Source organism: Nanorana parkeri, unplaced genomic scaffold (assembly GCF_000935625.1).
Source record: "Nanorana parkeri isolate BGI_ZX_2015 unplaced genomic scaffold, ASM93562v1 scaffold450, whole genome shotgun sequence".
Taxonomy (NCBI): domain Eukaryota; kingdom Metazoa; phylum Chordata; class Amphibia; order Anura; family Dicroglossidae; genus Nanorana; species Nanorana parkeri.
The window spans coordinates 564,136-630,172 of NW_017306718.1; the positions used below are offsets into that span (position 1 = coordinate 564,136).

Below are 66,037 nucleotides of genomic sequence, written 5' to 3' on the forward strand. Positions count from 1 at the left end.
AACTGCCACATAAATTAATTTATTTTTGGTGGCAACATAATTCTGTTTGTTGATGGGATTTCCCAGAATAGTATTATTCTATTATTATATATATTATTGCTGTATATCACAGGTCAAATTGCAGTACAATTGTAGCATTAAATATTGCATTGTCTGCAATGTCTACTGATATACTACTCTGAAAAAGTGGAGGGGATTTCAACACCTTTACTAGGCAAAGAACAAGAAGAACTTTAAGGATTGTCTGGGCTATGATAGGGCTTTACTAAATGCAATAGTCAAGGAAGCAAGTCTGGTAGACGTGCACATTTAGCACTGCCCAGACAGCATGGGTTTCACCTATCAGAGAGGTAGTTATCAGTATAGAATAGATAGGGTTTTTTTAAAGGGGGACTCTGACTGTTTGGTACCTGAATGTCAGGCGGTAGAATTATCTAATCATTGTATTCTCTCGGTCACTTTGAATACCTTTGATGCGCCCAGTAGAGGGAGAGATGTTTGCAGATTGAATTAAGCTCTCCTGGAGGGTGAGAGGGTAAGACAATCCTTTAAAGATTTCTTTTAGTCACAGGTATCAATTCTAGACTTGTGCCACAGAAAGTCTAAGTGGTGGGAGCTCACGAAAAAGTGGGCTGCCTGGCATTTCAGGGCAGACTAGACTTTGAACAGACATGTTTCAGATGATGGAGATCCAGGGGCAATCTCTGAGGTGAAAGCTCTCCTCAGGAGACACCAATATGACAGGCACACCTCTTTGGTTCTGGAGAGGGACTATGGGAAATATCACTCACCCAACCCTTACCAGCACTGTAAACAGAGCACAGCAGTTAAGTCAGTGGTGAGTCTGATTGATACTATGTGGTCTTTGACAAAGTCTAGGTCAGGGATCTTGAAGGTTTTCAGATCCTATTATGCAGGTCTCCTAGGAGAGAGGCACCTTGACCGGGCAAGAATGGTCAGGTTTTTAGAGTCAACTCCAGGTCGGGGATGTTAATGTTTTTTTAGAGAAATTGACAGAGGATATTACAGCAGAAGGTGAAGATGAAAGTTTTAAGCTTCTGGACATCTTTTCAGAGCCCCAGCAGAAAATCGAAGTTTTGGGCATTGAGTTTGGTCCAGGCGATTATGGCCTAGGGAATTGGGGAAAAAGGCTGTTTGATGCCAAAGTGGCTAGCTGGAAGGGGTAGCGGTTCTCTTGAGGGAAAGGGTTGATTTAATTAAGACCTACCTGATTCAAGTGGTTTTGTATGTTAGCATTGTCTGCCTCTTGCCAGCATCTCTCAAAGCAAGGGCCTACAGCTGTTTTTTCTAGTTGTCATGGCAAAATATCCCATCAAGAGGGATGTTACACACCAGTCCAAGAGGGAGGGTAACCTAGGGATGGTCAAACCAATAATATTTTGCTCTTTGATGTTCCTAAAACATAACTTTGGTAATATGTTAGAAGACCGCCTCAATTTGGTAGGCATTTTCAGGTCCTGGTTTAGACCCTTTTTGCGAGACTGGGAGAGTATTGAGACTGTAAAAAGCCTGAGAGTGAAACATGGTGTGCTCCCAAATTGCGTCCCTCTGTGCCTGAAGCTTCTTAAGCAGTGGTGTGTGATGGTGGAGGATATCAGGTCTCTTTCAAGGAAACTCCTTGAGAGGAGGGGGACAGACTCTTTTTCTCACATGTCACTTGCCTTGAGGAATTGCCCAGGCCCAGTGTTGAGGGAAGGGTGGCGTTTTTTGAATCTTGAGAGAATCCTTTTAAAATTAGGGCTTGGCCTGGCTTGCATTCAACTGCAGTCTTTATGTGCGGTGGGAACGTGATGTGCTGCTCTGAGGCTGACAGAGGTTGTCCCAGAATGGAATGTGGGGGTGAAGTTGAGTGCATGAACCACTTCTTGTTACTTCAACATACAGGTCTATCAAAAGGTAAGGACTCTGGGTATTCATTTTCTTGCCTGCATGAATTATGTGGATTGGATGTATGGGACATAATAGAGTTGCCATGGTTTTAATTTGGACATTCTTTTCTTAGTGTATTGGTCCGTTACGTCACTTGGAATGCACGGTTTCAGGTTCCCATCCAGCATATAGTCCACCCTGTAGGGGTGGTGGTGCACGATATTCGTGGTGAGGTTGGGAAGATTCCGGGTCTTGAGAGAGGTAGGTGTCAGCAGGGGTTCTGGATGCAGGCATGGAGAAACATCAGACCTTTGTAGCTGCCATTCTGTCTCTCTGGGTGTGTGGCTTTTTCTTCTGTAGTCTTTTTCCTTCTCTTAGATTTTGATGCAATAGAACTTTTTGAAGAGGCTACATACATAGGGGCGGGGAAGATTTGTTAGAAGGACTACTGCTTAATACTGTTCAGTTTTGTGCTGATATGAGACTTCTGTGTAATAACAATTCTTTTAGATTTTTGTGTTTATTTGAGTTTGGTCTGAAGTTCTTTTTAAGACTTCTGAATTATGTTTTTTTATTTGTATCATGTATTTATTTATTGTTCTTTGTAATTTTGTATAAATTGTAAATTTGTATGCGTGAGCTGTGTGTTTGAAAGATTTTAATAAACAAAATAAGCAGCACTAGCCATTCTTTACTACAGATGGTTTCTGCACAGAGGCAAAGTTTCACACTGGATTACTGCACACATTTGAAAGAAATACAAAAAAAATATGATTATAGTAAGAATACATGCTCCTCTTGTATTTAAAGTGACATTAAACCCTCAGATTTTTTTAACATAAACCAATACTGTAATGTGTGCCTTACTGTAATCCATGGTTGTTTCCCTTCTCTTTGCTGCTCTTCCTTTTAAATCTGTATCTCTTCTCATGCTTGGGGAGAACTTCCCTTTGCAGCTGAGTGCCTCTTCCTGTAGTGCTGGCTCAGGTTGTGAACCTGCACACAGACACCATGTATCCATTCCAGAAACAAGGCAGTCTGCTGCAAAACAGAAGTTCTGCCCAGCATGAGAAGAGATACGGATTTAAAAGGAAGAGCAGCAAAGAGAAGAGAAACAACCATGGATTACAGTAAGGCGCACATTACAGTATTGGTTTATGTTAAAAAATCTGAGGGTTTAATGTCACTTTAAACAATAGTTGTTTATCCCGGAATTCAGATTTAAAAAAGCATTGATGCAAAAGCAGCTCTTTTGCGTTGCGGTAATGCACAAGCATTAAACGCATTGCGCTAAGGCAGCTTATTCATTTGAAATGGGACTGAAAACAGAAGAGAGCAAGACCAAAATGGATGTTAAACTCCAAAATTTGTAGGTTGCAGGCAGTGATTGGTGATCACTGCCTGCAATCTACAAATTTTGGGAGAACTACCCATAGCTCCAAATTCTGAGTTTTGTTTTGCTCCATTCCTTCATTCTCATCTTTTCCAAGCCTTGAGGGAGAGGGTTGTGTCTGCCCTTGTAACGCGTTGTTTGTTTGATCAACACAACATTTTTTAATGGACAATAACATCCATTTTGGACTGGTGCTCTTCTGTTTTCTGTCCCTGAGTTTCTCCCAGTATCTCTTATTGGAGCCTGTGCATCTTTGAGCTGCCTAACCATAAGCTAATGAGCTACCAACAAATAAAGTTGGGTCTATTATAAAGGATAGCACGAGACTTCTCCTCCAAACTCTGAAATATTCTCGCCGATCATTTTGAATGGGCTGCCAATGCACAAGGATGGACAAAAAAGAAACAGACATGCAGAATGTTTTCCAATGCAGTGCACCACACTGCATTGTAGTGCATTATTGTGTGTTGTGGTGCACTGCTACACATGTGCATTGGAGCTGTGTTGTCTTAGTGCAGTGGTAGGCAGCCTCAGCAATCCAGCAGTTGTTGAATTACAAGTCCCATGAGGCATTGGAAGACTCTGACAGCCACAAGCATAATCCCCTGAGGCAGAGGCATTTGTCGTTTCACAATAGCTGGAGTGCCAGAGTTGCTTACCCATGCCTTTGTGCTCTGGGGGTAATCTAACAAGAATGTCACAGCAAAAGGCTAACACATATAACTCATTTAGGTACAAACTGAAATGTTACAAGCACTGACAAACATCTCTGAATCTACCTTTAGATGCATCTTTAGATGATCTTCACTGTGCCAGAGGAAGGCGCAGACAGAGACCAAAGTTTCTTGATTCCGGCACACACAATTTATTTATAGATGCATGTTACATTTTACAAAATTCCTCCTACATTTGACTCATTCACAAAATACTTCTTTTCCATCACTTCTTGTAAGAAAGAAACTACACTCTAACTTACTCTTTAATTGCTTCAGAAGAGTGATAAACAAAATCTATCTGGAAAAACATCTGCACTCCAAGGTTTTAAACCCTGAATGCTATAAATACAATTTATTTCTAAGTGGCACTGCAGATGGATGCTTGCAAAAGAATACTCTTATAAAAATTCAATAATGATAAATGTACAGTATATTAATAGGTCCTTTGATAAATGTCTGCTCATAGTCTTCAGCATGCTAATTAGGATTTGTATACAGATTTAGATTATTTTAAATGCTCTGAGCAGTTTAGTTGTGGACATTTTAAGTATATAGTTTGTATAAGCATGGTGTAGAAGTATTTGTTTAACTTATTTCTTGTTATGATACTATAAAGCCAGTGTCTGTTTTGCTGAAATGTAATGAGGAACTTTGCGTGGAATATGATTTTTTTTAAATTAAATGTTTATTCAAATTTTCCATAACATATTGTACAAATAAATAACATACAATTACACCAAATTCTCTCTATACATGCATATACAATTATATATACCTAACTTTCATACTTTCCCCTATAAACCATATGACCTCCTTCTTTTAATCATTAATCGAGTGACTTACTATTCCCTATATACTGTATCTAACTATCGACCTTCCAAGCTTTGGGATACAGAGGCAGGGATTCCGCTGGTGGAGAGAAAAGATAGAGAAAGAAGAGAAAAAAAAAAGGGGGGGTTGTTAGTGCATCTCTTCTCCTTACCCCTCCTGTCCATAGTGTGCTTTTATTTATTCATATTATTATTATCCCTCCTCTTCTATCCCTCTATCTTAAACCTTACCCTCTCCTTTCCCTTCCCCCTCCATTTGTGTGTTCTCTCTTATATTCTAATAATTATTCTATGTGTTTATTTAAGTTTATTCAATTTGTGTATATTATATTAAATTTTACGTTAAAGTGTTTTTGTGCATTCTTCTCTGTTATATCCAAAAATTTGGTGTATCAGTGCCTTCTATTAAAATACATTAAAGTGACATTAAACCCTCAGATTTTTTAACATAAACCAATACTGTAATGTGTGCCTTACTGTAATCCATGGTGGTTTCCCTTCTCTTTGCTGCTCTTCCTTTTAAATCCTCATGTCTTCTCATGCTTGGGGAGAACTTCCCTTTTCAGCTCAGGGCCTCTTTCTGTAGTGCTGGCTCAGGTTACAAGCCTATACAAACTTATACACAGACACCGTGTATCCATTCCTGAGACAAGGCAGTCTGCTGCAAAACAGAAGTTCTGCCCAGCATGAGAACAGATACAGATTTAAAAGGAAGAGCAGCAAAGAGAAGGGAAACAACCATGGATCACAGTAAGGCACACATTACAGTATTGTTTTATGTTAAAAAATCTGAGGGTTTAATGTCACTTTAAGTGATTTTCTGCATTCTTCTCTGTTATTCCCCAAAAATTGGTGTATCAGTGCCCTCAATTAAAATACATTTGTAATATGTTTTACTACTATAGCAATGGTAGGTAATCAACCACTATAAAGTATTATATTATTATTTATTGAGCCATGGGAAAACACTATTAACAGAATTAACTGAAATCTGTTCAGGAGGTTGCTATAGGAAACAGCTTGGCTTTACATTTTTCAGTTCCTCCTAGTTATGTACTTTAAAGCTGAATTGTAAATCTATGGTGGCCTCTAGTGGCAAATGTATATCCTGGACACAGCAGTGCAGAAGTTATTATCATAATATTAATATTATACTAACCAAATAAAAAAGCCTCACACTTTGATTTATTCACCTATCAAATCAAATAAATAAATCTACATATAAAGACCTTTTAAAGGGGAAAAGGACAGTTTGATGTGTTTTTGTTTAAAACAGAAGCTGTGAGAAATAATATATTTGGGGTTTTGCTCGCTGAAGTGGTTTACTGTAACCCTTACTAACAATATTGTCTGTTTTCAGAAAATTTAAAATATGTAATGTATAATTTGATGGCCTATTTTAATAAAAGTAAACATTCACGTAATCATTTGATATATTTGCAACTTTATTTTAATAATTAATTCAGTCAGTGAATTGTTTTTAATGGAATGTTGAAGAAGGTTTTTTTTGAGTGTTCATATATATTACCTCTGCGTCACTCTGTCACCCCTGTGTTTACCCCTGCATCACTGTTCACAAGATCAGACTGAATATGAATCCCAATCTGGTCAAATTTACTATGGACTATAAAGGTATAAGGTATTAGGAAATGTTTCCTTCTGCAAAATAAATGTAATTATTAATGGAATGGCCTATTTAAAATGTAAAATGTTGCCTATACTAGAGAATGAACAAGTCCTACAAGAAAACAAACACTAAGCTGCCGAAGGATCTAGCCGTAGCTTCGTCCGATCCTTCGGCTAGCTTCGGCTAGCTTCGGCCCCAGGACCCCCTACTGAACCGAAGGGGTGCTGTACGAGCTATTCACTATAGCCCGTACAGCTCCATGCCGCCAAGGAGAGAGACACTGCTGTTTCTTTACTTTTTTTATTCTGACACGGAGCTGTGTCAGAATAGAAAAAAAAAGCGGCCCTGGTTATCTGGCAACTAGGGACGCTGATCGCTCTGCAAGTGGCCGGAGCCAGCCGTACGATCACTGCTGGCTCCGCCCAACTGTCAGAAGCAGGCTGTCGGCCGGCTTCGGCTTTCAGCGCGGCTCAGTCGAGCCGAGGCATATGCCTTCGGCTCGGCTGAGCCGCCCGGCTGACTTCGGGAGCTGTACGGGCTATTCACTATACCCCTACTGAACCGAAGGGGACCTGGGGTCGAAACTAGCTGAAGGATCGGCCGAAGCTACGGCTAGATCCTTCGGCTGCTTCGTGCATAGACCCCATAGTATCCAAAGCTTTGCTGCTTCCTGCAGCCTGGGAGTCTTTGTAAGAAAACTATAGCACAAACAGAAAGAGCACAAACAACGCGTGAGACTTTCAAAAAAACTTTATTAAAAAATGGTAAAAAATGGTATTCACAAATGTCTTTAACAATCTCGCTTTATCATATGCATGGAAAAAATCTCTGTAGTAGATCCCATTATACATCATGCGGCCACTGACTAATGTGTATCATCACTGACCAGTTTCAAGGGAAAACCCTCTTCATCAGAGCTCTTGCATTATCACCTATTTAAAAAAATACCCTGTTTGTAAAATCAAGAACTTTATACACAGAAATGAATTACTCATTTCAGTGATTCATTCCTTATCAGACAGCTCAGTCTAATGTGTCAAGCAGAGAAAAGCTGAAATTAGATAATTACTGCTAATGTGTCTCTTTAGCCAACACATAATGCTTTGGAAATCCTTTGTTAAGCTTTAAATGTTCATTTGTAAAACTAAGATTGTATATCCCATGTGGTATTAACATTGGATTGTCTCTTTTGTTTTCTCACTGAGGCATTCTTTTTTCATTACTGAATTTAGCACAGGGAAATCTTGAATTAAGAAAATGATAGCTATCAGCTTCCTACTACAAGTGTTGCCTGGCTGTCATGCTCCCGGCTGCCAAGGAGAGAAACACTGCTTTTCCTTTTTCTTTTTTATTCTGACACGGAGCCGTGTCAGAATAGAAAAAATAAATACATTTTGGCCATAGGAATGCATTGCTAGATTCCTATTGGCTATTTCAATTTGCAATAGCCAATAGCATTGCACCCGTCCTCTGCTGCAGTTCTCCATCAGGTCCCCACTACTGATTGACAGCAGCAGAGGGCAGGTACAATAGCTAGTTTGCTATTGGCTATTGCAAATTGAAATAGCCAATAGGAATCTAGCAATGCATTCCTATGGCCATGTCAGAATAAAGAAAAAGCCGTGTTTCTCTCCTTGGCAGCCGGGAGCGGGAGACTCTCGGAGCGCCCGGGAGAGTTTTTTTTCTTTACGGCATCAGAACCGCCGGCCAATAGAAAACTGTTGGGCGGAGCTAGCTGTCATTGCTAGGTCCGCACAATCGTTTTCTATTAATTTTTTTCTACTTTTTAAACTATTTTTCTGTTCTGCTCGGTACCACAGAGGGACCGAGCAGAACAGCCGAGCCGAATGCCGCTCAGCGGCATTCGGCTATTCACTCACTGCTGTTCGGCATCTATAAGAATAGACCGAACAGCAGTGAGTAGCCTGCCGGAGGTTCAGCTTAGCCGATCCAGGTGTTGGATCGGCTGAGTCGAACTCCTTCTGCACTTCGGGTCGGCCAAACATGCTGTGCATGTTCGGCCGACCCGAAGCCACCCGATGTACGGCTGATTTCAGCCGATATACGGCTGAAATCAGCCGTACCGGCCTGAAGTGAATAGCCGAACAGCATTCGGCTCACTTCGCTTTAGGTCGGTCATTCACTCGGCTGGCTATGGCAGCTTAGTGAATAGACCCCTATGTATTACAATCACGACAATATAAGACAACATTTACCCTGGAAAATACATATATTGTTTACCTACAGCAAGACTGTATCCTTTTTTTTTCCACTGGAGCGATTTGTTTATACGAACGTGATAATGCAAACTTGAAAAGTCTGAAGAGGAGCTTTAAGATTCACGTCGTGTTTGGTTAAAAGACCATATAATATGTATTTGCAATATTTCATATTTATCTAACAAATATTTTTACAAAGTTTATATTTAACCCTAATCATAATAAATAAGGAAAGATAATATGAACAAAACCACTCTACATTCCCTTTACAGTGATCCGCTGCTACATTTTTAAGGTAGGAAAGCCTGACCGCTGATTTAAATTTTCCATTTAAAGTGAACCTGTAAAACATTTATGGACTCTACAAGGTACCTACTGCTACATTATTAACCACTTCCAGCGGGGCCACCTAAATACACGTCATCTGCTGGAAGTGGTTACACCAAAAACACGGCTGCTGTTGCAGCCATGTTCTTGGTACCATTTTAAACAGCAGACAATTGCTGTTTAAATACAAGTGATCTGGTGTCTGTACAGGCACCAGATCGCTTGTTCTGTGCTGCAGCGTGTGTGTCCACCCACCACGCCGGCGCTGGTGCCGCCATCGGCTTGCCAGGCTCCACTCTCCCCCGTGTGGAGCCTGGGAAGAGCATGGCAGGTCTCCCCTGACAGATCAGAGGGAGATCAGCAGGGATCCAGCCACTGAACTCTCCTCTAATCACTGGACCCGGAAGTGATGTGCATTACAATACTTCCGGTGTCACTGTGCACATTTTCTGGCTCCTAGAGCCAGAAGAAGAAGCTGGTGAAGCAGATCTCTGCTTCATCAGCTCCTTTGTGGTCACTAGGTGACATTAGGGGTCTGAAAGACCTCTGATGTCTGCATAAAGAAGACCTGTCACAATATATTTGCTATTACATAAGGGGCTTGTTAGCCCCCTATGTGAAAGCAATACAGCTGAGTGTAAAAAAAATTAAAAAAGCAAAGAAAATCATTCTAAAGTCCCCCACTCCCGACGTGCAAGCGTACGTCGGATGCACCTACATGCAAAAATCAAAATTGCACCACACTTGTTACATATTGCGAGCATCGGAGTGAAAGCAATAACTCTATGCCCATCAATCATTGTTAACACTAAACTGATGACCCGTAAAAGCGTTTAAAGTATCGCCAATGGGAAATTTTGGTTATTGTAGTTTTTTTCACGGACACATGCAATTTTAAGGCTTGACATGTTTGGTATCTATTTACCCGGCGTGACCCCATCTTTTCTATTTTACAAAAAATTGGGTATTATATTCTGTCTCTGTGCACTAAATTTTATTTTAGTGTATTTTATCCTAAAAATACTTGTTTGATAAACATGTGCGCAAATACAGTGCAACGTAAAAAATTGCTAGCATCTTTGTATTGTACAGGGCCTCTGCTTTCAAAAAATATATAATTGTTTGGGGGTGTGAAGCTGTTTTCTAGCCAAAAATTTAGATTTTATCATGTGTATGCAAATGTAAGAAATTGCTCTGGGCAGCAGCAAGTGGTTAAGGTAGGAAAGCCTTTAAGCTACCTAACCATTGGCGGATGTGAAGAACGTGCAAATGTTTTGTTCCTTTATAAGCAACTCACTAACGCCTGTTTTGGAATCTGGTAGTGAGTAGTGAGATAGACCGGTGTGCCATGTCCTGTTAGTAGGCTTTGTTTCCTGCAGGCTTTTCATGTTGGACGAAAGTGTACTTTTAAGCTTAACAAAGTTTAGCCACAGTGTAATAGTAGGCATAGACTGGAATGTTGCTGGGTATGGGCAGACTGGTGTGGGTCTGTTAACCTCTTGCCGTCCGCCCGTAGTAAAAAAACGGACGGACGGCACTGCTGCATTTGCGGGTTGCCGTCCCCTAGCAGGCACGCACGGGCAGAAATGACCCGACGATTAAACACACCCGACACCGCGGATGTCAACTGGTTAAAGTAAAAAAAAAAAATGTTCAATATAGTTTGTGTATTGTTTGTACTTTGACCACAACACAGTACTGGGTTGGTAATGGTGGCAGATTATTGCACACATTGTAAATACATTATAAAATTAGAGACTATGTTGTGTTTTTACCCAGCCACACTGTAGATACCATAAAATCCGCAACTTTATAGCTCTTAGCTGGCCCATTTTGGAACAAAATCCCTTTGTCCTCCTTTTCATCTCGGTTATTTAACAAAACAGTTTCTAGCAGCAACATGAAGGACAGTCTTTAGTTTTGCTCTGTAGCTTTCCACAGCTCCAAGACTCACACTGCTCAGCCCTCGTGAGCACTCGCTCTGCTCTCTCAGCAGCGTGCCCCACAGGTCCTAGACCTCTCCCAGCCATCCCTGCCTGTTCCACGTGTCCAGCAAGCACCTAAGTCTGCTGTGGCTCTGTGCCTCCTGCACCCACACAACTCTCCACACCACTCTGAGCACTGGGCTGGCCTCTTAAGGAGGCTGCTCTCAGCCACCTGATCAGCCCAGGCTGGTCATTGGCAACACCTGGCCCCAGGACTGGAGATTTCCTCCCACCCAGAGCTCTAAGACATCTCCAGAGCTCCAGGTTCTTGTTGACATCTCCAAAGGCCAGGTTCTTCCTTATCAAATGGTTTACTCTCTGAACCCTCTTATCCCCTCTGGCTGAGAGTCCTGGGTGCAATAGTTGCCAAACTACACCGTGGCATTGCCTTACACTGCCTACTTTGCCTATATTGTTTTTGCTATAATGTGTTCCTCTTTCTATCTCAAAAAGTTGGGATGTACTGTATGTTACTTCCAATACAAAAAAAAAACAATCTAAAGAAAAAAATATTGGTAGAAGTTGATCAAATTAAATAAAAACAGTACAGGTTATGTACTTATAATACATGAGCACCATCACCGGATTACAGAAACACAATGTCCTTAATACATAATTATATTAGTATAATATGAATTAAGCTAATTTTAATACACATGTTAATTTCCAGATCTGTTCCGTATTTTCTGATTTTTTTCATTTTCTTGTTAGTTATTTTTTTTATTCAATAACTTTGTTGAGTCCTTCACAATGTATTTTTTATACAAAGTCCTCCACCTACATCCAAGGGCATAGCTGATGTATAAATGTTGCATTGTTAAAATGTATTGTATCTCCAATTCTATAGTGCTCAATGATGTCAGATAAAAATGCCCACAGGAAATTATTCAGAAATACAATGTTATAAGTCCACTCATTACTGCCCTTGTGCATTAAACGGAAGAGACATACAGGTGAAACTCGAATAATTAGAATATCGTGCAAAAGTAATTGCAGTAAGTGCTGCAAAAGGGGCCCAAACCAAGTACTGAGTACATATGCATGTTTGTACTTTTCAGAGGTCCGATATTGTTCTATGTACAATCCTTGTTTTATTGATTGCATGTAATAATCTACTTTTTTGAGGTTGTGGATTTGGGGTTCTTGGGGTTTTCATGAGCTGTAAGCCATAATCATCACAATTATGACAAATCACGGCTTGAATTATCTTGCTTTGCATGTAATGAGTCTATCTCATATATTAGTTTCACCTTTTAAGTTGCATTAGTGAAATAAATGAACTTTACTCCCCATCACCTGATCCACTCATAGGAGCCCCACACCCCAATCCCACACTTTGGGGTCTGCCCATACAGTGCCGCCACCGAGTGACCCACAGTGGGCCCTTGTTCTTCCCACACACTCCACGGCAGCAATACCTTCTTCCCCCACCGCCATCCCGAGCTGCATCAATGGCACTCACCTCCAACCTTAGTCCAGATACCCACCACAACTGCAGCCTCAGTCACCCACAAACCCAGTCTAGGTCCTCACCACAACTGCAGCAATCCACTGGGAACATCAGGAATTTCTACGCCCAGCACGGAAACAACAAAGGCCTGCAGATTTTCCAAAAAAGTAGAAGCTCTACCTACTTATCTTCTCTTCACCATGGTCCTCTGAAAACTTATTGCTCCAAGGTCCAGCGTTACTTATCATCTGTGTTGCATAATACCAAGCATCATACAACCCTCTTCCTGTAATCCCAAGGCATCAAGTACATGCCCCCATGAGTGCATCATCAGGATGCCCTAGGCTTACAGAAGAATGGCACAGAATCAGTTTGTTGTGCCTCTCTCTGCAGCAGTTAGGACCTGCCCAATAGTTTATGCCAAAGGAAGATAAAGGTGAAGAAAGGTATGTATACAGATTTTTTTTTTAAAAACAATTAGTGGTATGTGCTTTAAAGTGGGGTTTTTAACTCTAGGGGGAGTTCCAAAGAGGTTCCCACCTCACTCCTTATTGGTATGTCCCTTTTAAAGTGGGTGCTGCAGTGATAGTGGATGGCGCCACTTCAAATCCAAGTAGTAAAGTATATCACCAGCACATCAAAGTAAAATCTTCAACGAGTGGCCATTTTATTGATGTACACACATCTCGTCACAAAGCAATGTTTTCAGTGCCACTCAGGGTCCATTCATCAGGCATGTTAGGAGAGCACCTAACCTAGATTTTTGGCATTAAGAACCATATTATCAGTGGCGATGAGCAAGGTCAATTTATGTTAGGTACAACTCTTTCGAATAAAAGTTTTATATAGAATGTAAGATGATGCAGATAATTATATGAATATGGTAGAATTTGGCCATACTAAAATGTTTTGTGTCTGTTTTTTAGACATTTCTAATAGCTGTATATAAATGACATTACATGTTTTTATACTAAAAATGCAGTATTAATGGTATAAGGTGTATTGATGAGAAACGGTGAGGACACTACTTGTGATAGACTCATCAGAGAATAGTTATTGAATTGCAAAGTGACCTTGCAGTCTCATTGAACATGTCAATGGCAGTTACAAGGACTTAATCTTTAAAACAGGAAAGTCAGGCCTCCAGCAAGGGCTTTTGGATCTGAAAAGAAGTTAAAAATAAACACTGTTAACAAGCAGCCTCCCACTTACTGATGACCTAATGGATAAACTTACCATAACCCGAACACGTAATGCTTCCTCTACGCAAACACTTAGTAGCATATTTTTAATCTGTCATACACCAACCATTCACTGAAGGTAAATCTTCCTGGTATATGTGTTTTTAAATGAGAGTGATTGATTTACCACTGGCGATTGTTTGGTGAAAGTCACATTTACTGCTTTATAACTATGCCCTAAAAGCTGAACTCCAGGCAAAACGTTAATTACACAGATTAAATACATATAAGTTAGTAGTTTTACCTGTCAAAGGGTATATATTTCTGTCCATTCAGTTCTGAGATTTACAAAGGCAGGCAGGACAAGGGACCTTATTTTTTTCTGATTCAGTTAAATAATACAACTGTGCCCTGTCCCTCCCCCAGCGTGTGAATGGGCAGTAAAGGAGAAGCAGCACACTAATGAGATATTTTCTTTGTCACTCTTCTCTCGCCTTCTATCAGCATGTTCCTTGTTAGCATATCCATACATCTGATTACCTGAGGTCTAAATGCTGATACCAAGTCAAATTCTGGTACAATGCTTGCATTTAATAACAATATATTGAATTACTTATTAATTAAATATAGCACTACATTAATTGTATCTGTTAAATCTTGCTGGAGTTAAAAGAGAACTATGGTGTAAGTGTTTTTCCCCATAGTTCTCTTAAGGGTCACGGGAGGACATATACTAGCCTCCTCCCGTGACCCAAAGCTCAGTATATCACGAGCTACAGCTCGCAGTATACTGAAACCGCCGCAGCCGGGAAGGATCTCGACAATGCTGTCGAGATCCACCCAAGCAGGGTGAATGACACCTGGCTCTGCCTATCTAGAGGCAGAGCCAGCTGTACCCGCCCGTCCGTTCCTCAAGTCAGCGTTGGAGGATCGGAGTGGGGAGGGGGGGAATCCCTGCGGGGAGCGGTGACTGACAGTTATGATCGAGAAGTGAGCGAGCGACGGTTTGTGTTCGCTCACTTCCCGATCTATTGAGCCGATATGCGACAGTTTCATTGTCACACGTCGGCTTGAACTATGCGGATGAGTGATTTTCACTCACCTCATAGTTCTCCTTTAAGCTTTATAGGTTAACAATTAACATAACCATATAAATGAATTGTTAACATTGAATCTAACCCCAAAAGTGTATTGCAACATTTAACCTTAGTCTTAAAACATAACGCATCGCTTAACATATAAAAACTCCCCAAATCATAGCCCTGAACTTAACTCTACTCAGGTCCAGTTCCCATCGGCCCATGTGCGTTAATCTCCATATAACATGCACGTGCTAGTGTGCATTATGTGGCCCCCCCCAAAAAAAAAAAAAAAATACTATGAAACTCCAAGCTAGTTCCATAACACCGAGTGTAAGCTTTACAGAACAATAATGTGAATCGGAACATGTGACTAATATAAAATAGATGTTATCCCAACTTTGATTTAAAAGTGTAAATGCACTTTAAGTAAGGCTTTTATTACATTGTGCACGTTTAAAATGGCTATTTCCCTTTAAGCGTTAAATCAGTACAATGTTTATTGCCCTGTGCATCCTTTCCTTTGCTGAAAAAGACCAAAATGGGATAGCTAAGGAATATAAACAGCAAAAATGTAACGGTGAGTGAAAGGAAGTGTCATTCTTTATTCCACTTCTGCATAACACTTTCATTACAATTAATTAACCTTTTTTCAGGCAGTTTTTATCTGGTAAATTTACTGTACAGGTCATCATCCTGTTGCCCAAGAAGTAAAACTCAAAGAATGGCAAAGAAACCATTTCCTAATTGAACTGAAAACAGGAAACATTTCTTCCTGAGAGTAACACAGGAAAAATGTCCTTATAATGCAATATAATATGAACAGTGAAATCATTTTGTGACTGCGTATACTCAATATCTGTGCTACATGCACTTCTTCTTAATCTTTTGAACTCATCTCTATTAATTGTATTTACTTATAGTACAACTCTAATAAATGTAAGTCTCAAAGGCTGTAACTGCTATGCACATTTTAATGCAGTTGGGCTTATCTAATAAAGCAGCCCAAGGAGCATTCTTGAGTGCCATAACCCATAGCAACTAAAGATGAGCAAACTGGGATATAACCCAGATGCAGATCATTTTCCTATTGAGGGGATCTGTGAAATTTTAGTGGCTTACGTCAGAAACGTATAATTAATTTTTATCTCTGGTGAGCTTTGACAGACTACCCAATGATACCTTGCATGCCCTCTCATTCGACTTTGTGCCTCTCCACAGCCTACCAAAAATTTTACTTCTTTATTAAAAATGCATATTACCATTTTGATTGTCACACGAAGGCAAGCAGGGTTTAGGCAGCAGCAATCTGAAGTCTATTAGTGACTGGAAGTCAGAGTACGAGAATGAAACTGCAAGTTACAGAGAAAATGTTAGGAGATTCGAGGTTAGTTTCCTTCATGTATTGTACAGTATAAATCAAACCACTGAGCTCTGGGAGCATCATCCAAAGATTTCCTCAAACCTGAATAGCCTTACTACACATTGTTTTGTATTCTGGTTTTGTCCATAGTTCTAGCAGTAAAATAATGCATCATATTCCACAAATTCATATTTTGGTTCTCTTCTTTTGGTTCTGGTTTATCTAGCAGTGTTTGTTGTGCAGCCGATTCAGTGTCTCAGTCAGACACTCAATCTTACTTGCACACGTTATTTAAAAAATATGGCAAAGGATATATATGATACATAACATTATAAAATAAAAATATATATTATTAGGATTATTTCAATTCAAATGATAGTTTGCAGTTTAACAGTAATATACTATTAAACAGTAACAATAACTATTAACAGTAAAGCCTTGCTAATCCCCATCTTTCAAAATCTAATATGGGCTGAACTGTCCTCTAGCATATAATTCAGCAGCCAAATCCTCTTCATCAACATTGCAGATCTTTCCCCTACCACGCAGTCTCACTACCAGAGATGGATTAAGGCAGAATGGGACCCTAAGTGGGGCACTAACTTTGGCTAACCCATTCCTTTGATTGAAACTGATAAGTACTGCAGTAGGCACAAAAAAGGCAATCTATTTGCATTGTTTGTACTGACATTGCCTGCTCCTGCAGATACCAACTGCCTGCAAGTGCATCCTAGTGAAGTGACACCAGTTGTGCTATCCCCTTGGTTGTAGGTGGATCCCTAGACATCTACCTGGTTCTAGGCTTCTACCTAAGTTGCTTTGTGACCAGCTCTGTTTACTACTCCTGCAGCAGAAACTTCATTTCTGCTGCTGTATAATGTAAAATACAATCTGCAAATAGAAAAATTTACTGGGGAAGGTAAGACCCCCAAATCAATGTTGTGGAAGGCTATCTGGAAACTTAGATGTAGAGCTCTCACTGCTGCAGTCCAGGGAATACATAAGAGACCACTGTGCCAATTTGGCCAACTAAACACTAAAAACCTAGTATATTATTTGTGTAAGTCTTTTTTCTTTAAGTTTAAACTTTTTTTGGAATATGAGCTGTACAATAATTGTCAGTATAGAAGAAATTATAATGCACTGGATTTGTCATTATGATTCGATCAAGATTTCAGTTAGGCAAACAATGCAGACATCTGCAAATTTGGAAGTGTACACCGAAAGATGCTGCATATGTTTCTTGCTGATCTTGGCCAGGTTCCCTCATGTTGCCTTCATGCCTTCCCATATTCACTGTGCCTCTCTATCTTTCCTACAGTATTTTGTTTAAGATGCAACCTTCATATAAAAACTTGTAAAAGTGGTAGAAATATTTTGAATGCGCTGGTGCTAGACATCACCTCTCAAGGTTGCTTAATGCCTTCATTAATCATAGTACACTAGAGGCTTCTGTGCTGTCATTCATTCATATAACACTGTAGCATTATTCTGCTCTTTAACTTTCAGGCCGCAGTGGCAGAAGTATTTCTCTACCAGTTTTGTTTGTGAGTTTCTGTATCTCAGAAAATATAAAAATCAAGTATTTTTAATTTTCTAATATTGTTGATCAACAAAAACTGACCACGTGGTGTTTTTCACCTTGTTTGAACGCAAAACTAAAGCATTCTGCCTCATATGCTGTACATAACTTTCAGAATTCATTAATAAAAAATATTTCCCTGGGAGGGTTGGTGATGCAGATTCTGTGTCTCAGTCAATATAACACTCAGGGCTCAATTCACTAAGAGCTAAATACCTCATGACATTTTGAGGTAAAATAACTCTTCAGTATCCACTTCACTAAAATGTGAGTCATTTATCCAATGAGATATTTCTTCAAAACATGCAGTATTTATCTTAAAATGTAAGCTTTTCATATGGTTGTTTCCAGTGGAAAAAAAGGCCCATGGGTGCAGTCTTTTGCACCCATAACATTAAAAACCAGCTAAGGTGTACAAAACACTTTTTATTTGGTCCCATTCCTGCCTTTATTCTTCTCTGTATCCTACTTTGGATGAACTTATATTCCAGCATGGTATTCTCAAATACTTCCATTGCCTCAAATTGGAGGTTTTGAACACTTTCACACTGCCACAGGCCGACAGACAGCAAATACCAACTGCCCCAGCCTGGTGATAATTACTTCATACTTTTTTTGTGTGAATTGACCTTGATATATTTCATGCAATTTATCTCATGTTTTTCAGGCTTTGCTTTATTTATTTCACATGTTTTGAATTTTTTTTTAGTCTCATGTGACATTTCACTAAAAAGGTCATGTGACCAATTTATCTCATGAGATCACATTTAGTGAACTGACTGCTCCTATGCACACTATCAGAAAAACAACAGGAGTAAAAAATAAATAATTATCATTAATCAATACAGTATTTTTTTTATCTGGACACCATTCTAGAGCTGTGTTTGTGCCGAAAGGAAGGTGATTTATGTGATAACTGAGAATGCAACATGTTTTATTTGCTTTTCCTTCAGAAATTGCAAAGCAAGGTGGCTATTCATGTTGCAAACCAGACTGCAGGGAAAAATAGGTAAATTGTTAGGTCAGTGTGTTCCAATTACTGTAAGTCCATTTATGCTTCTATATTACCATTAGATCATTATACCAAGTACTGTCTATTAGGCCTTCTTCATAAAACCTTCCAAAGAAAGAGCTGTCTCAAACAAAGCAACCAAACAGATTCCAGTCTACACTGGAAAAGTACAGGGTTTTTTAGTGTTTTTACTTTCTCAAATTAAAAATGTCATGTGTTCACATTCAGAAGACTGTGGAACAGTGCACTAAACTAAAGCATTTTATTTCTCATTCAAACATTTACATACCAAAATATATTTCCTATAAAAAAAATGACCCTTATACTAAAAAAAGATGGTTCATATGATGCGTGTTTATCAATTTTTTAGGTTTTTGTTTACAAATATCCACTGTAATTACAGCATAGCATAGAAAACTTACATACATTTTATAATATATCACCCACAATTTTGACTGAATATTGGTTTGTTCATTTATACAGTATAGCTGAAAATGAATTCAATACATAAACGTTTAGATGTATAAAAATCAGAAGGTCATTTGTTTGTTTAAAAACAACTTCTTTAAAATATATAGTTATAATCATCTTTATCCTTTAGTATTAGGAGTGTGCGGCATAAAACCCTACATATTTACTAAAGCAAGTAAACATTATAAAGAAACACTAGGCAACAATGAAAATTAATTAGCCTGGGTGGTGAATCCAAAAAAATATCATATAGGTCATCCAAGTTTTCTTGGTGTAAGCCCAACAGTGCTGTGCAGGGACTGCACTGATCACAGACTAATAGCACAGGGACATACCTCCAAAATGTCCCTTATTATGAACCAAATCCCTTGGTCCCTCCTTCCTGCTTGTTTGTCCCTCTTTTTGGTCTGATGTACAGATATCTATAAAAATTTACTATTAAACTAATAAAACCATCCAAACCACAATTCTGTGTTTTACCAATCATTTTTGGCATATAAATTCTTAATGATCCACAAAACTGGAGTTGTGGCAGGTGTGTGTCCATTGCCTAAATGCTGGAAGGTGCTGGAAGGTGTCCTTCTCTCTCACCTCAGAAAGTTGGAAGGTAAGCAGAGGGTTGGAACAAAGCATAGGTGGAACTTGAAGAAGCACAAGAGAGATACATCTGCAGTGTAGGATGGGCCTGAGAGAAGTCCAAGGGGTGTGTATTCAAGAACAGTACTCAAAATGCAGAAAGCTAAGGGGAGCAAGGCTGCTTTTTTTATTTGTCAGGGATAGCATCATTGGTTCAGAACTGCACTATCTATATTGCTCATCCAAACAAAAGGCAACTATGCATTCTCAGCTTACTGTTAACAAGGCTGACCAGATTTGGACTCCTGGCAAAAAACAGAAGCCCTAGGCAGGTAAACTCTTTTCCCTGCACACAACATAATAACAGTTTAGTGTACTGTTTTAATAAGATAGTTCTCCCTAAAGGAGAAATGCATACATTCAAGGGACCATTACTCCAAAAATGTATAAATAAAGGTGTGTGCCTAAATGTTGCCAAATCAAAGGGTTGTGTGGCTTATCTGCTGTATTCTGCCTTAAGCTGAATGCAAAAGTAATACAAAAGAAAGAAGAAATTTGACTCCAGGACAAATACAAGTTGCGAAAGGACTAGTGTCAAATTTAATCATCTACCCTAAGCAACCAACCAGATTCCTTGATTCATCTGCTCCACTTTTGTTCCAGTTTTAATTGCATTGATCATTGTAGTTAGATTGATAGACTTTTTGCATGGACTATATGCATGGACTATACTTCTTGCTTGGACTATATGCAACATATTTGTATTAAGCTTGATCTTCCACAATTATTCTGTATATTTGTGTTTTGAAAAGCACACAGCAATATTTCCTTCTAGAATTGAATGGAACATTTTCCTAAGAAAAACATGGACGAGTTCACCCTGCTCTGTGTTTACATTTTAGATGGAATGCTATAAGGCAGCAGAGTTGCTGTTTGTAAGAGGGAGCAGTGAGAAGTGAGTCTGAGAAAATTTCTTCTGTGCCTGTTGTGAACTTTGAGGATGAACTTCTCCACATTGCTGTACTTACACAGGTCAATGAGGGCTTGTCTTTAGGCTCCTTTGCTGCTTGTTATTACAATGATTGAGGTCAGTAGCATGTCCACAGTTTTACTTTGAAGCATACCACTTGAAAACCTGGGTAGAGGTCACCCTCAAAGAAAGGCAGACATGAAAGCAATCAAGAAATATAGACAAGGTAAAAACAACTTTTTCTGTGAAAGACAAACTAGTTCCTCCTCCTTCCCACCACCAAGGATTCCTTTTGGTGCTTTATTTAGATTGCCAGCCACACTGACTAAGACTTTTATGGCAAACATCAAGGTTTGCTTATAGCTTTACCTGCCTAGAACTCTGGATCTGCTGATTATTTTCACATGTGTATTCGGTGATGATACATTTTGGTTTTGCATTTTTCCTCATAATCTCATACTGAAATGTTCATGTTTGTGTCAAGTTTACATTTCATTAACGTGTATGTGTATCCAAAACTCTTTGGTTTGTTATATAAATAGGGAACTGTTAAAACCATTGTACTTTTATTTTTTGCGTTCTGTGTCCCATTGCAGAGATTTCCCTTAATTTCCTGTCCCAGAGATGTAACAGAAAGAGTGAACAAATCTCTGCAAAGTGAGGAAAATTCCCCTATTAAACAGTTGTCACCAAAATAGGTGTCCCCGATTAAATATTTTCCGTTCACCCTTTTTTTGGTGACAACTATAACATTTTGAATTACCATCACTTTCTGTCTCAATGGCAGTGGTCACCAAGACAAACAGAGAGGGTGAATCCAGCAGCAGGAACACAAAAATCAATAAAAAACCTGACAGGGGTTTCAATCCATCCCTGCTCATTTAAATAAAGTTTTGGCTCAAGATAAACTTTAAATTTCAAATAATGTCTCTTAAACATATATGTATTTTATATTTTGCCAAATGAAAAATGTAACAGTGCAGAAAAGCGTTTAATAATACAGTAGTGTCCTTTAACTTCTCAGTGCATTAATCCAAGTGAAAAACTAAGTAAAGCATTCAGCTATTACAACAAGCAGGAGAAGAAGTAGCATCTATATGTCAGTGTATATTTGACATAGTAAGTATACACTGAATAATTTCTATAGAGAATAAAATATTGACAACAACTATAATTCAAGCACAAGGACTTAGGGGCATCTTAACCAAAGAAGTAATTTTCAATTTTGTTCATCAAATTTGTCAGGAAGTTTGAAGTTATTGAGCTACTAATATGCTTATATACCAGAGTCCCAGTGCCTGGAATAAAGACTTAATACACAATTATATTTAAAAAATGTAAAGCTCCCTCATTGCAGCTATATTCAGATTATTATTTAAACTTAGGATGTTCTTTAAAAAGCACCGAAGTGGTCAAATGGCACCCTTTTGTTTGCTCCATCAATATGACAACGTCCTCTGGAAAAGAATGTAACTGTTCAATCCAGCAATCCAGACATAATTTTCAAGGATCAGGGAAAGCCTTAATAATACTTTCATAGGCAGGTGGTGGTGTATGAGTAGGGTGACCAAGACGCAAGCTGTTGTTTGACCAGTGGAACTCAGGACGACCGAGATTGCTAGTGTTGTTGAGTGTTGGCGATGTGCTATTGGATCTGGGAAGTGTAACCATTTGACTTTCAGCTTCAACTGGCAAAGTAGGTGACTGTAGGAATGGATGGAATGTGGAGGCTCTGAAGCTAGGTTTCCGATTAAATGGGTCATTTTGCTCTTGTGATGTCTGTCTTTGAAATGTCAGACTAGCCAAACTGAGGTTGCTCCTGCGTTCACAGCTACTATTGCGGTAAAATCCAGATCTGTTTAAGGCTTGGTTTTGAGACAATGTTCTAGGACGGCGACTAGATGAATTTTTCATTCTTGGGGATATAGCTGCACTGGCTCGACGACGGGACATGCATGACAGTAGAAGCCATATTGTACCACCGATTGCCAATCCAATGACAACAGAGACAGTAAACGATAATATCAAACCATCTGCAATGAAATAAAACAAGTTCAAATTAGAAATGCATATGAAAATAAAATAACACATTTATGGAAAAAAAACGTTTTCCTTTTGATATTTATTCGGCATCATGACTACATGACATGACATCAGGGGGTGAAAAACTTTACAGAAACCTGTCATGAATGTATCTGATATCACTGCAATAGAGTGAACTCTGATACACCTTATAACTCAATAATTAGGAACTGATGAGAAAGGTAAAACCAGGCCACAGACACAATAAGACAGCTGTATGTTTTTATGATAATGATTGGTCAAGCAAGTTAGAAAACTTTATCCATTTATTACTGCTCCACTACCACCACCGCCAGGAATAGATGGAACCATCAGTGTCTGTACAGCCCTCTCCTCTACAATATAAATGCTGAGCTTTCATTTTTTGGAGTTGCAGGCAGGCTGTGCTGCCTTAGGGCACAGCCCACCACTTTCTCAGGTAGGTTAGCACCTTTATGGGAAAGTAAAGCCTTTTTAATTGTTGTTAGATATGTGAAAAAGTTCATCTAAAGTGGTTGACTGGGAAGAATTTAAATGAACACATCTTAAGTACATCTCTGCAATATATACACATTTCCCCAAGTTGTATCCATTACAAATGCTGCAAGTAAAGAAAAATAATCATGCCAAAAATGTAGTGAGTTCCTAACGGCCTGCTTAAGCTGGAAATGCAGTGTATTTGCTGCAATGAAATTCAAAGCATTGTTATCAGTCCTGCCAATCTTCCCTCTGTGGAGTACAGAACACCTTTCCCATATGTTATGGTGATGACAAGAGGGGGAAATGTTCTACAGTCCAGCAAAAGATAGCACAACAGGGCCAACAACACTACTTTAGATCTGCATGCAGCTGAGGCACTGAGTTGCCAGCTGAAGCAGAAAGTTAGAAATGCTCTAGATTTCTGGCAGATCAACAGGTAATTTTAAGTACTTGCAGCAAATTTAAAGACGAAACATGTGGAAATGTACAGGTATTACAGAGATGTACAGCATATGAAAGTAAACAATATTATAAATGTGTCAATCAATTAATAAAACTTCATTTTCTTCGTAATTTGTAATTATTAGTGAACCTGGTAATTTTTTTGATCCTCTTTTGTCTTTCTTATTAAAAACCTTGTACTCTCTGCAGAAATGATTAGTAACATGAGCCCATGTGATCTATGCAGCTTAGGCTGGGAAGAGAGCAACATCAGGTTTTTTATTCATGTAAACAAAAGATACATTTTAGTCAAAGTAATAAGGTGATTTATGTGAAATGTGAATTTTATTGCTTAGGGGTCTATTCACTATGCTGCCGAGGGCAGCCGAGTGAATGACCGATCAGAAGTGAAGTGAGCCGAACACTTTTCGGCTATTCACTTCAGAGTTAAGGCTGGTCTTACTTGGGAATTTAGTGAAACAATCTTTCTGCATCAAAATTTAAAGAGATAACCCAGAATGCTGGAAACATATGAAAGAATAATAGTGATGAGTCACTGCCGTGATGACTATTTTGAGTTCTGTAAAGAACGGGCTTCTTTCATTACGGCCTAAAGCTGAACTCAAGTCAAAAATAAGAAGATACAAATGAACTGTCCATTAAAATCTAGTTTAACAAAACCAACTTTTGCTGCAATATTCACCTTCGGTCCAGAGAGTGCCAATAGATGTCCTCAGTATGATGGCCAGCATCATTCAACCCACTTTCTCTGAGTCCTGGTCATCAGGGCCGTCTTTACCGCGGTGCAAAAGGGGCATCTGCCCGGGGCCCTATAAATTACAGGGGCCCACAACAGATGTCCCTTTTGCCCCCAACACCAGAGAAAAAAGAGCCGTGGCAGTATCGGTTGGGAGATAGACAGGCCATTCATTGTCAGTCACTCTGCCTGAGAGACCGCAGCCAGGAGGGAGGGGGGGTGTCACTGATCCCCCACGCTCAACGCTGGTGTTTTGCCGGGAGAGGAGTGAGAAGGAGGGGGCAAGGCTCATAAACAAGCGACGAGCAGACTAGCTCCTGGAGCCCCAGAGGAGCCGCCAGCACGCGCAGAGCAGAGAGCCGAGGCTATCCTGTACTGCGCCCAGGAGAATTGTGGGGAGAAACAATGCAGAATAGCATCAACTATGCAAGACTACAAGTCTCAGCAATACATAATATTTTCAAGTAGGGATGTGCCAGTACTGGGCATTTTCACGTGTACTCTTACTTGTGAAAATACCCGATACTAAGCACAGATAGCGGTGTTCTGTCGAGAACGCTGACCTAGCTGAATTTGCCAACGTCAGCATCTGCGCGTGCGCACAGACTAGTATTATCGAGGATTTATTGTCAAAGTATTTAGTTTAAATCGTTAATTGTGACTGTTGATAATATGCCATCCATCATGTACTGCCATGGACGGCATATTATTAACGGTCACAATTAATGATTATAAACGAATTCTTTGTAAATAAATGGTGGTTTCCTTGTTAATGCGCACAACAGAACACTAGCACTAAATTTTTTAACTGAAGTGGCTGCCTGAGGTCCCATGCTTGGTAGGGACCTCGGCAGCCTTCCTGTTAACCACACGGTGCGTGTTTATAGTGCCTTCCCATGGCGGAGGGGGGTTGGGGGGGGGGGCTCTTCATGGTTTCTTGCAGTGGGGCCCTGAAGTTTCTAGTTACGACACTGAATATAGATTACATTTTTCTGTTTATTGTGGGTGTGTGTTAAAAAATAACAAATATAAATAAATAAATGCTGTGGAAGGAAATACAATTAATTGGCTTAGTAATATTAGATAAAATATAATTTCATGTTTCTCGGTGTGTACATAACTATAATTTTTTTAATAATATTTACTTTTATTTCAAACACCTTTTAGCTCCCATTCACACCAATTGTGGTGCGTTCCAGATTTGCACAGCAATTGCACACTAAATTTCCCCCCCTGTTCTGGGGTGGGAGGGGGCGTGGCTGTGCATTGAAGTCAATGGCACTGCAGCCACGCCCCCACCCGCACTGCGATCGGATGCATGGCATAACATTGCCTGCATTCCGGTCTAGTGCAAACGTTTTGCCATGCATCCGATTGCACTGCAGACGGAGGTGTGGCTGCGATGCTATTGACTTCAATGCACCATATGCCCCCTCCCGCCCCAGAACAAAGGGGGAAATTTGGTGTTCAATTGCTTTGTGTTCCAGCAGCTACTGCTCTGGAACGCACTGCAATTGGTGTGAACGGGAACGTAATATGCATAGTATTCCTGTGGAGCTCTGCTATACACTTATACACTGCACATTACTGTGAGTCTTGTTGCTGTGAAGCTTAATGATATACCCATACACACTGCACATTACTGTCAGGCTAGATTCACACCTGGGCGATCCGTGAACCTGCGGCAATCGTGCACAATGGCACCACCAGTGTGATTGGCAGTGGTGGGTAAATATGTGACCGTGTGGATATCTGCTTGGTCACAGAATTGCCCACCCCTGCTGATCGCACTGGCGGTGCCATTACTTTCTAATGGCACCCCAGTCACGCCAGGTGAATCGTGAGGTTTCCCGCCGCAATACTAAATACGATCAGGGCTAAAAAAGCTGTGTGTCATGTGTACCTTTTTTGTGCACAATCCCGCAGCCCCGGAATCGCCCATATCTGAACCTAGCCTCAGTTTTTGTGATATACTCATACACACTGCACTTTACTGTGAGTTTTGTTGCCTTTTAGGGCCCAAGAAAACGCTTGCCCAGGGTCCAATCAGTATTAAAGACGGGCCTGCTGGTAATACTGGACCCACCCCAGCCTGTGACTGGACAGTGAAAGGATAAGCAGCACAATAATGAGCTCATCTCTCTGTCACTCTGGTTTCTCATCCTATCAGCATGCTTCTTGCTTATTTTAATTACATGAACTGATTGGTACCTTGTGCTGCTAATAGCTAGTCAAATCCAAGTACTTAAACTGTCTTACACAACATATGTTTGCTGCTGTATTAATAGCTATGGAGCTGCATTAAAGTAGAACTGAAGCTACATTTAAAAAAAAATTTGGGTTATAATTCCCATCAGCTGTGTCCTATTAGGGAAATTTCCCTTCACTTTCTGTTCAATAGCCACAATACAGGAAATCCCTTCAAATTGAGAGAGATCCCTGGTGGTCAGCAGGGTCACCAGAACTAGTGTCCCCATAGGAAGGAACAAAAGAAAAAAAAGTTTGTCTTACAGTAGCACTTTTTATTTGTGTAATTTAGGTCAGCAGCACATTCTTAACTTTCCATTGCTCCTCTGCTTCTCCAAATAACACTGGGAACCAAGGAATACAAGGTACTTTCAGGTATGGAGAAGCTAGGCCATTGACTGTTTTGCATTCAGTTTTTACCAAAGATAACTTCTGCTCATGCAGTGTTTTCATCATATGCTAAGAATATTTGCCTAGTTCTGTGACAAGTTTACTTAAATTTGTTTCAAAGTATAATGTATAATGGAAATGTAGGTAGCACTGCAGTGCCATATTTTCAAAAACACATGTCATAAAGGTGGTCTTAATTACTGTACATAAAAGCTACCTTTCATAGCGCACATTAAAAAGTTCTGCTAGGACTACTAACTCTGTCATTGTAATTTAAACAAAATACATTTTATATTCACAAAGAAAAAACATTTTGGATAAAAATGAGTAATAAGATGTAATTCAATAAAAAAACAATTCTCTGTTAGATAGTGTGATGTTCCCCTGGCAGGTGATTTGGGCTCCTGCAAGGCATGGAGTCTAAGTGACAACTTGGTGTTCACCAGGGCACCCCGCAAGGAGTGATGAGTCAGAAACTCTAGTGGCCCCCAGGCTACTTTCTGCAAGCCAACATAAGGTTTTAGCCCTTGGATTTGCCCCATTAAGTGGTGGCAGGTGCAGGATGGCTGCAATGAGGAGTAGTCAATATCAGACAAAGGTCACGGTAGGACGGCAGGCAAGACAGTAGTGAGCGTCAGACAGAATTCAAGGTAGGTGGCAAGCAAGAAAGTAGTTAGAATCCAGGCTGAGATCGAGGCAGGAGACAGGCAAGAGGATAACAGGAACAGGCAGTGTTGGCAATGAGGGCTGTAGACAGAGTCAGGAGATCCAGGACATGAACGGTTAATCAGAAAAACAGAAATCTCAATTCACTAGATAGCCGGTAACAAGACACAGCACTAGCCCCAGAAGTCCTCCAAGCCAGTGGGCAAGCCCAGTGTTATGGATGCAAGAGGCTTTGCCTGTGATTTGTCAAGCAAAATGTGCTGCAGGCTGCACGGGTGGTATTCAGTGAGGAGGCAGAAGCTGGTGGTATATTTTCATTATAATGTATTGCTGGGACTTATAGTCCTGAATAGCTGGTAGTATTCTGCATTGCTGTATACTGATTATACAGCAATGCAGAATAGCACCAACTATGCAGGACTATAAGTCCCAGCAATACATTATATTATTAAGAGATGCACCAGTGCCAATACTGTGCATTTTCACAAGTACTCACACTCGTGAAAATGGCCCAATACTAAGCCCAGATAAGGGCTTAGAGACATAGTCGAATTTGCCGACCTCAGCATCTGCGCTTGCACACAGACTAGTATTATCGTGGAAACAGGCATTTATTGTCAACGTATTTAGTTTAAATCGTTAATTGTGACCGTTAATAATATGCCATCCATCATTTACTGCCATGGATGGCATATTATTAACGGTATAGTGCCATCCCATGGCGGTGGGGGGTTGGGGGGGCCCTTCATGGTTTCTTTCACGGGGGGCCTGAAGTTTCTAATTATGCTTCGTTAGGAAGGACTCCTTTTACTTTCTGTGGGCTCACCTGAACAGAAGTGAACAGTAATTTCACCATGAAATCATTAAAGCCAGAATCACATTGGTGCTACATGCACATTATATTAGCATGCCCTGATGTAACGCAGCCTGTTCATATTTTGAATAATACGTTTTCATGGATTTGTTTTTTTGCATACCATGCACATATAGTTTATGCCTGTGCATTGTGATACCATAAAACACAGGTCTGTTGTGATGCATTAGGGATATGTGTTTCCAAAACAAAGTAGGTCCATGCAGTACTGTGATTTGGGGTAAAACATTCACTTTACCATGTATTACTACTTGTGAATCCAGACTAAATTGTTTTCTTAGTAGAGTAGGAAATAATTTTTGTTGGTGTATGCTCCAACTCTTTCTGTGTGGTCAAGGGGGCTGTTGTGTCCTGTTGTCTGGGAGCCAGAATAGTTTTAGAGTGCTTTATTAACAAGTTCAGGCATCCACAATACACATTTCATCTTCTGAGTATCTCATAACAGAAACAGAAACTGGAATTAATTTGTGCAGAGTATAGAAAGTAATATACATATAACAACTGTAAACAGTGACATCCACAAGTCAGAGGTATGAACACCACGGGGCAAAATAAATCTCCCCAACAGGACATGTATAGCAATAGAAACATTAGAGCTGTTCTGGTCTATTTAAAATGTTTTGACTGGGCATATACTTTACACCTCTAGGTAAATTCTTTTAGCAGAAAAACACAAAAACATTTCATGGTTGTTCGATTCAGACTTGTTTGACTAAGAAGTTAACTTCTTTTGTAGGTTTTTTGAGCACAACCCTTGCAAGAAAATTGAATGTAATCCTGTGTAGCAAGCCATTGGCCCAGAGACTGCACAGTGCTATCACATACTTCTGCTATGAAATGTACTTTGTTCTGTGACATGCAAAAAGCTTTTTATGTTTCTGAAAGAATTTTGCAAACACTAGGCAAGCTTTGAGTTACTGCTGCATGCATAATGCATAATTAGCCTACTGCTGTTTCTAGGCTTAACGTCAAGTAGGGAGCTTAAGAGAAAATACAGGATAATATTTTCAAGACTTTATTTTTTAGACCAATTGATCTTGTTTGCAAATACATGTAAAGGGAAGATCATGTACGTCATGCTGTAACTTTTGTATATTTTTCCTAAAGATAGCTTGACACCAGAGACAAATAGAGACTACAAATCTGACAGCTCCTAAAATTAGTCATTACCTGCCATTCGTAGTGAATTTCTGGCCTCAATACATGGTCTAGTCACCAACCTAGAACAAGTATGTACTATAAAAACATATACAACAACTTGGGGCTTTCGAGGTGCCAAGAACTGAATGACAATATGTATCTTAAATTCCATTTTTTATTGATATGAATATACATTAAAATGTTTGAAAAAACAAAAATTGCCATGTGTCCATTTTGTTTGTTGCAATCAAATATATAGTAATGACATACACAATTGACTATATCAATGAAACAAATAATGTACTTAATTTTACAGACTCGACGACCTGAACATCCATAATATGACAATTACATGGTATACACCACAGCATATATATTGTTTTAGTGATGTTGCATAATTGATTCAACGGTTAAGTTAGTCATTTCACATACATACAGTTCATGGCTGCTAGATCATCCAACACCCGCAAATCGCTGGAGCAGAGGAATGGGAGAGATGGGATAGTAAGGCTTACTATCCCTTCTCTCCCATCCCTCTGCTCCCGCAAATCTCCTTGTCTGTCTCTGGATCTGACCTCGATCTGCCTGTGGATTGTGCTTTGCCCGCTGCCTGCCCTGACCTCAGCCTGTGCCCGGATTACCCTTTGCCAGCCTTTCACCTCAGTCCGTCCATGGATTGTGTCTTTTTTCTTCGGTCCATATCTCTGCTTGGTACCTGGGGCCCGCCTGTGGCATCACTTGGTCAGAGTATATAGTCTAAATCCTGGGGGCATCCGAGTACTAGTAGGTGCACTTGCCTTATGGTAATGGCGGCTGCTATATGTGAAAAAACTCATCACCATTTGCTCTGACATCCGCAGCTCATCCTGACATTGTGCACCTATTCCCACTGCTGGAGTCCCAAAGGGTCACATGGCAAGTACCAAAGGATTGAAGATTGGGCACCAGGGTGTTAGATCATCATATTATACCAACTAATCTAAAGTGCTATACAACAAGCAACTGAGTATATCCAAAGAATAAAAGAAAGTCATCACAATTATTGTAAAATGAAAAAAAAAGGAAATCTGTCATAAAATATGAGGGCTGCTATTGCCAACCTAAATATATTAGACCCTTAGGCTTTAATACTTTCTTAGTCAATGACTAGGAATGAGTATGTACAGTAGTTCTCAGTCAAGTAGTTCTCAGAGTAGAGCCAAAATGTGCTCACCTACAGTGCATACTTTATAACAATGGCGATTTGATATAAAGCAGAGGGCATGAAGATGCAGAAGCATGGCACCACGCCCCGGATTAATTAGACCACAAAAAACATTTTAAAAAACTTGGGGCTTTTGAGGTGCCAAAAACTGAATGACAATATGTATATAAAATGCAATTTTTTATTGATATGAATATACATTAAAATGTTTGTAAAAACAAAAATTGCCATGTGTCCATTTTGTTTGTTGCGATCAAATATATAGTAATGACATACACAATTGACTATATCAATTAAACAAATAGTGTACTTAATTGTACAGACCCGATGCATTTCGCGGTATCGCTTCCTCAGAGCCCTGAAAATCCATAATATAACAATTACATTGTGTGCACCACAGCATATATATAGTTTTAGCCATTTGCATCATTGATTCCCTTGTGTGTCCCTGTGTCTTTAAGGAGGTTGGGCTGCCTCCTGGTGAAACTGCACCCAATTTTATCTTTTGCTACATGTGCTCCAAGATGGAGACTCTCATTGGTTAGAGTTAGAACCGCACTACACAGAGGAGCCTTGACAAGGCAGTACGGCTTTCACATATTCTGCAGAAGACGTGTATCTAAAACCTCTGTTTTTAACCGTAGCGGTTAGACAGGTTTTTTTGCATGCTGGTGAGTGTGCTGGGAAACTTTTTGCTCTTCTACTGTATAAAGCCCTTCCATGTGCACCTTGCTTTAAAGCTGGCTATTAGTTGATGAGTGCGTTTGCCTTTTGTTTTGCTTGACTGATTTGGTGCAGTGACCGTTAGTTAGGATCGCACTACACAGAGGAGCCTTGACGTGGTAGTGCGGCTTTCACATATTCTGCAGAAGACGTGTATTTTAGCCTCTGTTTTTAGCCTTAGCAGTTAGACTGGCTGGTGAGTGTGCTGGGAAACGTTTTGCTGTTGTTCTTTTTGTTTCCAAAACAAGTCATTTTGAAACGGGAGGGTGTTAAAAATGATGATTCATTTTAAATCTGCAGTCAGCAATGATTTACTACAATTGCCTACAAAATGCAAATGTTGTCTTGCAAGCACTGACACCACTTTAAGCACTCTGTACCCTCTGCATATATTCTATATTTTATAAACTATAAAATGTATATGATTTTTTCACTGGTTTTCCCAACAATTTTGTTCTCATGGCTAGGACTAATTATCTGATTATCAGAGGTGTTTCTAGGTTTGTAAAAGACCTGGGGCAAACTGGGCATGGGCATGAGGTAATAAGTGACTTGGAGAGGATTGTGGTTTTCTCAGCAGTTGTGTAGTTATGTGTAATAACTGTGTGCTGTAGCATGTTGTCAAAACAAAGAATGGTATTGTGAGATGTAAAGGAAATACTTGCTGATGTGAACTTGGCAAACCTGAAAAGTTTAGAAAAATTTAGTAAACAGGAAAATCTCTTCAAATGGGATTGTATGAAATGGAAATGGTGCACTGTGTGAAAGCTGAAAAGGAAATAACATTACCAACACATCTGGATAGGTAATATTAAAGCATTTGGCTACAAACAGGTGTCTTGATATATCATTTGTTTTCTCTGATTTTATATACAGTGAGGAGAATTTATCAAAACTGGAGCAGACAAAATCTGGAGCAGTTGTGCATGGCAACCAATCAGCTTCTCTCTTTCATTTTCAAATCTTAACTGAACAAACTGAAGAGAGAAGCCGATTGTTGGCTGTGCACAGCTGCTCCAGTTTTGATAAATTCCCCCCAGTATGTTTAGACAGTGCCTTGATATATCTACCATGCTCATGGTAAATGTTCACATTTTAGCTGTTGCTATAATAGAATGGTTGTATAATCTGCGCAGCTAGTGTGGCTATGAAAATGATCTGCTACTGTATATGCTTATTGAGTCTATTTGGGATGAGGATTGGGTTCACCTCTACCATGAGTTCACAGTGAATCCTGTGGATTCGAGATTCTAAGTCCCAGTGAATTTATGTACAAATTACAGGGGTTACAAGTCAGCCATAATGTCAGTGTATTGGAAGTAGGGAAAAGATCAGGAAAGCTGGGAAACTGCATAGGGAAAGATAAGGGTCATTTGGGGCTCTTTGGGCAATCAACCCCTTTGCTGCTTTTTAATATTTTTGGGGGCATTTTTGTCTTTAATTTTATTTTGTAATTAATTTGAAGTCAGCAATTACTGCTGTCCCCTTTGAAAAATGGGCTTTTGTTCTGGGCAGGTGGTATTTTGGTGTATATTGTGTATTATTTTAGCTTGATGGGGGTCTTTATTATAAGTAAAAAAGGCTCACAAGTCCTCTATGTGATTATACATGGGAAGTGACAGGCTCATTTTGGGACACATTATTAGACTCAAGGACATAGGGGTCTATTCACAAAGCTGCCGAAGGATCTGGCCGTAGCTTCGGCCGATCCTTCGGCTAGCTTCGGCACCAGGACCCCTTCGGTTCAGGAGAACCGAGGGGGTGCTGTACGGGCTATTCACAATAGCCCGTACAGCTCCCGATCACGGCCGAGCAGCTCAGTCGAGCGCTGAGCCGTGCTGAAAGACGAAGCTGACACACACTAAGGTCAAATGCATCAATACCTCCTTTACAATGCTTTGCTTTACAAATATGAGCAACGTTTCGGAACCTACTCAGGTCCCTTCATCAGGCAAATAACATAGTGACCACGGCAGGTTTGGGAATGTTGTTCATACTTGTGGTGCCATGTGTATCAGCAGTTAATAAAAGGACGTATTGATGCATTGGACCTTAGTGTGCGGGTGACTATCTCCAATATGTTTGAATTTGTGCAGCGCCAACCACAAGTAATTCCAGCACCCTTCTTCATACTACAGTGGGATTCCGGTCTAGTGTGCAATGGGACATCTGTTTATTTTTAGACTATCAGACCCCTAATGTAACCTTTGCACTTCAATGAAGCTGATCAAGCATCGTGTGCTTGATCAGATGCTAGCTTAAAACTGCTAGCGTAATTTGTATGTGTCAAACTTGCAACTTTCAAAGGAATTTTAATAAACTTATAGTAAATAAACGGGTATATCATGCCATGTTCCCAGTTATGTGGACCATTAAGAATTTATATGCCAAAAATTACTGGTTGAACCCAAAATAGTTTTTTTTAACCATTACTTTACCTTTACACTGGCTTTTTTAAATAGAAAAAAAGATCATTAGGAGATAAGATAAATGTTTAAGTGCAGAATAACACTTTTAATAGTTTTATAGTACATTTCCATCAATATCTGTACATCAGACCAAAAAAAGCGACAACTGAGAAAAAAGAAGGACAGAGGTTCGAAATGACACTTTAATGAGGGACAGTTGGGCGGTATGGTTTTATGTCATGTGATCTGTTCTAATTCAAACCTAGCATGTGATTTCAATTCTCACCCCTGATCAAGTGTGGTTGCTTAGCATTATTAGTTCTGTTTTTCTGTTTTCCAATAAATAATGGGTTTACAGTGCAGTGATTCTCTTGTTTGTGAAATTCTTAGCTAGTTTGTTTGTTTTGCTGATGGTAAGCATTGGTTTCCTTTTTCTTAAAGCTTATTGCTAAGCACTCTCACATGAGGACTGGCTGGCACAGATACAAAAAATATGCAAAAGAATTCCAAGTACAGTATAATTTACTGTTTATATTATTAAGGGGGTTATTCATTAAAGAGCCAAAGGATCCAGTCGTAGCTTTGGCTGATCCTTCGGCTCTCTTCGGCTGCCTCTGCCGTTTGGTTCAGTCGAACCGAAGGGCTGCTGTACCGGCTATTCACACTGACTGAGCCGTAGTGACAGCCGAAGGGGGGAGAGCCGAAGCGGGGAGATGCAAATGACAGCTGGCTGGAGCCAGCCGCGACCCCACGGCTCGCTCCGTTCAGTTGTAATGACAAAGCAGCATCCCCAAATGACCTGGGGACCCTAATCTGTCATTAACCTCATTGGCGGTATTCCCAAGTATAGCTCGCGGTTACTTCTCCATACCCTGAGCTACACTCGGGAATATCGCATAGTATTTACTTACCTTGTCCCTCGAGCCGCGCGGTGTGCTCCGGCCGGCGCCGGCATCTGTCTTCCGGGTTTCGTCCATTGCGAGCGTACGCATCGCACGGGGGCGGAACTGGCGGGAGATTAAAAAAAACGTAGAAAAAAAAATAGCGAAAAAAGGGGATAAAAAAAAAATCGAGCCGAAAACAGAAAAGAATCATACCGCCAGGGAGGGTGACGTCACAGCCGGCTCCGCCCAGATGTTATTCATTGAAGACAGCTTCACCAAAACATATGTGAATATTCACTTAATTTATCCAATCATGTGAAAAAGAAAATTCCTATTCACTTTTAATACCCAATTTTGTGCAGATGATTTTCACACAATTTTTTGAGTGAAGATTCTCAACAGTTTTCGTAAATCAGCCTCATTGGGGTTGATTTACTAAAGGCAAAAAGGCTGTTCACTTTACAAGATAATCACTTTGCAACAGAATATTCCCTTAGCTTAATTAATGGGGTGAAGCTCTGCTATCTTCCATCATTCCATCTTTTGCAAGTAAAAATACTGCTTTTTTTTTTCTTTGCATTGTCGTATTCTTTGCAAACTGAATTTTCACCAAATTTACTAAGCTAAGGGAAAATAGTCTATATGCCTTTAGTAAATTAATCCCATAATCACATAATTATGACATACTGTCATTGTAGCAAGCAGAAATAAGAGAATGGAGGCAGGAAGGTTTTTGAAGGGATCAGTGAAAGGGTTTGCGTTCAGAACAGGCTGACAGGTCTTTCCTGTGTAGATCAGTCAGGAATTGACAGATTATGATATGAAGGTCCTTGTTCAGGAATTTCCTGCCATAGAGTCACAACCTTCTGTCCTTGTGCACTAATTGTGCTCCTTCATTGTCACCTTGTCACACAGAATTCTGATGGCGACTACAAATAACAGTTTTTAACACACATTATGTAGGAATGGTCCGCTGTTGTCATCATCAGGAACCCGACTCCATTCCTTCCCCCCGCCTTACCGAGAAATGGCATGCATGTAACCAGAGAGTGGCTGCAAAGAGACTGCAGAAGATCAGCAGTGAGTTTTTATTTCCTTGTGAGATTAAGTCTGAACTATCTACTGTTTCAGAGTGCATTCTTACTTAGCTTCAACCTACACATAACAGAGTTAAAAAAAAAATGCACCAGCCTGGCTACTGATCAGAATCAAACCTAACTTAAATATTTTTTTAAGACTGTTTGCATTTGCAGTATTTGATATATTATCATGTCATAGGCCATGTGTGGATCAGGGGAGCAACAATGTGAAAAAGGGAACAAGCAAAGCAGCAATGCACCCTGTGCATCATGTGTTTGGGCTAAAGACATATAGAAAAGGTAAGTATTAAAAAAACAAAAACATACAACATACATATGGACAACTACAAGGGAATACCTCCCAACTTTCTGAGACGAGAAAGAGGGACACCTTATAGGACAAAGAATATAAGCAAAGACACATCCCTGCCACTCCTCCAGTGATCAGTAAAGAACCCATATGCAAAAAGTGATTGGTTAAACCCACACGTGCTTCTCTTCCACTACTTATTTTCCTTTATACTAGCCTTTTAAAATAACAAATGTTATAAGAGGTTGGGTGTAAGGTTAAGTGCAGTAAAACCTTTTTGTTAGATACATAATATTTTTTGGGGGGATATATACATCAGAACAAAAAGAAGGGCATCTGATGGAGAAGGAAGTAGAGAGGGATTTGGTTTCCAAGGAGAGACAGTTCCCCCAAATAAGGGGTAGTTGGGAGGTATGCAAGGGGGGGTTGACTTGGGGTGGGGGAGTACGGAGCCCATAGTTTAGCTTTAGATTATTAAAAATGTTTGTATTTGCTGTTTATAAACACACTTGTAATATATTGTCTTACTTATTTTTAATACTGGAATAAAGAAGACACGATTATGCTGCCACTTCATCATAAAATGTTTTATCAGCGGATGTGATATCCATCTCACAAATATATTTGCGGAGGAATGGATGTGATTATCCTGCACATTTGAATGCTTTCCAGGACATTGTCAGGACTATTCACTAAAGGGTGAAGAGTTTGGAGAAGACAGGAGAAGTGAACAGTCTAGGCCAAAATAGCCGATTTGGAAAAATTCTCCAATTCAGCTCACTTTCCCGTTCAGCTATGTTGTCCTAGATTGTTCACTTCTACTGCCTTCTCCAAACTCTTTACCCTTTTGTGAATAGACCTGTGTATCTCTGAAAATCCAAAATATAGGGGTCTATTCACGAAGCTGCCGAAGGATCTGGCCATAGCTTCGGCGGATCCTTCGGCTAGCTTCGGCCCCAGGACCCCTTCGGTTCAGTAGAACCGAAGGGGTGCTGTACAGGCTATTCACAATAGCCCGTACAGCTCCCGATCATGGCCGAGCGGCTCGGCCAAGCAGAACGCATATGCATAGGCTGGCTGAGCCGTGCTGAAAGCCAAAGCTGGCCGAGGGCGGGAACAATGCTAGTTTACTATTGGCTATTGCAAATTGAAATAGCCAATGGTAATGTCCCAATGCTTTTCAATGGGAAAATTTCTTTTTTTTTTCTATTCTGACATCGCGTGTCGGAATAAAAAAAAAAGACACAGCCCTGTTTCTCTCCTGAGCGCCCGGGAGAGGTTTTTTTTTTCTTTTTTCTTTTACAGCAGCAGAGCCGCTGGACAATAGGAAACTATTGGGCGGAGCTAGTTGTCACTGCTCGGCGGCATTCGGCTATTCACTCACTGCTGTTCGGGATCTTTAAGAATAGCCCGAACAGCAGTGAGTAGCCTGCCAGGGGTTCGGTTCAGCCGATCCAGATGTTGGATCGGCTGAGTCGAACTCCTTCTGCACTTCGGGTAGGCCGAACATGCTGAGCATGTTCGGCCGACCCGAAGCCACACGAAGCAAGCCGATGTACGGCTGAAATTAGCCATACCAGCCTGAAGTGAATAGCCGAACAGTGTTCAGCTCACTTCACTTCAGATCGGTCATTCACTCGGCTGCCCTCGGCAGCTTCGTGAATAGACCCCTTAGCCTTACATCTAGATATACATTAGGAACTTAGTGTGGTTGATATAAGGAGTAGAGGCTGTTTTCTTAGCAAAGACGAAGCATATGCTTCGGCTCGACTGAGCCGAGGTGAAAGCCGAAGCAGGCTGAGCGGCCAGCCGAAAGCCTGCTACTGACAGCTGGGCACAGCCAGCCAGCATCTCACGGCTGGCTCCGGCCACTTGCAATGACAGATCAGCGTCCCTGGTTACCAGGGAACACTGAACTGTCATTACAATGAGAGCTCAGCGTAGCCGGCGGTGATATCACTGCCGGCTCAGCTGAACTGTCATTGTAATAACAGCAGGTCCTGGCCAATAGGAAACAGTTGGGCGGAGCTAGCTGTTACTGCTAGCTCCGCCCAATCGTTTTCTACTTTTTTTACTCTAATTTCTATTCTGCTCGGTACCACGGAGGTACCGAACAGAATAGCCGAGCCGAATGCCGCTCGGCTGGATTCGGCTATTCACTCGCTGCTGTTCGGCCCCTATGAGAATAGGCTGAACAGCAGCGAGTAGGCTGCCAGAGTTTCAGCTTAGCTGATTCCTCTGCACTTTGGGTCGGCTGAACATGCTGAGCACGGTCGGCCGCCCCAAAGCCAGCCGAAGTACAGCTGATTTCAGCTGATGTACGGCTGAAAACAGCGTTTGGCTCACTTCACTTCGGGTTGGTTATTCACACGGCTGCCGTCAGCAGCTTTGTGAATAACCCTGTATGTGTATACATCACTAGAGGTGTCCAGGGAGTTTCTATCAAACTCTTATGAGACCAATGATGATACAGCAGTGTAAAACTGACCGGCAGCAGAACAAGAGCACAGGTGGGGGTTTTACTACATTAAGAGACCACAGATGACACAGCACAAAATAGTTTAACCTAAATAAAGGCCCTATCAACATACAATAAAAAAACAATGTATCTCCAAAATAAATGAAAGCTCCAAAATAATACCCCTAAGACAAAAGCCTACTTTTTGAAGGGAAGCCTTGTAACAAACAAAGAAAACCTAAAATAACGTCTCTATCAACTTAAAACAAAAAATATACCCCCAAAATGGACAAAACCATTAAAATACTGCCCCTTTACCCAAACAAAAGTCAAATTTTTTTAAAGTGAAGTCTTGTAGCAAAAAAAGTTTGCTTTGAACAGGACAGCAGCTAAAACTGACTAGTGACTGTAAATCAACCACAAAATAAAATTAAAGACAAAAGGCAGGAAAGGGATTGATTGCCTAAAGAAATAACAATCAGAAATAAAATATCGTTTCCTAACTGAACCTAATCTCTCCCTGTGCAGTTTGCCAGCTTTCCCTATCCTGTCTCTGCAACAGATTCCAATATACTGAGGCTAGCTTCACATATATCCATGTCCTTGTTTGTCCGTTATTTGGGTGCGTTTCTTACCATGCATTGTGGTACGTTTACAAACTCTTTCATTAACTGCTGTGGTGCATTTGTGATGCTTTAATAGCATTTTCATGGATCATGCAGTTTTTATTTTGGCCAAGGAGGATTGATTTCCTGCAGTGATATCATTGTGGTGAACTTTGGGAGGGATCTATTTCCTGGATTTATGGTGTCTTGTGTAGAGAAATCTGTTCATAATGTCTGCATTTACAACTCAGCTGCAACACAACTTCTGCTGTCTTTATTGAACATTGGGAGGAGAGGCAATATAACAGGCACAGATACTGAATCCACCCTGCGACTGAAAATAAAAAGCAGAGAGGGCAGCTTTTGATCATTTACAGTGATGGCAAAGAACCTTCTTCTCATACACCATGATGTCTATAAAAAGGTGATTTCAGATGATCATACTATCAAAAATTGACACTGTCACCTTCTACTTTATCGACTGCTAACTTTATTTTTACAGTTACACGAAGGTGTGAACAGGGCCTTTCTAAAGCCGGCCAAACACTAGTAGATTTTTAAATGAACGTTTGTACGAAAGATCTTTCTTTACCACCTGATAATACAATCAGACACTTGACGAATGTTCATCGAAATTACATCTGACTTTAACGTTTGATTTTTGAAACAATGGAGTTTCCCAAAGGAAAAACCACATCCACTGTTAGAATTGTGTTCATTTGAGGAAAATTTTCTATCCTGCTCCTTCGAGTTTTTTCTTCACTACAGTCAAAATGGGTCTGCAATTTGACCCCATCAACTAATAGAAAGTCGAAAGAAAGTTTTTCCGTACAAAAGTACTTTCGAAAATCTAAGCCTCATATGGCCAGCTTAAAGGAGAACTATGGGGTAAGTGTTTTTCCCCATAGTTCTCCTAAGGGTCACGAAAGGACATAAACTAGCGTCCTCCCGTGACCCAAAGCTCAAAGCCCAAAGCTTGTTCTGCTGATGAAGAGGATCCTGTGCGACCCCGAAACGTTGCAATAAGTGTTTTTGTTGCATGTAAACGTCAATAAAGAGACGTTTTTCTACCTTGGAGTGCCGGTGTCCATAATTTCCTATATCCTATTTCAGACGGTGGCCATCCGTCGACTACTGATGCACCCAACCCATCATCACGGACTAGCGGTAAGGAGTGCAATGGGTACACGGATTGTTGCCAAAGCTCAGTATATCGCGAGCTAAAGCTCGCGGTATACTAAGACCGCCGCAGCCGGGACAGATCCCGACATTACTGCTGAGATCCACCCAGCTGCGTGATTGACAGCTGGCTCTGCCTATCTAGAGGCAGAGCCAGCTGTACCCGCCCCCTCCCCCATCCGTTCCACCAGTCAGCACTGGAGGATCTGAGCGGGGAGGGGGGAATCCATGCAGGGAGCCGTGAGTGACAGTCACGGCTCTCTGCAGGGACATGATCAAGAAGTGAGCGAGCCACGGTATGTGTTCGCTCACTTTCCAATCTATTGAGCCGACTTGTGACAGTTTCATTGTCACACGTCGGCTCGAACTATGAGGTTGAGGGAAAATCACTCACCTCATAGTTCTCCTTTAAGCCAGCTGGCCTATGTTCAGAAGCCCTTGCAGTCCATTACTGTTACAAAAAATGTGGGCAGTCGAATGAACCGGAACTACTCCAACAAGCAGAATTTACCTCAAAGTCATGGTAGACCCAAACCTCATCCCAATTTTTGAACATAATTATCATTGTACCTCTATATGTCACAGTCAGTTATATTTACACATTGTGATATTGAAGGTTTGTACTGTTTAGGTATTATCTAGTTCAAACCGATATATTGCTGGAATATTTATGTGCTCTTTGCGTGGAATTACACAACATTAACTCCTTTATTATAATTGCACAGAGATATATAGTATGTTTATAATTATTCAGACATGTGGAACCAACAGTTTCTGTCATCTAGTCCCCCTTGGGGGATTTGTTGTCCAGGTTTGTTATCTAGAATTATAGGACAAGTGACATTTTGATATGTATAACTCCCTTTTCTTTTTTTCTTCTTGTTTTTGCCTCTAAATGGATGTTAACATAATGTTAAAACTAAAAGGACCTGATGGCTTATGTGCATTCATGAAATGGGTGAGATGGTGAGAAACATGTAGGAACACAGTTTCCTACTTCCGTAGCAGAGCAACCTTTTTTGGGTGATTACAGTGTCAGATCCCGATTCTCTCACCCCCAGTAGAGCCATTCTTCTCCTCATCAGTGTCCCCTTCCCCACTACATACATTGGGGGAAATTTATCAGAGTAAACAATCAGCTTCTCTCTTCAGTTTTTTCAGTTAAACTTAGAAAATGAAAACTAAAAGTTGTTGGGCCCCCCATGTCTCACTTTCCTACCCAACCCATATTTGCCTGTTCAGCCTTCTCTTAAAATGTATTTCAGAAAAAAATGTACAGGCAGTATATCTCTGCATTGCATGCACATTTCCCCATGTTGTACGCATGCTAAATGGTATATTTAAAGACCAAAATGGAGCAAATAAGAGAGGTACATTGTAAGCATTTACATACACTTTGTAGCTGAACCCAGCGATAAACAAATATTGTCTAAATACATCATACATAAATACAACATCAAAGGTGTGTGTGTTCTTACTTCAATTTTGGTGTGCTTTGTGTATTTTTTCCAGATCTGTAAAGTAATCCACTGTGAAACTTTGCCCATGTGCAGGTGCTTTTTGTAATAAAGACCAGTCACTGCTGCTCTCTTTCCTTGTGCAGGGTGGCTGGTCTTGTCTCTGCCCCCTCCTGTAGTTTTCTGCAGACAGCCTGTAGTGGGTGGGGTCTATTGGGTCCCTCCCACAGTTCTGCTTTCTGCACAGGCTATGTGCAACACATTGATGATGTCAATGCTACACAGTGATATTTGGGATTTTAAAGGAGAACTATGGGTTCAGTGTTTTTCCCCATAGTTCTCCTTAGGGTAACGGGAGGACACAAACTAGCGTCCTCCCGTTAGCCTAAGCTAAGTATACCGCGAGCTACAGCTCACGGTATATTGAGACGCCGCAGCCGGAGCGGATCCCGACATGGACGTCGAAATCCACCCAGCTGTGTGAGTGACAGCTGGCTCTGCCTATCTAGAGGCAGAGCCAGCTGTACCCGCCCCCTCCCCCGTCCGTTCTGCCAGTCAGCGCTGGCAGATCGGAGCGGGGAGAGGGGAATCCAGACCCTCCCCCTGTCACGGCAGAGAGCCGTGACAGGATCGAGAGGTGAGCGAACCCGGTATGTGTTCGCTCACCTCCCGATCTACTGAGCCGACCTGTGACAGTCTATTACATGCAATCAATAAAACAAGGATTGTACATAGAACAATATCGGACCTCTGAAAAATACAAGCATGCATATGTACTCAGTACTTGGTTTGGGCCCCTTTTGCAGAAATTACTGCAATTACTTTTGCACGATATTCTAATTATTCGAGTTTCACCTGTATATCCTTTGTGGCTATTGAGGAATATGTTTAAATTATAGTTTTTGTTCAGCTTTCAAAATGTTAAACGGTTAGCTGCAACTTCTTTCTCCCACTCCATGTTCCTGACATAACCAGCTAATGCCCTTCCTCCTCTATGCCTCTTTTCTACAAAGTAAATTGACACTTATTTCCTAATGTTTACATAAATATATTACATACATTTACAAATAGTGCAGTTAGCATTACTGTTAACTTTTACTTAAGAGGGTTACCATAAAAACATTTATGTTACATTAAATGTACAGTGCATAATATAAATATATGGACCTGTTCATTTGCTCTGCTCTGTAACATAGTAACATAGTAGGTGAGGTTGAATAAAGACCAAGGTCCATCCAGTTAAACCTACTATATGTGTGTATGTGTGTCTGTATATATCTGTGTATTTAACACTTCCCATATCCTTGTATATTTATATCATCCTTCCTGAGAGTTGGCGACCAAAACTGTACCGCATACTCAAGATGAGGCTGAACTAGTGATATATACAGTGGTAGTATTATTCTTTTATCCCTTGTTACAATCCGTCTTTTAATGCACGACAGCATCCTGTTTTCTTCGTTGACCACAGCTTGGCATTGCAAGCTATTGCCAAATCTGGGATCTATGAGCACCCCCCAGGTCTTTCTCCATGTCCATCTTCCCTAATGCAGCCCCCATCCCCAGTTAGTAGTTTGCGCACTCGTTCTTTGCACCCATGTGCATTACCTTGCATTTTTCAACATTAAATCGCATATGCCATTGTGTAGTCCATGCATCCATTTTATTCAAGTCTTGTTGAAGTGCACATATCTCCTGATTGGAATTTACTGCCCTACACAGTTTAGTATCCTCAGCAAAAACGGAAATCAAACTATCTATACCTATCTCTATGTCATTGATGAAAAGGATAAACAGGATTGGTCCCAGCAGCAGCAGTAGCAGAGGGGTACTAAATTCAATAGCAAACTGTATTTGGACCAACTTTGGGGTTAAAATTTCAAACACACACACAGTGCCATGTAAGTCTTGTTTTGCTTTGCTTGCCAGGTGCTTCCTTTCTAAAACTGCTGATCCAGCTCTTGAACTTATTATATGTTGTCACCAGGTGCATGAGTAGCACAGGATCTCCATTTAAAGTGGAACTGTAGTCTTTGCAACAGATTTCAGATGTACATATAAGGGAGATAAGAGATCAGCTGTATACAAATACACATATCTTGGAGTTTTGTTTCTATATATAGGGGTCTATTCACTATGCTGCCGAGGGCAGCCGAGTGAATAATTTGTATGAAGGATACATTTGGAAGCTGAATTCCAAGTACAAACATTTGTATATATGTACATTGGTACAACTTGGCTCAATGTAGGTATACATATTTTATACCTGGTAGCACTGGCGGAACTACCAGGGTCACAGCGGTCGCAATTGCGACCCGGCCCCGGTGTTCCGCCATTTGGGGGGGCCCAGCGAGGAAGAAGAGGGCCCCCCTGAGATCGTGCCACTCCTTCCCTGCCGCACAGCCACCCGCAGCATGTACGGGTGGCTGTGCGGCGGGGATGGAGAGGCTGTCACCAGTCCCGCAGAATGTGCTGCAGGCACCGCCGGGCAGCACATTCTGCTGTGTGAGGATCCTCTCCTCTTAGCCCCACCCCCTGGCCGCCGAGATGAGGAAGAGGGCCCTGCAGCAGAGGAAAGGTAAGTCTGGAGTGGGAAGTATGGGGGGATGTTGGTGATATTCTATAGTTCTGACTTTTATTATAATGCATTGCTGGGACTTGTAGTCCCACATAGCTGGTGGTATTCTGCATTGCTGTATGATGATTATACAGCAATGCAGAATAGCTCCAACTATGTAGGACTACAAGTCCCAGCATTGCATTATACTGGATACACCAGTGCTAATGCTGGGCATTTTCACGAGTACTCATACTCGTGAAAATACCCCGATACTAAACGCAGGTTCCGGTGTTCTGTCGAATTTGCCGACCTCAGCATCTGCGCATGCACACAGACCAATATTATCGAGGAAACAGGGATTTATTCACAAAGGGGTCTATTCACTAAGCTGCCGTATGCATTCCTCCCTCACTGGTGCATCTATCTTTAACCCAACCTTTTTCTGGGCTTCAATTCTTTGGCCACCGGATCGGCTGGGCCCCAATGATATAGCTTCTGGGCATGTGCACGGGAGTTATGTCATCTCAGCATGCTGAGCCTGTACACTGAGCTTGCGCATGTTAGGCTCAGTGTAAAAAAAAAAAAATGCTGACAGGCAGCAAGAAGCTTTTATTGCAGAAGAGAATTAATGTACACAGTCTCTTCATAGAAAGCCTGATGATTACAATTTTTTTTTTACCTAAAGTGGCACTAAACTCAGAAGTTAAATCTTAAGAATGTATTCAAGTACCCTAACTATTAACAAAAATGTAGCCTATTTGTGTATCACGCGGCTACAGATCCTCAAATCATCTTTAAATTCATGCTGACACTGTCCTTCCTTCTGGAGGGTGGCTACTTTTGTTTGTCGTGGTCCCTGTGTGTGTTGTAAAGTAGCCACCCATCCAAGCTCACTTCTGTGATGGACTATAATCTCAATACAAATTACCAAACTAAACATGAGATTGTAGTCCATCACAGGAGCGAGTTTGGAGTGGTGGCTATGTTACAACACACAAAGGGAACAAAAAGTAGCCACCCTCCAGAAGGAAGGACAATGTCATCACCATATTAGAGATGATTTGAGGATCTACAGCTGAGTGATACACAAATAAGATACATTTTTGTTAATAGTTTAGGTCCTTGAATGCATTTTTACAATTTAACTTCTGAGTTTAGTGTCACTTTAACTTCTGCTTTGAGACGCAACAGAAAGTGAAAGAAAAACTCTGCAAAGTCAGTGAAATCCTCTCTCACACAGCTGACACTGAAACAGATGTCCCTATTGAAAAAAATTCCATTCTATTCCTGTTCTGGTGAAAAACACAATTTTCTTGATTTTTCAGTTCCAATGACGTTGGTCACCAGGACAAACAGAGGGAGTTAATCTTCTAGCAAGGACAAGACAACAATTAAAACCAGGGATTTAATCCATCCCTACACTCCCCAAAACTAGAAATATAAGTTTGAGGTTTAAAGACATTTAGGGGTCTATTTATGAAGCAGTGAATGTGACATTCAGTGGCGTCACAAGGGGGGTGTGGCCCGCACCCGGGTGGCACCATTGGGAGTCACCCCCTCTGAAAAGTCGGGCACTCGGCCATGGACCGAGAGCCCGACAGTTGCAGGAGAGTGAGGAGGGGGCCCGGCGGCATACCTTATCCTGCCGGGTGAACATCCCTTCCTCTCTCTGCCGCCGTCCATCACTGAGATGGCCGCCGACAGGTATCAAAAAGATGACTGCGCAAGCGCGATGACGTCATCGCGCACGCGCATGGTGACGTCACGGTGGGGTGTCTCCCGGTATCTGTTCCGGGTGACACCCGGGCTCGTGACGCCCCTGGTGACATTCACTAAATACTTACTGAAGGTGTATCTTCCTGGTGCATGTGTTTTAAATTGCAGTGGATCATTCACCAGCAGTGAATGTTTGGCAATTATCACATTCACTGCTTTTATAAATATGCCCCTAAATTACTGCCATCCAGGTGCCATGACCTTTTTTGTACAATCAGAAAAATGTATCAACTACTCCACACACTAAGTAAAAACATGTTATAATTGTTTTTAGGTTTTTACATTTTCCAGCAAATGTGTTTTTTGATAGCAAATCAAAAACAAATCCAACAAGCTAAGAAGAATGTTACAGCTGGATAGAATAAAACAAAGATTGTTTTCCTTTTCAGCAGTAGAAACAAATCCTGCCACTAATAGGAAAAGCAAACATGAATCAAGATAAGGTTTTGGAAACTGTTGGACCTTTTCAGTAATCTAGTCACAAAATGGACTACATTTTCTGTAGATAGTTTAATCAGCAAGTTTTGGGTGTTTGTTTTCCAAACAGGAAAATGATTAACAAAAACATGATTCAATTCAAATGTAAAAGGAATTCAGATGTGATATCACTGTTCACCAAATATAGCATGGGTTTCCAGACATGCCCTTTCCTGCAGCTTACAACCACTGAACAGCTGAAATATCTATTCTATTTATAGCATAGACTCACAGAACCATATTACAGCATTAACTAATTAATTACAATCTATCCACACATGCTCATGCTGGACTGAATCTGAATAATTTACAGGGTAATATACAACTGAATGAATGATACATATTTGAATGTGACATTTGCTTTTTAAGACTCTTAATAGCACCTGGTGTACATATCCAAGGTGAGCAGATATAGGTGAGCTTAGAATGGGGAAAAACCCAAAATAAGTAGTCCTAGACCAAGGCAGCAGCTTTATTTTAGTGTGGATGGACATCCAGCCCTGTGATCAAGCTTTACAAAGGTTAGAAATACGTCATCAGCACTCCAATCCAAAGATTCACATTAGTGTAAATCCAATTTATTAGTAAAAGTCATGTAGACAAGTTATTTCGGGGCCACGCAGGGTCCCCTTCATCAGGCTCGGTAGTTGGATTTACACTAATGTGAATCTTTGGATTGGAGTGCTGATGACGTCTTTCTATCTTCTGTTGCATTGTGAGCGGTGCCATCCGTGGTCATTACGAGCACCCATTATTATTGGGACAGACAGGTAAGGAGTGCAACAAGGTATATGGATTTTTATCAAGCTTAACATAGGACACAACTCAAAAGATAAATAAACACTGCCCTGTGTTGGCTTGCTTGGAATAGCAAAGGATACCAAGGTTTAGGTGAAGGATTTTTGATGAAAAACCATGGGGGGCACAAACAGTAAGCTACTAGGGATGGAAACCCAGAAAGCAAAAGACATGTTGAGTGTTACCCATGAGGCTAACAACCCTATGACATACAAATATGATCTTACACAACCAATGAACAAACAAGGTGAGACTGATAGTGAAGGCAAGGACAATGTGACCGGCAGACATACTGTATAAGTATATAGTACCATAGATTATGAGAAAACTCTACAAGATATATGCTCATCCACAGATACAGTATAACGATTTAGTATTTTCGCCCTACAAGAAGTGTGAAAATAGAGGAAAACAAAAGTCTGAGAAATGAAAACTAATTTGTCTAACATGTCTAAGGGCTGGTAGGCTGAAAAACATTACATTTGGGGTTTTTGGTTTAATTTAAAGACTGTGAAAGATACATTTTATAGGCTGTTAGGTCCGTGAAGGGTAGGTCTTGCCCCCTTGACTTCTAGGCAACCTGCCTGTTAATCATTGTCTCCTGCCTTGGAATTTATAAGAACAGGTGGGAGGAGGTTTGATGGTGGAGTGGAAAGCAGAGTGATGCACGAAGTGTCCGGCTGGGTTTCCCCTATCAATGTTGATCATGAATTGCCCTGCACCACAACTTGTAAGTACCTCATTAGAAGGAAGCACCTTTGAGTCATGGGAGAAAGGCTAGCCAGCAAAAAAAATTACCTCCATGTGGGAACTAATTATGTCTCGGTTCATGTACTCAAGATGAAACCTTGTATGCAACTGCTGAATGTTGTGCAATTTATTTGGAAAGACCATCTACTCATTCTTCTGTCCATTGTTTGGAGTACACAGTATATTAACTAATTGTAGTAAAGCCCAACTGGATATTACTTCCTTTTGGGCGGGGAAGTTGAAGAGAGATGCATAGCATCTGTGGTGGTTCTGCTCTGGCAGCGGGAGCTGCTTGGTAATCACTTCAAATTCCTTAAGGGTAAAGTGAGTGCCAAGGATTACTCTCATGGGCTGTACCAGGGTAAAATAGGGCAGAGGTTCCCCCAAGATTTTGTAGGAGGAACCAAATGGAAACTGAGGTGGCTAACTTAGAGGTGGAGCTCGTCCTCAAGTACAGGCCTGAATGTTTGATAGTCACATGATATGGGTTTCTGGCCATTTGCAAATGGGCAGAAGCTGGAAATAATGCAGTTTTAATTCCCAGTCCTGACAGATGAGGGAGCTGGTAACAAACAGACATGACTGTTTCTTATTTTTAGAAGCAGTTAAACTTGAGGTTGGTAGAAAAATTTCTAGAACTAGTTTTTTAACCCAATAATGTGTAGAGATGTCACGTCTGTCAACTTAAAGTGTGTATTCAAATAGATATGGCATTTTACAATACATAGTAGGTCTGCAGTACCAACAGGCATTAACATGATGTACATTGCATATTTAAATGTATGCAAATACCCCTTCTGCCATGTATTCATGTACTGATTTTTTTCCTGCTTCTTGTTGTAAATTTAAATGGCCTCCAGCTAAGCATCAGCACGGATCCAGTAGATGATGATGATCATTGATGGAGGCGTTCATACATGTCAATGTAAATTATGCTATGCTAAATATGAATGAGGGAATAACATGATTTTGCTCATAAAAGTAGTTGAATAGAGGCACAGCTGTATGTCCTACTTTTAAACTGAATATTATTATTACTGCATTACATGTATAATATAAACTACTTGTAAACTACTTGTAAATGCTTGGATTAATGTAAGAGCATTTAGGAAGGTAGCACAAAGATAAGGAAAAGTACAATGTGAAGAAACCCAAGATCCAAAAAACTGTTATGCAGCCCCTATAGGTCACTTTAAACTTAATCTGTCACTTTGACCATTTATATATACATATATTAGATACATCTACTGATCGGCCTCCTCTGCACCCACTGATGCTTATCTTCCCTGCACTCTCCACAAACCTGTGTTTCTGCATCCAGTCCAGTAACCTCCATGTCAGAGCTTAAACAGGTGTGATGACCTTCTTGCCTCCCCTGGTAATGGGTCCACACACTGCATCTTTGGAGGAATAGGGGGAAGGTCAAATGTTCCCCCATACCCAAAAGTACTATTATTTCTGGGGGCCCCAGCAGACAAGTGGAGCAGCAGGGTAGTGCAGGAAAGGTAAGTATCAGTGGGAGGCGGTGTTGTTATTAAAAGAACCATTTTGACCATCCATGTTTCTTTTAAATGATGAACTCTTGGAAAATATATATACAGAAATGCATTGACTTCTGTATTACCTAAGACCACCATCTGTTATCTGTATTTGTCTGTTTAGCAGACTGATTAAGGGAGGGGCAGCACTCTAAACCAATCAGGGTTCTACCATTTTGCACAGTGCAGACAGTCATACATACTTACAATAGGGAAGATCACAGAGATGACTATCAGTTTCCTCTTGCTCTTTCTCTGCCCAGTCATAGGCTGAAATGGGACCTGGGCCACACAGTATGATTGCAGTGCAGTATGCAGGGAGGTCCAGGGCCTGGCTGTACTGTCTAACAGTGGAGTTTGAATAAAAAGATTGGCCAAATAGAATTAAACATCATCTGGCAGGTAAACCAGTTCACATACATGTATTATAACTGTTAATATATCTGTTTGTCTAGAATCATTGTTTAATGACAGATCAGCATCCCCAGGTCATTTGGGGACGCTGATCTGTCATTACAACTGGGTGGAGCCAGACGAGAGATCACAGCTGGCTCCGCCCAGCTGTCATTTACGGGGCGAACGGCCGGCCTTCGAGGACTCTTGGAGGATGAGGTAAGAGGGCTCTAGAGACAAGTGGGTGAAAGGCAATCCATGTATACAGAGAATGGGGTTGATTCTTCAATACTTCATAATTTTATTTTAACCAGAGAGCCAACTGGACAGGGTGGACATGGCCTGAAGCAATACCTAACTGTGCTTCCCTCTAAGTTCCCGACGGTGTTTCAGAAGTTTTAATTGTCTGTTAACCGCTTGAAGACCAGGTGTTTAGACCCCCTTCCTGGCCAGGCCATTTTTCAGTGTTCAGCGCTGCAGTACTTTGACTGACGTTTATTCCGTCATGCAACGCTGTACTGAAATTAATTTTATACAATTTTTTGGGGACAGATAGAGCTTTCTTTTGGTGGTATTTAATCACCACTGGGGGTTTTATTTTTTACAATATTAAGGAGAAATGACTGAACATTTAGAAAAAAAATGTTTTACATTATGTTATAAAACAACTAATATTACCCACTTTTTTGGTAAAACATAAAAGACGGGGTCACGTCGGGTAAATAGACACCAAACATGTCAAGCTTAAAAATTGCGCGCACTCGTGAAATCGCAAAAAACTAGCATGCCCAAAATTGGCCATAGGCGACACTTTAAAAGCTTTTACAGCTCATCAGTTTAGTGTTATCAGTGATTGATGGCCCTAGAACTATTGCTCTCATTCCGACGTTCGCGGCAATATGTAACATGTGCGGCGTAATGGGCGCAATCGTCGTTTTCGCACGTCTGCGCACCTGATGCATGTTTACATGCGTGTATGTAGGGGTGGGGACTTTAAAAAAAAAAATAGTTTTTTTTAATTCTTTTTTATTTGGGGGGAAACTAAAAATTTGGGGGGAAACTTTACATTTTTTTAATATTTTGTTTTCACTTAACTTTATTGCTATCACAGAGGGGGCTGAGAAACCCCTCTATGTGATAGCAAAAGAGGTGACAGGTCCTCTTTATGTAGACATCAGGGGTCTCCAAGACCCCTAATGTCACCTACGACCCCCCTGAAGAAGCTGATGAAGCAGAGATCTGCTTCATCAGCTTCTCTCCAGCATCTGAAGCTGGAGAGTGACACGAGAATGCGGAAGTGATGTAATATACACCACTTCCGCATTCTGACAGCGGAGAGGGGACCGGAGGGAGGTTGTGTACCGACCTCCCTCTGATCCCCTGTGACAGAGGCAGTATGCTGGTCCCGGGCTCACACCGGAGCCCGGGACCAGCTTGACAGCGGGAGGGGGGGAGCACGTAACGGGACCTCATACAAGTGATCCGCAGGCTCTATATCTGGCGGATCGCTTGTATATTAACGGTCATCGCTGCCTGTTTTCAAATCATGGGCATTTCCCGCTCGCGCGTCGCGGATGTAACAGGACGTGTATACACGCCCAGTTACATCCAAGAAGCTCCCGACCGGCCGTGTATACACAACGGCCGGCCGGCCGGGAGGTAGTTAAAGTGAATGTGTGTTGATATTTAGCTTTGTGAATAGACCCCATAGTTAGTCAGGTTGAAAAAAGACACATGTCCATCGAGTTCAACCTATAGAGAGGGAAAAAAAAAAAAAAAAGAGAAGAAAACCTAAACAGAAAGCTATGACCACAGCTACTGTTGATCCAGATGAAGAAGAAAAAAGATATATAGCATGGTTCAATTTGGTCCAACAGGGGAAAAAAAAATACCTTCCTGATCCCATAAGGCAATCAGGTATTCCCTGGATCAACAATCTCTGATGCCTAATATTCCTATAATAACTCAATATCCAGTAATATTCTGTGCATTTAAGAATACATCCAGGTGTTTTTTTAAACAATTGATACTAATGTAAAGCCGTCTAGCCTGCGCATGAATGTGACTCATTCTTTAGGAAAAAGCTTTGCACTGCTCCTGCATTGTAAATGATGACACCTAAGTGCCTGCCCACAGTCCAGTGCTGGAGAGAACTGGACCAGACCACTGGCTGTTGCAGAACCATGGTTTCAGGTAAGTAATATTCTATTATTTTTTCCCCTAGAGAAAAATAAGCAATAGATGCTTCATAAGCTGGGGAGAAGTCCTAATCATTTTTTAAATGCCTGGCATTTAGCTTTAAAATGTAAGTTCACTGCCCTGCTGCTCTGTTTAACCAATGTGACAGTAAGATTCACGTCCTCATACAAAACCTGCAGAGACTTGTAATTATTTACAGCATTTGATTTAGTCCCTTATGTTTTTCAAGAAATCCAAAAAAAGAAATTAAGCTTTGGCTCTTCGGTGCGTCATTGGTTTCTCCCTATTAGAGACTTTCTTTACAAAATGTTTATTAACATTACAAACTTCCATTGTCCCAGTAGAGAAATCAGCCAATTTCGGAAAAACATTTAGCAGCCTTTAGTTACTGGTACTAATCCTCCAAGTATATGCTTGGGTATGTATACAAACATTAAGTGTAATTCATTATGTTAGTTTGCATACTTCCTTCAATAGAAATTCAGTTCAAATAGAACATCCTGTCCATGCTGAAGTAAAGCATGACTATGTTAAAGGATAAGAATGTTGCATCAAACAATGCAAGGGTACACATACGTAGATCATTTTATCATTACATACCACTACACATTTAGATGATGCACATTTGCTATCTTCTAAGGCCAATATAATCCTAATACAGGCTTTTTAAAAGTGCAGAGTACAGGTACCCATGATAAACAATTAGGATTCAAAATAAAAGGTAGTACTAAGGTAAACTGAATTCTAAATACCTACTATGGGTTACTGCATCGTACTGAACTGCCGTATTAAACAAAAATTTACATTGGATAAGAAACTATGGCAATAAAGGTTTTCATACTACATTGCAATGAACAGTTTGGTATGGATGTAACTTATTCTTTAGTTTTCTTTAAAACTAATGAGTATTTTTAGCAACATTTAGCTACATCAAAGTGACACCATTCTGGAGAAGAGGCGATTAGGGGGGACATGATCACTATGTATAAATACATAAATGGTCCCTATAGTGAGCTTGGTGCCAAATTATTCACTTTAACGCCACTGCAAAGGACAAGGGGGCACCCTTTGCGTCTGGAGGAAAAGAGTTTTAAGCTTTGCATATGGAAAGGATTCTTCACAGTTAGAGCTGTGAAAATATGGAATAGACTCCCCTAGGAGATAGTTCTAGCTAGCTCAGTTAACTGTTTAAAAAACAAATCTGGATGTATTCATAAATGTACAGAATATTACTGGATATTGGGTTCTTATACTGTAGGTATATTAAGCACCAAAGATTGTTGATCCAGGGAATTTCCAATTGCCTTATGGGATCAGGAAGGATGTTTTCCCCTGTAGGAGCAAATTGAACCAGGCTTTATAGGGGTTTTTGCCCTCTGGATCAACAGTGGGTAATTGTGGGCATAGCGTTCTGTTTAAGCTTTTCTTCTTTTTTTTTATATCTCTATAGGTTGAATTTGATGGACTTGTTTCTTTTTTCAACCTGACTATGTAACTATGTACAGTGGTTTTTATGGCTAGTTTGGGATGGTGAAAATGTCAGAATCCTGGACCTCTGCAGCTTTTTGTTGCTGTCTGGCCCCATTCAGGGGAGATTTCCCTAAATCTCTGTCCCTCTAATATAGTTGATTTACTAAAGTAGTATACGATATTCACTCTGCAAAGTAAACTTTTACATAGCTTAGTTAATGAGGTGAAGCTCTGTTCAATTTGAAAACCCGCTCACATGCAAGGGAAATTTTTAAAAACCTACAGGGTTATTCACTAAAGGGTGAAGAGTTTGGAGAAGTCAGGAGAAGTGAACAATCCAGGACAAAATAGCTGAACTGGAAAGTGAGCTGAATTGGAGAATTTTTCCAAATCAGTTATGTTGTCCTAGATTGTTCACTTCTCCTGCCTTCTCCAAACTCTTCACACTTTAGTGAATAACCCTGCTAGATTATTATATGCATGTGAATGGATGAAAAAAGTCAGCATCGCTTCACCTCATTCACCAAAGCCTATTGAATAAGGTGAAGCCATTTTTTTTTCTTGCACATGATTGGGTACTCTTTGCAAAGTAAAATTTCACTTAGCTTTCACTAAGTTAAAGAGGCAGGATAAAACTTAACCCTTGCAGTGGGCCTACCCCTGCACTATAAGGGTTAAGTTCTTGCTTTGGTCTAGGGTCCAAAATAACAAAGTTATACTCACCTGATACTCCCGCCTGGCTGCTAGTCTGGTCCGTGCAGCCTCACTCTCCCTCCATTCCAGCAATGGAATATCCCTCAGCGTCCTCACTGCAAATATACTTTATTTAATGTGTTCACTCAGGGGTCCATAGATTGCTGGAGCCTAGGGGAAGAAGAGGGTGCAGGGAGCGGTTAGGCATCCAGGCAGGGCCGTGGTTCAGGGGAGCATATCTTTGTTGTTTTAGACCCTAGACCAAAACAAGCACATAATCCTAGCAGCGCAGCAGTAGCCCAACTGCAAGGGTTAATTTTATTCTGCCCACAGTAAAAATTCCCCTTATAAAGTGAACATGCTCTACTCCTTTAGTGAACCATTCCAATTGTCTCTGGAACAGGAAATGAGGGAAAATTGTCCTACCAAGAATACAGACAGTAACAAAAACCTGAAAGATTCTCACCTTTCTAACCCTATCCAGAGCTTAAGATTTTTGGTTAGAGTTCCACTTTCATTTTCACACTAATGGTTATTTTGGCATTTTAGCTGATAACTGTTTGGTGTGTATTTGTCCTATGTTGTGTGTCTTGGCATTATCCAAGACACATGTTATTATGAAGATGCTTCAAGGGTCACTATGACTGAAGGGCTGTACCTCCAATAAAAGCCATCATTTAGATATCATGCATTACATTTGTACAAGCTTTGTTCCTTGAATCATGGAAATATTTTAGTGCAAACTAATGAACATGCACTATTGGGGGCAGCAAAGGGGTCCACATTAAATTCACAGATATTTTATAACTTTACAGACACCCAATCCAGAGAAAGGAGAGATGGTTTAAAGTGTAACTGAACTCTCCATTTTAATCAGCTAAATGCATTTCAGTTACATCAAAACAAAAAGTAAGTCTGTCTTGCAGTCCATTCCTCAATAGAAAAGCCAGCCTGCTGCAGAGTAAGGTCCTTGCTCTCAGTTTGAAAGCAGTGATCTCTCAGTAGGAGGTCCATCACTCCCACTGTTGAACCTGAGCTCTTCATTCAGCAGGGAGTATGAGCTTTGCTGATTGTGGAGCAGTGTGCGTAACAATCACCATAGCGACCCGGGCGGCCGCTATGGGGCCCAAGGCACAGGGGGGCCCGGCCAGGACGTCGCCCTGATCCCGTGCGGGCCGCCTGGATCGCTATGGCATCTCAGGCTGCTAGCTGTCACTGGCGTTTGTGAGGAGGAATGCGCTGAGAATTCATATCTGCTGCGGCGCGTTCCTCCTGACAGCCGCTGCTGAATCGGTGGCTGGGCCCCTCATCGGCAGCAATGGAGGAGGTGGGCCCAGCGATTGAGGAGGTGGGGCTTCACAATGGGGGAGGTGGGGCCTGGCGATCAAGGAGCACACTGGCAGGGAAAAGACTGGCTTTGGGTATTGCTGATTAACTAATTTCAACTGAGAACTTTTAACAGACTTCGGACTCCTCTTTACAGCCCCTGTAGCCTCTCCCCATACAGTTCTGTTGCTGCATTAACTCACATATATCCAGAGGTGACCAGAGCAGTGAAAATAAGTTAAAAGTTATCACAATTTACATTTAGAGGTCTGGTGCTGCTTCCTCAAACCTTCTGCACTAGGCACTGGTGCCATTATGGAAATACTGTACAGCCCTACCTCCATGGAATGTGTTTTCACCATTCAAGTGCTGCGTGTGTATGGCAACTTCTACCCACTATAACGGGCCCGTCAGAGCATAGAGCATTAAGTTGCCTTAGGTTGCAGCTCTTGATCTGATGTAAAAAACTGAATGTTTGTCTGAAAGATTGCATTCTAAATAAATACCTTCAGACCTTCAAGAAGTGATCAAAAGCTTTGCAACCAGATTACATGGTGCACTGATGGTATGCGTCAACTAACTCAGCAATACCTTTCGGGTTGGTTTGTTGCACCCAAATGATTTATACAGTTTTATCCTGGTAACAAATATTAAATACCATGCATATTTTTATTCTAAATAAAAAGTTGGAACAAGTATAAAAAAAATCCACTTGTATTTGGTTTTAAATACATTTTAAAAGATTGTTTTAGTATTTTTCTAAGGAAATTACTCCTGTGGTGAAAAGCAACCATGAATGTTAATTCAAATGTGTTCAAAATGCAATTAATTCTACACTATTTATGTCTGAATAAGACTGAACTGTTTTTGAACTGTCAAAAAAGCGATTCTGACAGAAAACATGCCAAAAAAATTTGCAATAAAATTTCTGACCATGAGGCCTACCATGCAAATATGAATATGGGTTGAGCTCTATCCAGATCACAATACATAAAAGAAACCTTTCATCAGAGACACATGGAGGCTGGCATTGCTTAAAATGCTAGTTGCCTGATTGTCGTGCTTATCCTCTTTCTACAGTACTTTGAATCACTGACCTAGAACAATTATGCAGATATTGACTTCCCTGATCTAAATACTTCCAATACTTCCATTCTTGACCTGTTCCAGTTCAGTCATTTAAGGTATAAAAGCCAGTGAGTCAGCATGACAGCCAGCCAACTGACATTTTAACAATGAAATCAGCAATGGTGGTCTTCGTATTTCTCTCATGAAAGGTGTACTTTAACATTTAATATAATTTCAGACATTTTATATACAGAAGTAAACTGAAAGAGTTGTATTATCTGGTGTTATCTGGGATGATTTATTACCCGGTCCCAAAGCTTGCATTTTCCTTTACAAATAAATATCTCTTTTAACCACTGGATTTTATGAGGTACTATAAATAATAAAGTAGTCTCAACAGACCAAATATTCTTATTTGTGCAGCAGTAAAACATATCAGGCCTAAAGCGTAAAGTGAGGTCAGGTCCAGCAAAGTGAAGTGAATCTTTGTTAAATTCAAACATCCAATCATATGTATCACATTGTATCATATCGTATCAATAGTGTATCATATTGCCAAATGATTGGATGTTTAAAGTGAATGCAAATTCTATTTATTTCTATACACTGCACTTCCACTCACTTCAATTTGATCCATGGAGGTTATTATTGACTAATGCTCTTACAAATGTAAATCTTGCTGTGTCTGCACTATATTTACTATATATATATATATATCTAATAGATATATAGACATCTATGTATATCTAGATCTATATAGATTTCTATATATGCACAGTATATACACACACACAAGTTACACAAGGACTTACTCCATAGATTATATATGAACTATAAATATTCTTTTGGGAAATTAAAATAATTTACATATATGAATTATATTTAATAAAACATATTATTTTATGTAATAGTTTATGCAAAGCTATCATGAGTAATACATAGAGAGAGACTGACAGACAAAGAAAATGATTTCATCCTATATTTTCCCGAAATGCCTCCCAAGTTCAATCTATTAATTAGATTGAAATGGCTAATCAGTGAAGTTACCTCCTTTTTTGGAACAAAAACATTCACTCTATTGATTTCTTTCATAAGCATGGACAGCAACTCACATTTTCACTGGCCAATTAAATATAATGAAAAGTTCTGGCCACATGTGAGGTTGTCTAAGGTTTAGCAATATAAACAATATAACATGTCGTTTATCAGACTGTAGCTGTAAAAATTATATTACAATCTGACTATAGCACACCAGATAAGCAGGACATTGCTATACAGTCTTAACAATCAATAATAAAAAATAAAATAATAAAAATAAAATAATCATTATTCTTACCAAAAAAAGGTTTTGAAAACATCGATTCGCAGGTGACATTCTTCGGTGTGTTAACGCATGTAATGTTTTGATAAACTGTGATGTTACCCATATCCAATGTGGATCTCTAATACAAGTACATCCAATAGAATCATGCAAGAGCTTTGTATGTATCTGAATTTTCGTGGCAGTGGACTGTAGATGGTCTACATCCCTAATGCTCGCTGCTTGTGTCAAAGGAAATATGACTGGAGCACACTTCCTGCATTTCTACTCACAACGAACAAGTCACTTCTTATCTGAGGGCTGCACACAGTTCCTGAGACATAGAACAATTTCCTTCTCGTCATTTCCATTTGCACTGAATTGACTCTAAACAATGCACAATTCCATAGTCTTTTTTCGATATGCTTTGGTTATGTTTACTTCTATCAGTAACTCAATGTTTCACCCTCCTGAGTTCCATGTGACAATAGAATAATTGTTATGTTGCATACAGTATTTTGATGCGAAGAATGGTAAGAAGCGTGAAAGTTTGCAATAGAGTGTTTACTGCATTAGCTAAATAAATAACTTCCTTAGTGTACATCCTGGTGTAGAAAACTTTTCACCCAGCAGTGATTTATTAGGCTACAACACCATAACGCTTTTCTGTATTTACATATTTTTTACAGTTGCCAGCAGTATGTATATTTTTTAAAGCAGTGGCCACTAAACGGCTGACCACAGTTCTTTAATGGACTGTGTGGCGGTTCTGTCCGGAACATAGTCATCTACCTGCACTGGTTTACATCCGGCCGACAGTGCATACACCGGCCTCCGAGGTCGGTGCATCCACTTCCAGCCATAGCCCCCCTCCGCTTCAGACAGCTGTACAGCCACCCAGATCACCTGTACAAGCCAGGATTCCCCCCTTCCTGCCCCCTGCCATGGTTCTTGAATATAAAAACAGTTTCCACTCATTTATATATTCATTTTGGCATAATAATATTTGCCTTGCCCCCAACCAGTATTTGCTAAAGACCTGCAACCCTACTTTTCCTGAAATAACATTGCCATGGAAGCCACAAGATGAGTCAGTAAGTGCCCAGTATTTCCTTCATGTCAAATTAAGCTATCAAGTTAAAATTAAGTAAAAATAAGTCCATCTCCACGAAAAATAAAAAAAAGTTTCCTTGCAATAGGACTACCCCCACACTGCAAGGGTTATCGGCAAGTTTATGTCTAGGGTACTTGTGTAAAGGACTTGTACTTCGGGGAGCGTTCACCTCATCCATCCTGCGCTCTGACTTGTGGACTATCCTTCGCTCAATCATTTGGCATTATGTAATCTATAATTAATTAATAAATTGTTTATTAAAAAGTAGATGGCAGTATCAGATTTCAGTTTTTTTATTTATTTCTGTAGTTCCATTAATGGGACTTCCCCTATTTTCCTGTCCATCAACCGCAATTTTCACTGGGGCAGGAAGTGAGAGAGATTTTGCAGAATGGGAACATAGAGAACCTTTAACATGATATAGAATCCTCCCATGTTACTTTACCTTTTGTGAGAATAATGGAATTCTAGGCTTCTTCCCTTTAAAACCCATTTCTAGGAAAAGCACTTCCAGGACTGAATACATTAGAGTCCAAGAGTAGTCTTGTTTTATAGATATGTTATGTAATCAGGCTGCAAAACAAATAAAAAGCATTGGTTTTTTTTATAATGTATTTGTAATTAAAATAACAAAAGTTGTCCGGTGCTGGAAACATGCTGGAGAGCCAGACTGCTGCTCTCACTTGGAGTTCAATGGTCCAACATGCCCTCTTTACAGTACTCCAACAACAGCTCTCAGCAACGGTCATGCTCTTTGCAAGCAATTCATTGCCTTTACTACTGAGAGATTTAATCACTTAATGGAAGTCATCTCACTTGCAGCATACTGAACTAAACATAGTCATAATCAGATAACTGTCAACAAGTAGTTACATCTCTCAATAGCAAAGATGCAGCCATAGGTTTACATGCAGGCCAAGCTGTTCATCAAAATTTACAGTGGCCCGGCTATAGACAAACTATTACATTACAGGGGTGCTTCCACAGTTGAGCAACCTTTTTTTTTAGGGAATATTTAAATAATTTAAATAATTTAAATAAAAACTAACCATTGAAAGCCCCATGGCAGTATTATAGTTTGTCCTAACCCCTGCATGCCTCAGTGCTAACAAAGCATTTGTAAAGCATATGTGGAAGTAAAAGCCTCAGCACTATTAATTCCACAAATCTTATTCTCTATATTTGGTGGTTGGTCATGCTTTCTTTGTGTTCGGCATTCGGCTCGGCTATTCTGCTCGGTACCTCTGTATTCCCTTACAGAATTGAAAAACAGTTAACAATGTAGAAAAAAATAGAAAACGATTGTGCGGAGCTGCCAGTGACAGCTGGCTCCGCCCAACTTTTTTTTATTGGCTGGGCGGTTCTGCTGCTGTCCGAATAAAAAAAAAAAAGCACCATAGGAATGCATAGCTAGATTCCTATTGCTATTTCACTTTGCAATAGCAAACTAGCTATTGCACTCGCCCTCTGTTGCTGTCAATAACCAGAGGGGGTCTGATGGAAAACTGCAGGTCCCCCTCTGCTGATTGACAGCAGCAGTGGGCGGGTGCTATAGCTAGTTTGCTATTGGCTATTGCAAAGTGAAATAGCCAATAGGAATCTAGCAATGTATTCCTATCCAATGCATTCCTATTTTTCTGATCCATGTCAGAAGAAAAACAAAACAAAAAAAACTGATCGCAAGGAAAGGTTTACTCTGCTCGATCAAGCAGCGTAAACCTTTCCGGAAGAAAGTGTTTCTCTCCTGGGCGGCCGGGAGCCGTATTAGACTCCCAGAGTGTCCGGGAGAGTAATGACAGATCAGCGCCCCTGGTTACCAGGTAACCAGGGACGCCATCTGGTTTCGGGTTTGAATTGAAGAAAAGGTGGCAACCCTACAGCCAAGTCTATTTTCAGTGGGAAGCCAGTAGCCCCTATATTCATTTTGGTTGCTCCAGTCTGCCTGGCATGTTGTGTCCAGGTCTCACTTGCTATGTAACCCATACACAGCCTTCTAAACCCGGACTGTCCGGGTCAATCCTGGACAGGTGGCAATCCAACTTTAAATAGCCCTGATAATATTTATCTGTTTGTTAGCCATCAATTAATTACTTTTTGCAAAGTCATATCAGAATGAATTTGTGACTGACAAGGTCATTAGTGAATACTGATTATATCAGACTTAAGTCATTACTGAATGTTTTGGACAAACTACAATTAAAAATGTATAAGCCATTTTAAGCACTCTATCAAAATAATTGTGTGTTATCTGGAGATAGCTGTACGTTTGGTGCCTTAGTAAGGTATTTTTAATGCACGTAGCCACTTAGAGGCTTACAAGGGAGACTATTTCCATTTGATATAAAAAGCTTGGGTTGGGATTTCCTTTCATTGTTTAAGCTTTGTGAATCTCATCTGTACTCCCTCCGTATGCAGTGTAAGAATGCAAACCTTTAACAGTCATATTACCACGAGTCAGCAATATTCATGCATTACAAAGATTGGCTTTTAGATTTTACAGCATTTAGGGTTCAAAAAAGGTTTTGAAACAGTGTCTATAAAAAAGGTGTTAGTTTCATTTGGTTTATTTCCTTGTGGGGACTATATTTAATATTATTATTATTTTTATTTTTTTTGGTCATACACAGGAACCTTTCTATGTTTGCATTCCTTGGAAGTGAAGATTGAGATACCCTTAGAACCTCCATAGCCAAGGAGCCTAAGATCTGAAGGTATCCAGTTAGCTCTGAATGTGAAGGTGACAACCAGAGACCTGAATGAAAGATATAGAAGAGGCTGAGGCCTAGTCTAGAGAGGAGATGAGATTGTCACTTTGCACACTCAGTGCAAAGTTGAAGGTCCTCTTGTAAGAAAAAACTCCACTAACTGATAATCACCTTACCCATACTTCACCACACCACCAATTCTCTAAGTACTAACTCTGTGTAAGCTTGTGTTGGAACTTATACAATGTTAAACTTTTCCTGCTCTGCATCAGATGACAGTGTTTGATCCTGGTGCTTGGCCACTCAGACATAAGCAGTACATGCCCCTTCATACCACCAAGGACAGTGTATTAAAGGAAGGCTCCAAAGGAGCCACATAGCAGCACGTGAAATTTGAGTATCAAAGGGTTTTTTTCTTACACAAGGACTTGTCACTTTGCTTTTAATGGGCAGAGTGAGAGATTCTCTTTACAGTTTAGGATATGTTTTGACTGTCACATGATCTCTCCCTGAGGATGTGTTCAAATAGAGTCGTAGAAAAAATTCATAACGGCATCTCTAAAACCCCAATCTTCAGTATTTTCACATTTTACACCAAGGCAATTCTTGTTCAACAGTCAACAATAAATCATTTGTTATAATTAGTAGTCTTGATTATCCTCTATCTAATTAAGTAACTAAACCTTGCATTCACGTGCCCTGTGTGGAGGTACGTACAGTAAATTACTCTGTCAGTACAATGTTCGTCATCAATCCGAAATGATTCTAAATTACTTTGCAGTCATGAGCTAATTATCCTTAAAGGTAATAAATGTCATACTTATACTTCAGCATACAAACCAGGAGAGATGTTGTTTGCTTCTCATCCTCTTATCTAGAACATTTAATTAAACAATTTGGTATTTTTTCTGCACTAATGGCATTGAACTGTGTTCTCTGGTATAACAGTAGAACCCCACAGAATTCTAGACAGGATTCAGAAGAATCTATCTAGGTACCAACGCCAGTGTTAGGTAATATAACACATAATGCAAGATATGCACACCCTTATGGTTAAAGGGTGATTGATTACTATCGCCTTGTTTTTATCCTCTGCACTGTGTACTTTCCAAAATCTCCTTACAATTTCAGAGCTTTTGTTAGCAGTGGAGTGCTCATGTCAGTCAAATTCTCTCCTACTGCAGGGTTAAAGTGTATCCAAACCAAAAGCAAAAATGTAATATATTGCAGCTTAGCTGTTTTTAGATGTGATGGATGCATTAGTTTCCTTTTTTCATGCTTTGAAACCTTTATCTTTAGACAGTGATTCTAAGACACTTAGGGGCTGATTTATAAATCTTCAGTATAAATATCAGTCTATAAATGGGTGAATGCAATTCTAACGGCATTACAGCCACTAGATGGAGCCAAGGAGCACAAGAAATCCCAATGCTCTTCAGTGCCATCTAGTATTGGTGAAGGCATTCGCCCATCTATATGCTGGGTGGAAGATTTATAAATCGGCCCCTTACTGTCCTAGGGTGGCAATGCTCACTCACTTTACTTTATTTAGGGAGAAGAAACAGTGTCACCCTTTGCTGCTCTCCATATTGGGACAACAAACACCTCCCCTTTTCCTCATCCCCATTACATAGGGAAGGGAGGTGCTTTGTAATTCACAGAAAGAGTTATTTTTCAAATGACTATTCCCATTTTAAAGAATTGTGACAAATGGATAAAGTGGACCTAGACTTGAAGACTTGATTGTCTAACAGGGATTCATTATCATAGTTTATGTAGAGTTTATATAAACCCATACATTAAAAAAAAAAAAAAAAAAAAGCTGTTTGCCAGCTTACCCCACATTGGCTTTTGTGAGGGTATTTTTTAGATTGTAGCCTTCTATTTCTTCTATTTGGATCTAATATTCCCGCCAGCATCAACCTACATTTAGACCCCCTAACCTAGGGTGACAACCCTGTTTTCATTTGAGTCTATGCATTAACAGCTTTGTCATCCTTGGACCTATGCTCCCACTGCTGCTATGAAGCTTAAAGTGGACCTTTACCCATATCTTTAAAATAACAACTAACACACCTTTAGAAATGTTTAGTAATGACAATCTACAAACACATACGTCTAGATAATTGCAGTCTTTGTACTCTTTGTATACCTTATTTCTCTTTTCTTCCACAATCCTGACAGTGGTCATGTTTACTAAGGGCAGATGACTAGCTCTCCTGTTAACTTCCTGGATTTCTGTCACATGTGACTAGACATGTGACTAGGACATGTGACCATGCACATAATTTCATGGGAGGAAAATGCCTTTCCCTAATATCTCTTGAGATTACAGATGAGATTTTCCAGCAATGCTCTACTGATGACAAAGCAATCCCAGTGTGCATTGTGTTGGCAAATTGAAGTCATTTGCACTTTCAAAGCAGGAAGTGAATGCTCTGCAAGTGTAAGTATCTCAAAATCACAGCATTTTACACCTGGTATGTCTATGTTATTATTAAATATCATACATAGAGGGATGTATTGGTACAATTTGATTTTTGAGTGTAAAGGTGTGCTTTAAATGCAGATGCATTTAACTTAAACTTATTGGTGCCAGGTACATGAAGCCATAACGCGAATCACAGGTTCTACGCTACAATTTCTTGCATTGGCAAGCTGAGTTATCCTCTGTTACCATCAAATCTCTGCATAGAAATCTTATTAATGCAGCACGGGCAATCAGACCTCGCCACTAGAAAGAGGATCACACACCTTCTATAACAGAATGGATTGCTCATGTTGAGTCTAGGGTTGCCACCTTTTCTTCATGTGATACCCAAACACTCTAGTGCCGCGCTCGCCAATTTTAGTTTAGGAAAATATAGACGAGTGAGGAGAGGCAGCCAGGAGAGAGATCAAGAAGAGACAGCCAGGGGAGGGGGTAAGGAGACCGGCTATTGAGGACTACAAATTCCAGCAATATACTAGACAGCAGTACACAATAATATGACGCTATATATTCTGTGTTGTTCTGAGGTGGTGCCCTGATTTCTCCAGGGTCTAAGGTGGCCTGTGCGGGCTCTCATCTGGTCTGTGTGGGCTCTCAGGTGGACTATACAAGCTCCCAGGTGGACTCCGCGGGCTCCCAGGTGGACTATACAAGCTCCCAGGTGGACTCCGCGGGCTCCCAGGTGGACTATACAAGCTCCCAGGTGGGCTCCCAGGTGGACTCCGCGGGCTCCCAGGTGGACTCCGCGGGCTTCCAGGTGGACTCCGCGGGCTTCCAGGTGGACTCCGCGGGCTCTCAGTTAGGCTATGCATGCTCTTAGGTGGGCTATTCAGGCTTTTTAAATGTCAGCGGTCACCGGTCCAGGCTGTATTTTTTAGTCTCGCTACATCTTGGAGTCAGTGGTGGATCGCTAGGGCACGGTTGCAGCTGAGACCCTGGTTATTCTGCCACTGACTCCAAGCTGTAGAGGGACTACAAATCTCAGCAGTATGCCAGACTCAAATCTACATAAGGAAATTCCTTATAGGCCTACTCATCAACAGGACTGCCCATCCTTTCCCCTTTACCATCCTTTTTTTTTTTCTTCTTTATCTTCTTCTACTGTCTTCCATTATTTCACCCTCACTCTCATATATTCTCTCCTATACTCATACTCGTCTTCTTATATTCTTCCTCTTACTTTTCTTCTGGTTTCCTCCCCTAGATGACAACATAGGTTGGGTATGGGATTCTCAACCCTTATTCTTTTTTTTGGACAGACAATTACCTTCCCTTTTGATCCCCCACCAGAGAGAACTTTATGTGCTAGAGCACAGCCATTTATATAACAGAGAGGAGACCTGAT

At 40.5% G+C, this 66,037-nt stretch overlaps 1 protein-coding gene across 1 annotated transcript; it reads right to left on the reverse strand.

Annotated features, from left to right (window-relative positions):
- Nucleotides 1–22,140: 22,140 nt before the first annotated feature.
- On the reverse strand, nucleotides 22,141–58,874 carry MYCT1 (myc target 1). Its single transcript, XM_018560334.1, has 2 exons — nucleotides 58,419–58,874; nucleotides 22,141–22,704 (listed from the first exon to the last, which is right to left on the reverse strand). Exons 1-2 carry the CDS (start codon nucleotides 58,507–58,509, stop codon nucleotides 22,175–22,177), a joined length of 621 nt encoding a protein of 206 aa, XP_018415836.1. The 5' UTR covers nucleotides 58,510–58,874; the 3' UTR covers nucleotides 22,141–22,174.
- Between the last annotated feature and the right edge of the window lie 7,163 nt (nucleotides 58,875–66,037).

Bases quoted from the DNA above. Each gene is read 5' to 3' on its own strand.
- MYCT1 (XM_018560334.1), bottom strand. From the start codon at position 58,509: ATGGGTAACATCACAGTTTATCAAAACATTACATGCGTTAACACACCG. The intron at 22,705-58,418 runs GTAAGAATAATG...ATTTCATTGCAG, and splicing joins GTTTTCAAAACCTTTTTTTG to ATGGTTTGATATTATCGTTT.